The 72,089-nt window shown below is 41.9% G+C and overlaps 2 protein-coding genes across 3 annotated transcripts; both read left to right on the top strand.

Annotated features, from left to right (window-relative positions):
- The first annotated feature begins 11,537 nt into the window (after positions 1-11,537).
- Positions 11,538-18,742, top strand: LOC136710135 (E3 ubiquitin-protein ligase TRIM39-like). Its single transcript, XM_066685789.1, has 7 exons — positions 11,538-11,557; positions 11,701-12,156; positions 14,581-14,676; positions 14,763-14,993; positions 15,094-15,116; positions 15,202-15,320; positions 15,436-18,742. Exons 2-7 carry the CDS (start codon positions 11,755-11,757, stop codon positions 15,975-15,977), a joined length of 1,413 nt encoding a protein of 470 aa, XP_066541886.1. The 5' UTR covers positions 11,538-11,557; positions 11,701-11,754; the 3' UTR covers positions 15,978-18,742.
- Positions 18,743-21,328: 2,586 nt separating this feature from the next.
- LOC136710134 (recQ-like DNA helicase BLM) lies at positions 21,329-41,048 on the top strand. 2 transcript variants are annotated; one of them, XM_066685787.1, is made up of 22 exons: positions 21,329-21,757; positions 23,945-24,005; positions 24,096-24,687; positions 25,610-25,754; positions 26,985-27,085; positions 27,179-27,299; positions 27,760-28,460; positions 28,550-28,726; positions 29,037-29,155; positions 29,261-29,374; positions 29,664-29,762; positions 30,703-30,851; positions 30,940-31,046; positions 31,743-31,903; positions 33,447-33,642; positions 35,103-35,293; positions 35,459-35,603; positions 35,854-36,053; positions 37,705-37,900; positions 39,039-39,161; positions 40,253-40,454; positions 40,628-41,048. In XM_066685787.1, the coding sequence occupies exons 1-22, from the start codon at positions 21,660-21,662 to the stop codon at positions 40,836-40,838; spliced, it is 4,209 nt and encodes a 1,402-aa protein (XP_066541884.1). In that variant the 5' UTR covers positions 21,329-21,659; the 3' UTR covers positions 40,839-41,048. The 2 variants fall into 2 exon arrangements, with proteins under 2 accessions (XP_066541884.1, XP_066541883.1); XM_066685786.1 differs by having other exon boundaries at positions 23,945-24,687.
- Positions 41,049-72,089: the final 31,041 nt, after the last annotated feature.

Below are 72,089 nucleotides of genomic sequence, written 5' to 3'. Positions count from 1 at the left end.
CCTCCCTTATATGCTTCAATGCTTTTCTAACACTAGTCATATTATCAGAATTATCTGGAATCAAGGTATAACAGGCATCCCCTGTTAGATGCAAAGCCACACATAAACCCCCTTGCTTAGCTAAAATGTAATCCAGAGCCATGTCATGTTTTAACAATGTTAATCTGTGACTTTTTTGTGTATTTGACAAATACTGAAACACTCTTATTGTTTCATTAGCAAACCCTTGTAAATGGTACATAATATTATCTATATGATCTGCTAAAAATGTCACACCATACCATGGGAATAATCCTATACCCCATTTTTCTCCTATACTGATTCTCCAATGGTAGGCTTACAAACTATGAAACTGAGCCATTTCCCTTTTCTTTCTTCTCCCAGAATTACCTTCAGAATTCCCTTCATCAGTTGCTTCAACTTTTTGGAGAGTATAAACCTCATAAGGAAGCTTTAACATTGCCATATAACAACAGCCTGTCCACCCATATGGTAGAAATATGTATGCTTTATCTCCACAAACCCACCAAATAGCCTTAAAATTTCGTATCGTCACATTTACAGGCAAAATATCATACTGCACCATTAATGTTCTACTCTGTTTGCTATCTGGTGTATAAAAATTCACTTTAAACAAAGCATCCTTAGGTTTAGGCTTTTTAAAATTCATCATATAAAGAGCACAATCAGATATTCCCATAAACATCCCCTGTCCATTGTGAGTATCATTGGAACAAAAACAGTCTTTAGTCTCCACAGATTTTACGTCCATCGCATCAGGCCGTGCTGTCAGTATATTTTCATGCTGATCAAGGAAATTCACATATGGCAGCTTCATCAACCAAGTACAATTTAATCTAGGTCTAAACAAATGCACTGATAAAGCCATTATTCTATCTTCTTCAGAGTTTTGCTGATATAATAACCATGATAAAGCATAAGATTGACACATAGCATGCAGTGGTTCTGGTACTGTCTCTAAAATTGATGGCCATGTGCTTGGTGTTGGAACTTTCACCACACATGGACCAGTCAACATCATAACATAACTCATTCTTACGGAATGGGTTATTTGCTGAAACCATACATTTCTAGCTGCCCATGGGTCTGTGATTTGTAACACTGAAAAATCAAATCCATATGCTTTCCATTTTGCTTCTCTTTTCTGTAATGCATGGTAATGGTCAGTTATTTCTTCAGAGGTGCAGTCAAAATCAAAAACTCTCTCTGCCCTTCTAAAGTGATTTTCTGAGTGGTTACTAAACCATTTGAATCCATGTCTTCCATTGGGTTTCTAGCTTCAAAAGCCACTTGACTAATATTCACTTCATGCTCTGTATTTAACGCTGGACACTGTGCTATGTTTACTTTCTTCTGCAATGGACATTATATCTGGAGTTTGGGTTACTTTTACAACATTATGTGATCTTGTTATTTTTCCATTTTCAACAGTTGTGATAGATTCAGATGTGCCCAAAGCAGAAGTTATCATTGGCAGTGTAGTAATATTCATCTCCTTTAATGGCATATCTAAAGTAGTAATCTGATTTGTTACATTATTTCCTTTACTTATTTCTGGAGCTAAAGTAATTGGCTTAATTTGTTCTTTAGTAACCTTCAGAGTCATTGCTATAGTGGTTTGGTCCTGAACTCTTTTAGTAGTTGTAAAAACTTCAATAGGACTCGGGTCCTTTATTATCACTATCACTGTACGAGTTATGTACCCTTCTCTCCACACATTTTGAAATGGCACAAATTTAAGCTCTGACTCCAAATAAGTACAAGTGTATTCCCCTTGATTTTCCCATGTAACATTACGTAAAAGAATTGAACAATCATCTCTAACTTTGAACCACCTAAAAGCATTAAACAAAAGATACTTTCTCTGTTCACGAGGCAAATGATCAACTTCAGGTCCTGTTAACACCACTTCTTCACCACGACTATTTTTCCACTTAGGAGGACTATTACTCCCTGTATTAAATCTTCCACATTTACAGGGAAGATGAACTGTTTTACCTAATTTAACTTTAATCACAGTCTTCAAAGGGGATTGCACTGTTGAAATTATCAAAGGCACTAGTGTAGTTAGATGTGATCCATTTACCCCCTCACTAACTTTGGACACTGGAAAAGTAAAATTCTCTAAAGTTTCATCCTCTTTAGTTCTCATACCGTTTAGGTCTAACCTTTTTTCGAACTGGTCTTGGACTCTTTTCTTGATCCATATATATCCATCCAACATATTGCAGCATTTCCTCTTTCAAAGAATTTGAATCCATTTTCTCGTTGCAAAGTGATTCATGTGTCATCCTGACGACTTGTGGCTGTCCTTGTCCTTGAGCAGAAATCATAATCTTAATAAATTGCTGATCTTCACTCCAGATGGAAAGATTCTCTTTTAGCGTTTTAAAGACAACTTCTTCTGCTTCTGCCATCATTTCACCTATTTGTTTCTGCTCACAGTCTTCAGACACCAGCAAAGTCACGTGTGGTACACTTTTTCCCATATCAAACTCTTTATGCAAGTAATCATTTTTGTCTATCTTCATAGCAGCTCCTTGAGGTCCCAAAATTATGCAACATGAGCGTAATTCAACTTGCTTTGGTTGATGACTCAGCCATTGTTGTGCATCTGACTGTTCAGCATCCTTAAAGTATTTCAGTGTACAATGAAATGTATACTCTGGAGTCTTTACCTCAGGCATGTTTGCTACAATAAACTTCTCCCACATCTTGGCTGGTTCCAAGAATTCTTCGCTAAGACTTCCAATTCAAAATACTGAAGAAGCTTCAGTCTCTGTTTTCATCATCAATTGATCAATCATTTCACTCGGCACTTCCACCAGGCAGGTGTCTGGTGTGCATTTTATTGTACAGTTCAGTCTGCACAAAGCATCTCTTCCCAAAAGTGCAATAGGTGTATGTTCTGATACCAGTATGGGTATTGTAGTCTTCAGATGTTTATAGCAGAGCTCAATTGGTTCTGTGAGAAGAATCAGCTGTTTTACTCCCTCAAACCCGATTGTCCGAATCATCTGACCAGACCTGGGGAGGTGTATAGCATCTTCAGGCCGAATACAGGTAAAAGCAGCACCACTATCTGCCATCATTGTCAATGGTCGATTATTTATTTTCACCTCTATTGATGGATCTCTCTCCAGCTATTGCTACCAGCTGACACCTCCCACACGAGTACTCCGGGCATCCCTAGAATCCTGGTTCCGGGCCCCTATAAGGGTTCACAGGTCCCTTGATTGACCGTGGTTGTCCTCTGAATCCTCCTCTGAATCCTCCTCTAAAGTATTCCCTGAAGTTTCCTCCTGGCCTGTTGCACTCAAGAGCAAAATGACCAAACTGCCCACAATTGTAGCACACTTCAGGAGGCTGCTGAAAGTTCAGACTGAATCTTCCTGGTCTTCCTCTTCCTAGATTTCCTTGACCTCTTCCTCCCCATGTCTGCACCTGACCAAACACTGGCTGTGGCCAGGGAGTCACTGGAACATCTGATGTTGACTGGCTCACTTGAGGTTGAGTCTGATCCAGATGTGATCCTGGCTGATTAGGAGGCTGACTTTGTATGACTACAGCTTGCTTCTTTTCTTTTTTCTTGTTGTCCACCAGTTGTATTTGGTTCAGCTTTCTGAGGGTCTCTTCATCCTGTATTTTCTGATCATGTTCCTTATTTCTATATAGCTCCCCTTGATGGGCTATATGATCTGTATAGACACTCTTTGCCATGCTTCCGAGACCCACTACTTCTGCCAGTTTACTTCTTACTGGTAAGGGTAGTCCCTTCTGTAATTTGGCTCGCAAAATTGACTGCTCCATCTGATTTAAGTCTGGATCATTTCCTGTGACGTTTCTCCATACCTGATGGACTCTTGACACATAGGCTCTTGGGTTTTCTTCTTCTCCCAATGGCTCAATCAGGATATTGTCAGGATGCACATTGGTTGGAAATGTATCTTTCAATGCTCTCCACATTCGACCTCTGATTGCAGAAAACAGCTCTGGATCATTAACAGCAGTTCTTACATATCAATCTAGGCCCACTTTCTGTAGAATCTCTTCCATGGCTGGAACTCCCAGGAGATTTGCTAAAAGTCTCTTTATGTCACCTATTGCAGGCTGCATTCCCACCAGAAGCTCTTCCAATCTTGAAATCCAAGGATGTGCTCCCTCTTGCAAAGTAGGCAACTTTTCCATGATATGTGACATATCTGTATTTTGCCAAGGCTTGTATTCCAAATTCCGTCCACGGACTATCACTGGACACATCTTTTTTCAAGTGTTTTCCCTTTCCTTGGATGCAATGTGTATTGTCTTTCAGATTTTTAGTGTCTTCATTTTTCAGTTCCTCCTCATATGTCTGCAACTCTTTCAGTTGTGTCTCCAGTGTGCTAGAAGCATTATCTAAATTCAATAGACATTGGTCTATACTTTTTTCTACTTCTCTTAAAGCTCTCCATCTGTCTTCTTCTCCTTTTATGCTGGATGTTGCAGGAAAGAATCCTCTTCCAGAGAAAGATCCCTTACTCTTCCATTCATCATCACTTTCTTCATTTTCTGTTTCATCAGAACTTCCATCTCTTGAGTCCTCTTTCCTTCTACTCACATCTCCTATTTTTTCTGCTTTAGCCAGCATTCGTCTGATGGCTGGGTCGTATCCACCCATGGCCTCCTCCTGGTCACTCAGATCCTCATCTCCAATGGTCCTCCTTCTCATTCTCAGTTCACCTCTAGTCTGCAGACATCAAGTTTTCTTCTTGCTTTTGGAACTCGGATACAGTTTTATCGTTGTCTCTGCTTGTGCTGTTTCAGTGATGCATTCATCTTCAATGTGATAACTTCTGCCTTGACTGATTACTGGAAGCTGAGGGTAGACTTTCTCAGTTTTCACTTCCTTCTCATATGGTGGTGGTGTCTTAACTGAGTCCACATGTGAAAAAGACACATTAACTTCTGCCATTTGTTTTTCAATTGTCTTTGTACGCTGATTCATTGCTTCTGCGCCTTTCTCCCTCTTTTCCTTTGCCCCCTTTATCAGTTTCTGACTCTCTTGTTCAAATAACTGGAGAATGCCAAGCTCTATTTCTCTTTTTTCCTTTTGCTTTTCTCCTTGATGCCCTTTCTTCTGTCCTGCTTTGTATGTTGATACAAGTACCTCTATTGTTTTAATTACATCTGGGTTAAGTGTCCCCTCTACTGGCCATGGTTGGTCTATGTCAGGCCATCGCTTATAAAATTTTTCTGATATTCTTGCAATGCCTTTTATTAAAGGATTATTTTTCTTAACTATATCAACAGGAGTAACCCCTTTTGAAACATTAGTGCCCATTTTTGGATAATAATGACTAAATATGTTCCCAAATGACACTTATTAATTATTTCTCTCCCTTTTTCCTCTGTTTATAGGCCACTATATTACCACAATCAATAAAAATTAAACCCCAATTGAATTTGCCAACTTCAGAGAAATCAACCCTTAATATGCAATACAATTCACAACACTAAATCCCCTTTACTAAGTGATATAACTATTAAGTGCACCATAAACTTAGATTTATTAAACATTCAATAACTACCTTGTAATTAAAGAATATACAAAATATATAAGGCTCAACAAACACTTCTAAATAGGATTACCACTAAATTTTTGCAACCCCATTACACCTATAGCAAAGCTTAAATCAGAAACCCCTTTTCCAAATAATATTTTTTCTCCATAAACCTCGTTGTTAACTCTTAATGGAATTATAATCAAAGCATTATCTTAAAAAAATGAACAACCTGTTGCCAAGCCTTCTCTGATAAAGTCTATGTCATGTACTGTAGCACACATAATGGACTAGCAAATAGATAAACAAATCAATGAATTTCCAATTATTACTTTTTAATAATGAGACCTATTAATGATTAAATCTAAATGTATCAATGCAGGTGTTTGTAAAAGAAGTTTGTGGACAAAATGACTGGCCTTTGTGCAGTCTGCTCTGGGTAACTTCCACCCCCCTTTTTCCATCCAGCTCCTCGTCTCCTCATCTCACGCACCCCCACGGGATGAGAGAAACAGACTCACACACACACACACCCCATAGGATAAGAGAAACAGACAAATAGAAATTTAATACATTCGGCTTACTTTTTGGTAAATAAAAATTCAATATGATTATTTGTATTTTATTTACCAACATTTAGTTCATTCATAACATTTTTACCCTTCATTCCATATTGTTAACACCTCCAACAAATCTCTTCATTGGCTTAAAGCCTGAATGACCTTTTTCTCAACCCCCTTAGAAAGGGTCTAAAGTGATTGATGGCAAAACTAAGTCCATCCTCATTACAGCTTCTTTTAACATCTGCTTTTCCTTAACCAGTTTAACATAAACATGTGAAATACTTATGTCACATTTTATGACCACTTGATAGTAAATTTTCAACCCTGCATCTTGGTTCTTCAAACTTATATACTAAGATAAGATTAATGTACTATGTTGTAATTTTAACATATAAAACATTGCAGTGGTATGTTTAAACCCCAGAAAGCACCACTGTCAAACACTCAGAGTTTTCCAATATTCACACATTGGCAGTACTTTTTCATTTATCCATTGGCAGCTAATTTTTTTTTTATATATATAAAGTAACAGTACTTCACAGAGATCTAAACACCAGAGACTATAAGATTCAACCCCTTTTCTGAGCAACAATTGTTAATTCATTAAACCCATATGAGCATCATTAAAGCTCAACATCCAACTGAAACAACACCATTCCAACACACTTTATTAATTAAATCCAAATTTCATCTTTTGGCAGCTCTCTCCATATAAGGCCATCCCTCAGTTCTACTGGCCTAAAACAATTACCCCATACAATGTGTCTCAATTTCATCAAATTATTGCATTCAAAGAGAACACAAACAAATTACTGCTCCACCAATTCACTCTCACCCACTATGTTAGATTTATCCTCTATTTCCCTTTTATTTTAGATCACAAGCACAACACAAGCACCACACCCATAGAAAAATTCAGTTCAAACGCATCCATCCTCAGGAGCTCCAAACCCCTGCACAGCACTATACATATATATTTTTCATACATTTATATTTTTAATTTGCCCAAATAACTATTAGTTTTTATTTAAACCAAATCAGCGTGGCTTTTATCGGTACGTCACAAATCAAAGCCCTGCCATCTCTCTCTTTTTCAAGAGTAGAACAATCAAAGTGTAAGATCTCAAAGCTTCAGCGAAATTGATAGGAACTTAAACCCGTGATCTCTTTTTTTCTCCCAGTAAAAGCCACCATATGGAGATTTCAAATTTTCTCCTTTTCCCCAATAACAATTTTACCTTTAATTCCCATGATTAAACCTTACAGTTTCCCCAATGTACCCTATTAATTACCCAACTTTACCACCTCACTCTGCTTTTTCCTATTCTCAGCATCTAAAAACGTCTTTCTGGAGCTCATTGTCTATAGTTTTGTTAATGTATAGTCTCCAAGAAAGCTCATAAAAACGTCTTTCTGGAGCTCATTTTCTACTGTCTTCTTTAATTTACTGTCTCCCAGAAAGCTCATTTATTTTTACTTTTTATTTTTTAATTTAAAAACGTCTTTTCCGTTCAGGCTCATTGTCATAAATAAACAAACCCGTCATTTTATTGAGGTTCATAATCATTTAAATAACTGTCCTTGAACGAAGCTCATAATTTTTACCATTACAAATTTATTTTCCCTATTAATTTCTAAATCTCTCATTCTTCATCACATTTCCCCACTTTCTCTAAACACTCTTTCTCTCTAACACTCTCTGGGCAGAGGTGTCCTTTCCCCCCTTTCTCTAAACACACCCACAGACAATTTATGGCTCATTACAGCGCAAGGGAGAGACCAGTTCTCCCCACACACACTCATGAACGACCAAAGAAGGGAGGGGAGTTGATCATTCCCCCACTTTCTCCTAATACTCCCAAAAAATTCAGCTGGCACACACACACATACACAGCATCCAACATCCCCCAAACAGCGCTTACACACACCCATCACTTTCAACACAATTCTCATAGTCGACTCATTCACACATTAACAGCATGCTTTTTCATTGCCGCCCTTATTCCTTATTCCTTTTTCATTTCCTTATTTCCTTATTTTTAATTTATGCTACCTTATGACATGTAATAATTCAAAAAGAGGCAGCATCAATACAGTGTTTGTCAACAGTGTTTCGAGTGGACACCCCTAATTAAATCTCAGTATCACACCTCCAGTTTCTCATCAAACTGACCTAAAAAAATCACCTAGTGAATTTTTCAGGGTTTATGGCCGGGCTAATCCGGCCACAGCAGAGGGCTTATCCGAATCAGCGGCGTCCTCTTTTTATTTAACTCACTATTGTCTCTTTTCCTTTTTTTATTTACCCTCTTATATTATTTCTCTTATATTCCATTCCCTTATATTCCTTTTCCTTTTAACCTTAAATAAATTTTAACCAAATGCCACTGGGCAAAGGACTTCTCACTATTTCAATATAATCCAATTCCACAATAACTCAAAGCTTACGTTCACGCAATGACTGTGATTAATGTCTTACAGTTTTAAGCTAAAATAGGGCCCTGTTTACCCAAACGTGCATGTCATCATCAGCTCACCTCATCGTTACTAATTAAGCTATTCTACACTTATACTTCAACTTTTCCTTTCCTTTTCTTTTTCCATTACATCCGTTACTTTTTACTCTTTTCTTCATTATTCCCTTTTATTTTCTTCATTTCTCTTTTAGTAAAAAATTTAGAATGGAGAAACTTTATCCAACACCATCATCAACACAACACTGCATACACTAATGAGTCTATCTCGGTGCAACTCTTTCTGCATCAGACAGCCCAAACACCCAACCAGTGCTCAAATTTGTGAAAATCTCACCTTCTATTTGCCGGCTTTAAGCGGGAGTTCGAATGCAGGAGCCGTCTGAAGCAGGAAGGCCACAACTCAGCATCCCATCTTCGTCGCCATCTTTGTTGATAAACTTTGCTGTGTTGTGAAGACAGGTGATGGAAAAGAATCTCCGCAGACACGGTTAAAGGTGTAAATACATCTTTATTTACAGAAACTGTGTCTTACGGGTTCTTAAGGATCCCGTGAGAGGAGTGTTCAATTCAGCGCTCAAAATTCTCTCTCCCCCTCCTGGCTAGGACCCTGATCTATATGGTTCTTGCTCCTTTCCAAATATGGTGAACGTAGAGGCTGTGTCGTTGACCACCCACCGCAACACCAGCATTCATGCCTCTACGATCCGGAAGAATTTTACCTACATGTCAACGCTAAAAGGCTTCTCAAGAAACTCTATCGCCCGTGTCTTAAATTTCTCTTAGCGAGAGTATTGCATCTCTGTGGGTACATACATCTCCCATCTTTAGAAAAATTGTTGGGGTCGTTTGAATCGATTGTGTGTGATTTGCAAAACGAGATGAATATTACAGCTGCTCTGAAAGAGATCAAGGACAAAGCACCAACAGTTTACACTGAGCAAGTAACACCTCTGAAATTTTTAATTTTTATTTAATTTAATTTTTTAATTATACATTTATTTTATGTATGTATTTTTTATTTTATTTTATTTTTTATTATTATTATTTTTTTAAATGTAACCAAATGTTTGTGATTTTGAAAACTAAGTTTTTTTATTCATTTAAAAATATTTAACCAATTGTGGGTGATTTTTTGAAAACTAATAATAACATTATTTCGTGTATCTTAAACAATGTGTGATTTTTGAAAAGTAATAATATAAATTTAATTCATGTGTGTTTTGAAAATAAAACCTTTGACTCTGTGGTGTTTTGTTTAATTATTAAACTAAGTATATTATTTATCTAACACTTATTTTAGGTCACAAGGTTTCTGAATATAAATCAATAAAATATTGAGTTCACACATATTTGACTCATTATTACAAATATGACGAAGCAGTTAATGAGGCACATCTATTACACGCCCTCAGACCCAGGGTCTTAAGGAGGGGTTGAGAGTTTGCAAAGAGCTATTGTTGAGAAAATTGGTAAACGGGTAAACGATGGTGAAATTAAAACTTCATTAGCAGCACAGGATGCATACACTCTCCATAAACCTGTTTCTGTTTCTGAGTTTTTGTGAAAAACATGGATGAGCAATGATTTAGTGATATGATTAGTTTATCAGAGAATAATGAGAATATGAAATTTATGTTAACTTGTATAGATATTTTATCTAAATGTGCTTGGGTACGTGTATTACGGAACAAATCAGGAGCTGACGAAGGAAAATAATTTTTTAATAAAAACTTTCAAGAATTAATGAACCAAGGGCTTTCATCATCTCAACGCTACACCAACTACCTGTCAGCGCCCTCTCCTCACCCGTGTGTTTACAATTTTTAAAATTACGATTCATAAACAATTTAACATCCTGGTTTGATATTTTCATCTCATTCCAGGTATTCTCCCACATCACAGTTATGTTCAGTTTGAAAGTGTTTTGAAAAGTCTGAATTCTATTAATAGAATTTTGATAAACACCCCCAAAGGATTGTGAACTCTTACTTAGAGGATGTGGAAAAACATACAGCAATGGAATGTGTTTAATATAAAGCACCATGTAAGGTTGAAATTGAAATCTGATTAAGAAGCTACACTCATGTCTCATGTCTGCTCTCCCAGTCCGCCAGCTCACCACACAGTAGAGAGTGAAGCAGGGATTTACCTGAAGAGAAGAGAAAGAGAAGCACCAGTGAGAGCTGGTTTTCACAGTCCACCATCACACCACACACCAGCGGGGGAGAGGAGGCATTCAGCAGGAGAGCAGAGCTCATGAAGTTACACATGGAGCAGAAGAAAAAAGAGTTTAATGCTGGAGGTTTTCAGCAGCACTTAACCACATATGGAGCAGGAATAGAGCAACATCCTCATCTCTTTACATGATTTTCAACATGCAGAGTCTCTCCACTCTTCAAGTGCCTCCAGATGCCGCTTCTTGTGGCTCAGCCAGTGACCCACAGAGAAAAGCCTGACATACTTAGGACCAAGAGCCTTATTTTTTTTCCCACAATTCCAGAGCCAGGGCTGTCTCCAAACAAAAGGATGTGTTTTTTCTCTGTGGAGGACTATATGGACTTTGACATATATGGATTGTGTAATGGAATCAGCCATCACACAGATCTTTGTGGGTGGTCACTTTCTCTTGGGAAAAGGCAAAACAAACAAAGTGGGGGCCAACATTTTTACAGTGCAGTGAATGAAGGGGTGAGAACAGCACAACACAGCAGGAGTTTAGATTCTTTCCCTGCTCACCTTTACTCCGCTGTATATTTACATTAAAATTCCTTGTGTGCTGCTATAATAACAGGACACCTGTTAAAGCCCTGATGAAACTCCTGTGTTTCCTGTTGTGTGTGAGATGAATGTGATCAGTAGTCAGTGATGATCTTCCTTGTGTAAAGCTCCTCCTACTGAGGAAGTACTGAGTGTGAGGCGTCTCCCGTCCTGTACAGACAGACTACACTGTGCTGGGGTGAGTCTTGTTTTATAAAGAGCTTTATGGAGAATTCTGAGGCACATTTTCAGTTCTGAAACAAACTGGTGACTAACTGCAGCTGGAAAGACTCCTGTTTAACCTCAAACTCATCTGAACTCAGAGTGGGGTTATTTCCACAGAACTGAAAGTGAAAGAGTGAGAGTTCTGACTGGAAGGAACCACAGCTGAAGAAAATGGCTTCCAAACCTTTCTCAGAGGAGGATTTTTCGTGTCCTGTGTGCTATGATATCTTCAAGGATCCTGTTGTTCTGCTCTGTAGTCACAGTGTGTGTAAAGTCTGTCTGCAGAGGTTCTGGGAAACCAAAGGATCCAGAGAGTGTCCAGTTTGTAGAAGAAGATCTTCACTGGATAATCCTCCTCTAAACCTGGCTTTAAAGAACCTGTGTGAGAGTTATTTACAGGAGAGAAGTCAGAGAGCTGCAGCAGGGTCTGAAACACTCTGCAGTCTGCACAGTGAGAAGCTCAAACTCTTCTGTCTGGACGATCAGCAGCCGGTGTGTGTGGTGTGTGAGAAATCCAGAAAACACACCAATCACAAGCTCTGCCCCGTGGATGAAGCTGTTACAGACTGCAAGGTAAATACACTGTGTACATGAATGGATTTGAACATGAAAAGTCCGGTTATTGTTCATAAGAGTGTGTTATTAAACAACACATGAGAGGGAGTGCTATAATGTGAGATATTGAAGCTGGTGCACTGTGGTCATAGCCCTGAGGTGAATATCACTCATCAGAGCCAATGTCTCATGTTACAGCGCAAACCCCTAGTGTTCTACTGTGATTATTCCACACTTCTGAGGACAGATTATTATTACTTTCTGTTTACTATAAAGAGGTGGTGGTGGTGTGTGTGGGGGGGGGGGGACTGATCGCCCCTTTCCACAAACCTGTAACTCACTGGGTTCAAGTTCACACTCCTCATTTTAAGAGGTTCTGAGTATCACAATCAAAATGCACAGGTTTCAGAACCAGATTTATCTGTTCCCACCTGGTACCAAAGGATAGTAGCTACTTGAACACAAACCATGACAACATCCATCAACGTGTGGAGCTCAAGAAAGAGCACAGAGGAGAGTGAGTGTGTAGCTGTGCTGGGCGGTACACTGGTTCACACTGAAAACCGTTTTTATTTTTGTGATGATATGAATGTTTCATATAGAGGCCAAACCGCTTTAAAAAGCCTAACCATGTCCAGAACACAGCGCGGTGGTAAAATGTTTCACAGGGGACATTTTTCATTGCTGCACGACTAAACACCTATGGAACAGAGCGCTAGTGTTAGTGCAGTTGTTGATCGCGGTGAAAAGGACAGGGGAAGTTCTGAACCAGAAGTTGTACCAGACGTTGAAGCAGTAGATAATGACCCAGAAGAACTTTTACAGAAAAAAGGAGCCGTGTCTGTTGTCTGGAGATGCTCTGGGTTTAAAAGATCAGACGTGGACCAAACAAACACTTACTTACTGCTGTGGAGCTGAAGTATCAGTAGTGGTGTTAATCCTGGGAGTTGTACATTGTTGCTATTTATGATTATTGTTATTATTTATTTGTTTAAATATTGTTATTTAATGAAGATATTTGGGACTTCTTCAGTGCAATACAACCATTGACAAGCCCTGGCTACTTTATATCTAAATACCTCTTATTTGTTTAAAAATGTGGTAAATTAATGAAGGTAAAGTTTATAAAACAACAATAAACTGGTGAGAGGTTGATAACATTAACAGAGTGAAGCTGGTTACAGAAGTTGTGAACATTAGCCTATAGTTTTGAAGTAGTCTGAAAAATGTGTTCAATAAAAGGTTCTACATTTTCACTGTAACTCTCCTGCCACAGGATCCTTCACTAATTTAGTGCCACCCTCTGAAAACTGATGATGACTGTGGGGCCGTACAAACCTGTATTACATGTAAAACTAATGTGGAAATGTTTATTTTGTACAATGTACAATTCTCATGACGGTGGAGTAGGGTGCTCTTAACCACTCTACTGCAGAAATTCCTCTCACAATCAATGAGGTTAACACGTCATGAACAGGGGAAAACACGTCAAATACCGTGACACCGATATAATATTGAATCATACTGTGATATAGAGTTTTGATCATACGCCCAGCGCTAGTGTGCAGGGAACCTTTCTGATTTGGAAACGAGAAAATCACATAGAAATAAAAACAAGGAGTGGCTTTTTTATGTTTCCCCACTGCTCTCTTTCAAAAGCTGAGGAGGAACTCTTTTACTTTGCAGAATGTTGATTAAAAACTATTGTATTTTCCTTCATCTTAAACCTAACAGTAAACAGTGGCGCCAGTGACTGATCTTCAACACTCTGCCTGTGCTCTTGTGTCTACCACTCCCTCTTGTGTTTTATTGCTCACTTCTCTTTATTACTACACCATGAAGTTCATGAGTCCACCTGAAGATCTATTTCTGTGAGAGAGCTGTTATTACAGTGTAGTAGATATAACACAGTGGGGTACATTGTGCTGTTCAGATTATATTCAGATTATTTCCATTTGAAATATGAACCCAAAGCCTGAGGAGTTTAAACAGGAAGAGAGTAAGGGCACATTCTCCTTCACACACTGTAACCAACAAATACATCTTAGGAATGTTGTGCTTTAGCGGTTCTACCGCTCCAGTTCTGCAGAGACTATGAAGATGGAGTCAGGAGTTTTCTTTACAGTGACTTTCAGTAAATTTACAGCTACTAATATCACACCCTTTTCTGTGGATGATGGCCCTTGTTCTTAAAAGTGACCAGTGACTGAACACACTTTTAGAATCAGTGTAAATCAGTGTGGTCAGATATGAGCTCTTATTTACACAGCTCTGATCAATAAGGGCTGATCACTCTGATCAATGAGATTTGATCACATAATGTCTGTTTAAATCATCTGGAGATAAAATAACACACAGTGAACACTGTCTCACAGCGACTGATTCCTGTTGATGGAGAAATATTAACACAGTCTTTATCCAGTGTGTGTTGATGTGTTTCAGGAGGAACTCAGGTTTGCTCTGAAGCCCCTGCAGGAGAAACTGGATCTGTTTAAAGAGTGTAAACTGAACTGGGATCAGACTGCAGAACATATAAAGGTGAGAATCAAACACTACAGAGATTACGATGGTCAACATCATCACATCATCAATCCTCTCTCACTCCATCTCCTCCTTGACTCCAGACTCAGGCTCGGCTCACAGAGAGGCAGATTAAGGAGGAGTTTGAGGAGCTCCACCAGTTTCTCCGAGATGAAGAGGCAGCTAGGATCGCTGCACTGAGGGAGGAAGAGGAGCAGAATAGTCAGAGGATGAAGGAGAAGATCGAGAAGATCAGCAGAGAGATCTCATCCCTTTCAGACACGGTCAGAGCCGTAGAAGAGCAGATGAGCGCTGAGGACGTCTCCTTCTTACAGGTGAGGACACTTTAGTCAGGGTTTGCCCACAGACATTATTCTCTATTTCTTTCTGATTAAAATGACCACAGTGACCCACACTGGCCTCATTGTTTTACAGAAGTACAAGTCCACTCTGGAGAGGTGAGTGCTGTGTCTCCTGTCTCTCTCTTTTCTGTGGTTCTGAACTCAAAGCCACAGCAGCACTGACTCCTGAATGTTCTTCCAGAGCTCAGTGCACACTGCAGGATCCAGAGAGGCTTTCAGGAGCACTGCTCCATGTGAGCAACCACCTGAGCAACCTGAAGTTCACCGTCTGGGAGAAGATGCAGGAGATCATCAGCTTTAGTGAGTCTCACTGTGTGTGTGTGTGTGTGTTTAATAATATGTAAATACTGTGTGTGTGTGTGTGTTCAATTATATGTAAATACTGTGTATGTATGTGTGTGTGTGTTTTCTCCAGCTCCTGTGACTCTGGACCCCAACACTGCTCATCCTGCTCTCATTGTGTCTGATGATCTGACCAGTGTGAGATCCAGTGAGAAACAGCAGCTCCCTGATCTTCCAGAGAGATTTGATAAATATTGGTGTGTCCTGGGCTCTGAGGGGTTAAACTCAGGAACACGCTGCTGGGAGGTTGACGTTGGAAACAATAAGAAGTGGGATGTGGGAGTGATGACAGAGTCAGCTCAGAGGAAGGGCGAAATATACCTCAGGAGTGGACTGTGGTATGTGGGGTATTACTGTGGTGAATACAAAGCTCGGTCAACACCGCATAAACGCACCAACTTCTCAGTGTCACAAAAGGTCCAGAGGGTCAGAGTGAAGCTGGACTGGGACGGAGGAAAACTCTCATTCTCTGATCCTCTCACTAACACACACTTACACACTTTCACACACACATTCACTGAGACTCTTCTGCCGTTCTTTGGTGTTCACAGTAAAGAGTCTCTTCTGAAGGTGCTCCCAGTGCAGAGCTCTGTCAGACTGAATCAGTTCAGTTAGAGTCACTTCATTAAAGAAACACAGCAGCAGCTGAAATCAATGCTGTGACGAAGACTACGCCCCGAACACTGTGCAGTTTCTGTCTGAGCTTCTCAGTTACTTTGTTAAATAAAGAGAAATAAATCTGTGGAGTGTGTGATCAGTGAGTGTGGATTTCTTTTTACTCCATCCTTGGAGTTTCACTTGAAGTCGACGCACCAGAGACGACCCTGAGTCCTGCATTTTGTGGGTAAAAGCACACCTCGTCTTCTCAGCTTTATAACTCAGGAATGTCTGAACACATCGGTGTAATCCACACATCGTTAGAAACGGCAGATTCTACAGTTTCTAAAAACAGCACTGTCATCACCTCTGGGAGTAATCCAGTGTGAAACACACCTACAAATACCCTCTCCCTCTCCTGCAGAACTCCTTTTTATTCTCAAACACATCAATGGAGTTTATTCTCAGTCACAGGCCGCTCACACTCACACACTCTGTGTCTATGAAGACACGCTGTCGGAGCACGTGGAGAACCCTGGCATCTTCCTGTTGAAATAACCCTGGACCATGGAAAGGATTTCACAAACCCTCTCAGGGAGAAATAGACACAGGGCCCTGCTGCTGACATCCTTCACAATAAAGTGAGGACTGTGTAGAAGATGTTTAATGGGTAGGAACAACTGACCTGGGAACAGCTTAATAAAGCTACTGGGGGTCATTTTCTGAATTTCTGTCTGAACTTACACAGCCACATTTGAATGATTATTACTTTCTAACTGCTCTGAATCAATGAAGAAAGTTGGTGTTTTTTCTAAAAAAACACTTTAAAGTAGAAAAATATTTGGTTTTTGATCATAACAATGTTTCCATAAGCTTCCAATTTACTCCTCAACGCCAAAGACATTTAAAGGTAATTTTCTACACTTCATGTGACAGTAGAGACATCGTCTGGATCCAGTTTGTGGCTCAGATGTGGATTTCTAAATGTAAACCTTCACCAGAAAAGGCTTTGAGTTTTCCAGCTTTATTTATTTGATATTTATTCAGGTTTAAATATAGGATCACAGTGGGGTCTCAAAGTGTTCTTTTGGGAATTTCCCAGTGTTTTTTAGTTAAATAAACACTATGTTTTATGAATTACTACAAATACACATTGAATGGATTATGTTTGGGACGTGACGAGGCGTATTGGGTGATATTAGGTTCTGAAAAGCAATAATGGACTCACTAGGTGTGTAACTATTGGTCCTCTTTGTAAAATTGTGGAAATAAGTCCCCAAAGGGTTAAAAATGGTGTCAAACAGTGCTCCATTACTTTGAATAAGGCGCTAAATTAAAGCTTAGACTGCCTCTTGTGGCCGATGTAAGGTATCGCATGATTTATGTCATTTACTTTTGGTTGAGGCTCTGTCCAAATAAGATCCACATTTATAGGTTTATTTAATTACTGATAAATATTGTGAATTATATTTGACAGGAAGATTGTAGACAGACAATAAGGGCTTGTTAATTTCAGGAGAATCTCAGGAATTCAGTGATGCCTGGTTTATACAACCTCTATAACCACAGACATGTTTTAGTTCAAGTGAAAAATATTTATTTCAATTTAGAAATCAATGGTTATATTTCATCCAGTGAATAGAAATCTGAACACTTGACTGTTTAACCCTTCACCAATTCATAATCCTGAGACCTGGCCTTTCATTTACTGCATCATTTATTCTTTATATTATTTCTACAAATGAACAATGTCCATATTCTTTCATATTTCTTTCTTTTATTATTGAGCACATGGTGTTTTTGAGACAGATTCCTCATTAGTGTTAATTACACCACTCCAGTGGAGAGAGGACAGTCCCAGCTTTCATATGGTACCTTCATCTTGTATTAAATCTTATACAATATGAAAGTTATGAAGTGGTGAATGTGTAAATTACAGTCTGAAAGCGTCAGTGGTTTACTGGAGTGTAACAAGTCATTCCCACAGTAAACTGTGACTCAAGTGTCAGTTCACTACTGTATCTCAGTTTGTTCTGTAAATCAGCTACATTTACTCTGTAAACATCCAGACGCCTGGTTCCTATCACCTCCTCAGTAAAGTTTTCCTGCTGGATTTCTCTACACTGCACCATTCACACAGAACCCCTCTACATTACTGTTTACATCTTAACGACTGGAATAAGGTGAAAGTGTCAAATTACAGATGACCCCTTTAACAGTGAGGGTACAGTGGCACCCAGAAGAAGTGTGCACTAATGAGTTTGAGTTGTGTAAGTGTATGATTTGGGGCAGGACCACAGTGTGAATCAGTGAAGGCACCAATCAGAGCTTGTCATAAGGCCTTTGTGTTGTAGATTCTGAATATCTGCTTTAAATGCCTATAAAGGGTGTAGCATGGTATGATGAATGTGTGTTAATTTCTAAGAAGAAGTTTGACTTTTTGGGACTTAATTTGCTGAAAGGCCTCTTTTCACTATCAGTCACTCTTCTCATCACACCAGCCTAGATGGGAATTTGAGATAACACCCAGAGAAGAGTCGTAAAGCACACTCCAGGGCCCTTTATATGGCACAAGGTCTCCTCTATTGAATGCAAAGAGACTGTAACGCCCTCGTCTTGTCATGTCTGTTTTCTCTGCACATGGCTTTGTTTTGTTGTTGTTCCTGTCTCCGCCTTAGCCCCACCTTAGTCCTGCCTCTGTCTCATTATTGTCTTCAGGTGTTCCTCGTTTGCCTTCCTATATAGTCCCTTTGTTTCAGTGCTCCCTTGTCTGGTGTTGTGTGAGTAGATGTGTGTTACTCCTTTTTGTGTGTCTCACATGTCTACCCCAGTTCATGGCTGTCTCCTTTCTGTCTTTGGTTAATTCATAGTTTAGTCTTGTCTAGTTTCTGTGTATCTACCCGTGTTTATTTTGATTCTATCTATGTTTAATAAAACTTCCTTGCGTTTACGTCTGTCTCCTCGTCCTCCCTGCACTGCCGTGACAGAGACACACAGAGTCACCTAATATTCCACTTTCAGTAAATGTCCTCTCACACTTCTGTCAAAACTAAAGGAATCACACATTCCTTAATTTCTAAGTGTTCCTGGTGAAGAAGTTCCATATGTGTACGACTGTGTGAAATGAACTCCATTTAGACGATCAAAACAGGTGGAATTAATTTACATGTGTTTAAAATCACCTTTTTATTTGAACTTATGTAGGAACCAAGGTAGCCACATACTCTGTGTGTTATTTGGTTAAGAATTATGTAAAACATGTTTTTATCTGAATGATATTACTCTGTGTTAACATCTAATCTTTTATAATGTAAAAGTATGATTCAGAATTCTTGGATATTCATTCAACAGGAACCTTCCTTAAGTCCTTGTCTTGTCAAGTGTCATAAATTGGGTGCAGGAAACATCCAATCAGGAGCAAGAGATGCTCCAATCCTCAATCCCTGAGGACCAATCAGACAATCAAGGTGGGTTTCCTGAAATCTGGTTAAAAATCAGTGGTGTGAAAAAACTCACACAGAACAGGAAGAACAAAACAAGAAGAAAAGAACAAGAAGAAATGGAGAAGCAAGTTTTTTTCAGTCAGTTCAGTCAGTTAGACTCAGTTAGTGTTCAGGGAGAATTCTCAGTTAAGGGAGAGTCCTCAGTTCAGAGTTCAGCTCTTCATCTCTCTTCAGGCTTCTTCTGAAGCTTTCCAGACTCTCTTATGGCTCTCTCTTAAACAGTCATGGACTCAAGCAGGGTCCAGAGAGAGCAAACCCAGAGCAGGGAAAGAAAATGTAGAGAGAGAAGGAAAGAGGAGGGGTTGAATGAAGGAGGAGGGTGAATCTGCTTCCAGCCCGGAAGCTCAGCTAAGAGAGCCCAGAAACTCCATCCTGAAGTGTTATGTTTATTTCTAGTAGAAAAGCTATAGTTGAAGAAAGCTATAGTTTAAATCCAGAAAAGCTCAATGCCACGTCCAGAGCATGAAAGAGACCTCAGACCTCTGACCCTCAAAGTGGTGACAAGATCAGGATCAGTGACAAAGAAGAAGGCCACATGCTCCTTCAGAATGATCTTCTGAGCAAAGGCCCAGGAGAGACCTGCATTGACGTGTCTCTCACAAGGAGCAGATCAGTGACGATGGGGAGTCCCCACAGAGACCTTCACAACCCCATCAGCTCCAAGGGAGTGGTCTCAGTATCTAAGACCGTGTCTCTGGACAAATGGGGGAAGAGGAACTGCCGCTGCTGCAATGCACCAGAAAGCCCTACGGCGGAAAGCCCTGCGCGTCAGTGACACACTCCCAGCTATCTCCACTCCATCTCCAGGGATACGTAAGGTCACATGGTTTCATTTCTTTCATTGCTCAGGAGATTGGTGCTGAATGCATTGCTGGATAAACATAGCCTTTCTAGAGTTTAGGGTAATTATCATAGAGAAATTCCCTCATATATTAATCTCCCTGCTCCCTCATGTATCACTGTAATCCATTTCATTATATGAATGTTTAATCAATATTCATTATTTGATATTACAGTTAATAAACCAGTTGTGTGATAAAACCAGTCCTTGGTTATTTGTGTGTGCACTTTTCTTGTACTGAATTATTGCTTTTAGTTCAGATTCAATTCAGAGTCAAGAACCTACAGCGGGTCAATGAGCGTAATTCATTAATAATAATTAATTCTAGCTAATTCTGCTGTATAACACGTGAAGATGACCTACTTGTCCAAGCTAAAATTGTACAGGTAAAAACACTACATATTACTTAATGGCTCCCAACCATGGAGCTTAACAAAATGATTTAAATAATTCATTATTAATCAAATAATAATTAACTATCACTGACTCCGCAACGTGAAGCATAATTATTTTACTACGAGTGTTCACTCATAAGTGTGTACTGTGGTTTGGGAAGCGGCCACAGATAGCCGCTTTAATGCACTAATCAGAGCAAGCCATAGGGTCATAGGGCTGTAAATCCTGGTGTGTAAGTGTATAGTGTGTAAGTGTGCGAATTGTAACGTGTCCACAATGTGAGAGAACATCAGTGTGGAAATGACGCTAGGGAAGTGTGCACTGACGTGTGTAGTGTTGGATACATTGGATTGGGACGCGGCCATAGTGTGGGCAGTAACGGGTATAACTGCTCCGAGTGGAGAAGAAGTGTGCACTAACAAGTGAGTGTCAGGAAGGGATCAATCATTTTGAATTGCAACGCGTCCACAACGAGACCGCAAAGGCTTTAGCGCGTTCTCGTACGTTCACTGACAACAGAAGTGTGCATTTACAAGTGTAGAGTGTGTAAGACCTGATTTGGAACGCGCCCACGGTGACGCGGTAAATGAACCAATCAGAGGCGAGTAGAGAATCCGCGGTAAATACGGACTTTAGCTTTAGCAGCAGCTACAGTCTGTTGTTATTAAAAGGGTTTTTGTCGTTGTTATCATTTTAAACTCGGGGTTTTTATCTTATTCGCGGAGGTGTCTGTCCATGGAGCCCGGGTCGCTCCGGTGTGGGTCTGTAGATATGGTTCATGAGCTTTAAATGAAGGGTTTTATCTGTTAAGAGCGATAAAGAGACACAGTCTGAGTGCGGCTGTGGACTAACGTTAGTCCGAATTCAGACCGGATTCTGCTCCGGTTTAATCCCGGAGCGTTACCGTGGTGAATAAACCGAGCTGTTTGTTCCGTTGTAGCTGTGTTTACCGGGTTTACGATGCGGACTCTTCCACAGAATAATTTAAAAGAGCAGCTGGAGCGGCGCAGTAAAGTCACCGCTCACAACAAGCTCAGCCTCCACAGAGTTCAGCCCGGGTAAGACTGACACACACAGAGTGCTGCTTTCACACTGTCATACACATCTCCTGTGGCTCTGCATACTTCATTACCCCCTCTCCCCCTGTTCCTCAGCGCTCAGGACCCCCACAGAGCAGGTGTGATGTGGTGGTGGATCATTCTCAGCTGCAGTGACACTGACGTGGTGGTGGTGTGTTAGTGTCACCACAGACATTTTTTGAGGTCGATATTGTCCCAGAAATAACTGCGATAAATGATATTATTGTGATTTTAGGACGGTTTTATTCCACTGATGTAATGATAATAGAGTCATAACTCAGTTACTCTCCTTTAAAGAGCAATGACCCTTTAACAATAACTTAAGAATATTCAGACATTCATTATAATATAATCAATTATATATATATTAATTAGTATTAAATAAATCCACATCACGGCTCCAGAGCAGAGAACAGAAGAGAACAGAGTGAGCTGTGTGTTTCTCTCAGGGAAAGGTGAGTCAGGTTTATTCATAGAGCACTTTTCACACACAACGACAATTCAGTGTTTCACAAACAGGACAGAGACATTAAAGCAGTAGAAGAATTAAAAACCTTAAAAATGGAGTCAAATATTTAACAGCAATTAAAATAGGAATTTAAAACAAAACAAAACATTGTGTAAAAAACCATAATTAAATAAAAATAAAGGTAAAGACAGAGTAAAATATATAGAGAAATAAAACAGATACTTTAATAAAATTAAAAACATCGTCATTTAGAAAATCAAAGAAAAATTAGAGATACTTCGGGAGGAAAATCTCAAATTTCAAAAATGTCCGGAAACACGTGGACGAGCCTCAGTCCAGCAGTGACACTGAGGGGTTAAAAACTCCAGCAGCACTGCTGTGTCTGATCCACTCTACACCAGCACAACACACACTAACACACCACCACCACGTCAGTGTCACTGCAGCGCTGAGAATGATCCACCACCACATCACACCTGCTCTGTGGGGGTCCTGAGCGCTGAAGAACAGGGGGAGAGAGGGGTAATGAAGTATGCAGAGCCACAGGTGGACTACAGAGTGTAAGTGTAGAACTACAGAGTGGACAGTGAGGGGACAGTGGAGCTGAGAGAGGGGACAGTGAGGGGACAGTGGAGCTGAGAGAGGGGACAGTGAGAGGACAGTGGAGCTGAGAGAGGGGACAGTGAGAGGACAGTGGAGCTGAGAGAGGGGACAGTGAGAGGACAGTGGAGCTGAGAGAGGGGACAGTGGAGCTGAGAGAGGGGACAGTGGAGCTGAGAGAGGGGACAGTGAGAGGACAGTGGAGCTGAGAGAGGGGACAGTGAGAGGACAGTGGAGCTGAGAGAGGGGAGAGTGAGGGGACAGTGGAGCTGAGAGAGTGGACAGTGAGGGGACAGTGGAGCTGAGAGAGTGGACAGTGGAGCTGAGAGAGGGGACAGTGAGGGGACAGTGGAGCTGAGAGAGTGGACAGTGGAGCTGAGAGAGGGGACAGTGAGGGGACAGTGGAGCTGAGAGAGGGGACAGTGAGAGGACAGTGGAGCTGAGAGAGGGGACAGTGAGAGGACAGTGGAGCTGAGAGAGGGGACAGTGAGAGGACAGTGGAGCTGAGAGAGGGGACAGTGAGAGGACAGTGGAGCTGAGAGAGGGGACAGTGGAGCTGAGAGAGGGGACAGTGAGGGGACAGTGGAGCTGAGAGAGGGGACAGTGAGAGGACAGTGGAGCTGAGAGAGGGGACAGTGAGAGGACAGTGGAGCTGAGAGAGGGGACAGTGAGAGGACATTGGAGCTGAGAGAGGGGAGAGTGAGGGGACAGTGGAGCTGAGAGAGTGGACAGTGAGGGGATAGTGAGAGGACAGTGGAGCTGAGAGAGGGGACAGTGGGGCTGAGAGAGGGGACAGTGGACAGTGAGGGGACAGTGGAGCTGAGAGAGGGGACAGTGAGGGGACAGTGGAGCTGAGAGAGGGGACAGTGAGGGGACAGTGGAGCTGAGAGAGGGGACAGTGAGGGGACAGTGGAGCTGAGAGAGGGGACAGTGAGGAGACAGTGGAGCTGAGAGAGGGGACAGTGAGGAGACAGTGGAGCTGAGAGAGGGGACAGTGAGGAGACAGTGGAGCTGAGAGAGGGGACAATGAGGGGACAGTGGAGCTGAGAGAGAGGACAGTGGACAGTGAGTGTCTGAATCTCCCTCTCCTCTTTCAGTGTGTTCTGTTTCAGAAAGAAGGCGGCGGTGGGCGCAGACGGAGCAGACGCTCCCCAAAAGGTAACTGCTGCACGTGTGTTTGTGAACCGGAGTGTGAATGTTCCTCACAGCTCTGAAGTAACGAAACCTCCTCTGACATTTCCAAACAAGCCTGAGAGAGCGCCCCCAAAGTTCAGCTTCTGCACTGCACCCAGCAAAACCAAGACGCAGACCATCAACCCCCTCGCCAACCCTTTTGCAGTGAGCAGACCCGCCCCGGTCCAGTCAGTCCTCACGGCTCCGGCCAAACTAGACCCCGCCCCCTCGCACCCTGACGGAGACAAACCTGGGGACGGCTCCTTCAGCGTCCCTGTGGACGACTGGGATGATTTTGATGACTTTGAAGCCCCAGTAAAGGTACGGACACCGTCACAGAGCCCCCAGATTCCCCCCGGACCGGACAAGGACCGGTCACCTGAAGCTGCCGGGGCGAAGAGGGCGGTCGCAGTGGAGGATGGGAGTCTGTCTACAGGACCGTGCTTTGGTGCTGCAGGAGATGAGGAGTTTACAGCGGTTGCTGATCAACAGGACGTCCTCTCTGGATCTAAAAGTCCGGAGCCAGACGATTCACCGGTCAAACCCACCAAGCGCCGGTTCCCAGGGGTCCAGCACAAACAGCTCCTCAGTGACAGCGAGGACGAGAGCATCACTGACCTCACCGAGATTCAGGACCCACCCGAGGAGAGTTTGAAGTGTTCAGCAGGTCAGCATCGCTCTCTTCATTCATACATTTTGTTTTCTGATTGATCTGATTTTCATTGTAATTATATTCTATTTATATTTATTAAAGAGCCACTCTACCTTCCCAAGGACACTGTACAAATCTGACAGCTGTAAACAGTGATAGGAACAGCGCTATGTGCAAATTAAAAACAATTAGACAAATGTAATTGCACTTTTCCACTGATTGGTACCTACTCGCCTCGCCTCGGCTCTACTCTCTGATTGGTCCCTGGTTGGTTTTCCACTCCCACAGCTCCCCCCTGAAATGTATCGGGTGTCGTCTCTAACCCCGTCTCTAAGGGGAACAGTGGGCTGTGGAAACCACAACAACGGCGGCGGTAACGTTAAGCGGTGTTTACTCATGGTGTATTGGCGTGTTGTTGTTGTTTGGGACTGAACACAGCTCCGTCATCAGTTCAGACAGATCAGTAGAGTTTGTTCCTTCCTTGTTGCAGCGTCCAGCTCTCGCTGGATTCTTTCGTCGGCCACCGATCCAAGGAGCGTTTGAACCTCTTCAAAAGACCACGGCGTAATTTTACGAGCTGCCGTCGTGAGTCGGATAAAAACAAACGTGATCTCTGCTGCAGCTGGAGATTTTACAGATGGAGAGTTGGTGCTGGTCGTCTGCGTCGCGTGGCGTAGAGTGACGACTCTCTCTGGACAATCAGCGCTCTGCAAGGTTTACACGCCACGGTTTAGTCCCTACTCGACTCGCTCTGAACCACGAGAGAACAGCCACTAAACAAGAACCCGCTTCCAGAACCAGGACCTGATTCACCTGGTGGAGGAGGAGAACAGACGAGTAGAGTCCAGTGGAGTAGGGACCATGCAGTGGAAAAGCACCATTAGAATGGGTTCATATTTGTGATTTAATTTTAAAACAATCCTGTTTTGTTCTTCAGGAACCGAACAGAAATGCGCTGATCCAGAAATTATAGACGTAGACGACAGCCAGACTCAGGATGTGCCGGAGGAGGACGTGGACTGTGTTCCACCGTCACCTGTCCCTGAAGACAGGAGCCCACCTGTTTCAACTCTGGAGAAAAGGTAACTACAGCTTTGAGCCTGATGTTCGAAGGGCTCCCATCAGGTGAAGTACTCAGGCTTGTGGTAGATGAGGTGTAATGCTTCTTCGTGGGTTAGAACAAGCCCTTTCTCTTTCTGTGAGAGGTGGGGGATTCTGTTTCATGGTTAACATCATTAAAATACAAGTAAAGGCTTATTTTAGGGGGTTTTCACACATGAAAATCTGGACTAAGATTCATGTCTCAAAGATCAGATCCATTTCTACTGTTTACTCCTGCTACTTATTTGTGGCTCAGATCGAGATCAACTTTCTGAAAGACACAAACACATACAGTGCTTACTTACGTGGGTCTTATCCTACTTCTTTACCAGCTTCTTATTCACATTTCCCATTCCTCCTTAACTTATTGCACTAGCTGATTACTGCTGTGTCCCAAATCACACCCGTCTGCACTTTACCTTCTACACTACTGAGTGCTCTTCTGATAATGATGCAGTGTGTTTATACCCTGTGTAGGGAGCTAGTGTGTGGTTTGGGATAAAGACGTAGTAACGCAGTGGGAATCACGGCTGTTTAAATTTGAGAGTTTATTTTTACTGCAGTAACACGATATAAACCCAGGACAGTGTCTGTGTGAGACTGGAGAGAGGGTTATATTTTATTGTCCCTCATGTGAACATCTCTGAACGTTAAAATACACAGAACCACTGAGGGATATTTTGTATCGTACGATGTTCACTATTCACTGATGATGCAGTTTTCACTGAAGGAGCGCAGTGTGATTCCGGTAATGAATTTACTGTTAAATTAAAATTTAATTGAAGGTTTTTACATGTTTTCTTTTTTTTTTTTGGAGTGAAGGCACTGAGTAAATCTCCTGATCACGTCCGTCTCTTAACAGTGTCTCCACGTCCTGTAATTGGTTCTAAATCTATGATCTAATCTCGTACAATAAAGTGTTTTCACACTGCACACAAACCGGATCATGCTTCAGTTGGATGTGGACTGACACCCCCTCTTTGGGTCGGACCAAATGTATGTGCTTTGGTCCGGACTGTGGTCTGAGGCCCCTTTCACAGCTGTTGTTTTGGTTCGGACCAAACTGAAAAGTCTGAAGATCCGGACCAAACAAGGCATGTGTGAAATCCCTCTTAAACACATGATTTAAATATGAATAATGAATTATAATCTGAGGATCCCCTCCTCTCCTGCGCAGTCACATCCTGACGAACATTGGTCTCTCCCCTCAGAAAACCTGAGCTGCTCAGACGTTCTGAAGGAAGTGCTGCTTCACCCCGAGGCTCTGAGGCAGGTCTTCCAGGACGGGACGCTCCTGATAAAGATCTGAGAGGTATGATCTTCTGATTCAGTTCCTTGTTTAACCCTTTTAGTGTGTGTTTACACCTTTCTGCTTGAATCTGAATCCAGTTGTTGATCTGTTTAGGGCTCGATGGCGCCCTCTTCAGTGTCATGGAGTCTATCTGTGGTCTGGTGGATGCTGTCCCTGAGCATGAGCTCATAACGCTGACCTGTGGCACAGAGCTGCTGCTGCAGAGAGCGCTCAGGTAAATAAAGGACACAGATGTTGATTAAACTCAGTTACTTTATTTATAAATCAATAGATCTTTAAATCCAGGCTGTAGTCACACTATATTTTGAAGAAGACATGTTCCGTCTTAAACGGTGACTCAGTTAGGTCCGTGAGACTGCAGAATTTAAGGTGGAGCGGGCAATTTGAATAAAAACTCAGCAGGTCTTCCCATATTCTTTGGACCTCTAAATATCTGTCTACGTTCCTTAACATTACGAAACTGCTCAGCTCCTTATTCCTGTGTTCCCATTCCACCTTAAATAGCCCACTGTTCCTGTTAGAGACGGGGGTTTGAGACGACACCAGATACATTTCAAGGGGGAAATGTTGTAGTGGAAAATGAAGCAGGTCCAATCAGAGAGTAAAGTAGTGTAGATACCAGTCAGTGGGAAATCACCATTAGTGTAGCAGCTGTATTTCCTGGTTCTCTGCAGGAAAAGGATTCTTGCGGATTTGGCCTCATCAGGAAAGTCCCCGTCCGACAGAGGAGCCACCCCTGAGCCCCGAGTGCTGCACAGAACAAGTTTTGGGTTCACAACCCCTTTAACCTCAGGCAAAGGAGAGCGTACGGCTAAAGGCTTCCAGTTCCGACAGTCTCTGGTCTCTAACCTGTCTGTGGACTACAACAGCAGTGTCTTTGAAGACTCAGACTGCATCATCAATGGGGTGGAGACACCGGGCGGCTCCTGGAACCCCAGCTCTTCCCTCAAACCTGCCGTGAACGGAGAGCGAGGGAAGAGGTCGAGCCTGAACCTCAGTGAAGGCAAGTCGGGAGGGAATTTCTCAAGGCTGTCCTCCAATGCTCAGACTCTGGATCTGGAGCAGACAGAGCTATTCTTCTCTCCCAAGAAACCAGTGGAGAGCGCAGGAAACAGATCTGCGGTGTCTAAAAGTGTCGAATCCCAAATGCACACAGAGCCAGACGACTTTTACATTGATGACTTTGATATTGACGACTTCAACGAGAGCGATATCCCGGATTACTACGAGGAGCCTGTGGAGTCTTCGGCTTCGAAGAGGAGTTCCAGTGCCTTCCCTCAGCCGGTTCGTGAAGGAGGGCCTTCAAAATCCTGCGAGAACAAGAGCGTCTCCACCCCCACTGCTGTCGTAAGACCCACTAAGCCAGCGTCCCCTGGTCAGTGGCTCTGAGACGTAGTCATTTCTAGCTCCTTTTTGTGATGAGTGTTTGTAAACAGACAGAATCTTACGTACTTGTCTCTGCAGAGGTTACATACAGGAACCCAGCGCATGACCGCTTCAGGGGCTTCAGCTTCCCTTACTCTGCGGAGATGATGAAGATCTTCCACAAGAAGTTTGGTCTTCATCAGTTCCGTTTCAATCAGCTGGAGGCCATCAATGCCACGCTGCTGGGGGAGGACACCTTCGTCCTCATGCCTACAGGTAACTCTCTGTACCTCTCCTACTTCTAGATCGTGGAGAAGGTTGTGGTCAGAACTATTTTGTACAAAGGATACAGTGACATTATAGACACAGATTCAAATACCCTCCTTGTTTCTACCCTCACTGCCCACTTTATCAGCTCCACTGACTGTACAGGAGTTGTGTTGTGCTGGTGCGAGTGGATCAGACACAGCAGTGCTGCTGGAGTTTTTAAAACCTTTGTCCACTCTCTGTCCACTCCTACTATGTTGATCTCCTACTATGTTGAGTGAAGAATATAACTAAAAATCAATGTGACCCTCTTTTCCAGGAGGAGGTAAGAGCCTCTGCTACCAGCTTCCTGCCTGTGTGTCTGCTGGGGTCACGGTGGTGATCTCTCCACTGCGCTCCCTTATTGTGGACCAGGTCCAGAAGCTCACCACGTTCGATGTGAGGGTTTCCCCTGTCCTCAGCGTCTCCAGACTGATCTAACTGTGTAATACCGGGAAGAACGTGATGACTTTGTGTCTGAAGTTGTTTGTTCTCCATTTTCAGATCCCTGCCACTAGCTTATCTGGGGATAAAAGTGACAGTGAAGCTGGGCGGATCTATATGCAGCTCTCTAAGAAGGATCCTATCATCAAACTGCTGTACGCCACTCCTGAAAAGGTACGCTCTTCAGTTTAAGGGCAGAGAGATACTCGCTGATTGGCCGTGTGTTTGTGTAGAAAACCCTCTTCACCGTGAATATAAATGTTCACACACTCGCCTGTGACTAACGCTTGTAACTGCAAGCTTCCACTAGAGGGCAGACCAGAGAAAGACGTGGGGAATCGCAGTCTTGGCTCTGACACTACCTTCTTCAAAACCTTCGTCCATTGTGATACAGTTTTCGCCTGCACTGCCTCCTACTGTTTACACATGTACTGAATTAACTCCTGGTGTTGTCTGCTCATAGATCTCTGCCAGTGGGAGGATGATCAGTGCTCTGCAGAACCTGTACAAGAGAGGCCTGCTCGCCCGCTTTGTCATTGATGAAGCCCACTGTGTCAGCCAGGTACTTGTGTTTACTGCATTTAGCAGTAGATGTTTTTCAGGAGTGTTTTGTCGTTTAGTTCAGAGAACACATCCTCTCCAGTAGAAGTAGGATCTGAGTCTGAACACTGATGAACTGAGACACCAGGGGATAGAGAAATCAACCTGAACCCTAAAGAGAAATACACAATAAACAGAGGTGATGGTCATTTAAACACTGCACAATAAATGAGTCTTCAGCCTGCGTTTGAGGGAAATGTGGGGCACTGCTCTTCGGACACTGAGGGACTCTGCAGATCAAACAGTGGGAGACAGAGAGGCAGCAGGAGACAGAGAGGGGCAGACTGGACGGTGAGGGAGAGTGAGGGAGCATGCTGTTTGGATTGTAAAGGCCAGAGGAGGTTCATCTATGCGTCTGAGTCTGAGGCAGAGAAGAGTCTCGATGCTTGTCTCCCATGTGTCCCATAGTTAGGGCTGGACGATAATTTAATTTCAATAGATATCACCAAATAAAATGTTTCAATATTGATATGATTTTTGAACACATTTTCAATATTTCAATGTCCATTATTTACAGCATCAACCAAAATTAAAAAATATATTGTGATATAGATTTCGACCATAGAGTCCAGCCCTAGCCCTAACCACAGTCAAGGACTCAAAGGACTGTGGTTCAAGCCGAGCTGTCCTCGACGCATGGATCATGGCGGGAACAAGACGTGATGCTGTCGCTCTCTAACTACAGCGTCTCAATAATCTGCCTCATGAGGACAGACAGAACGCTACCGTCTTAGAGTCAGTGCCTACTTAGGGAGCTCAGTAGGATCTAAGACAGCCCTTAAATCTCTGATAGAGAGTCCTCTGCCAGCTCGGATGGTCAGTGTAGCTGACGGTTTAACGCTGTTACAATGAAACGAAGGGTTAAATAACTCTTTGTATGATTTAATTCCCGTTTACTGTAGTGGGGACACGACTTCAGACCAGACTACAAACGGCTGCATGAACTGAGGCAGAAGTTCCCCAATGTTCCCGTCATGGCGCTCACAGCCACCGCCACGCCTCGAGTCCAGAAGGACATCCTGAATCAGCTGGCCATGACCCGGCCTCAGGTGTAAGTGTCCGTGCCGCGGCAGAGCTCGGTACCAACAGCCGGATGAGGCCGGTGTCCAAAACCGTCCCTGTGTTTGTGTTTTTCACAGATTCACCATGAGCTTCAACAGACACAACCTCAAATACTCGGTGCTGCCTAAGAAACCCAAGAAGGTGGATGAGGACTGCATTAACTGGATCAAGAAGCATTATCCAAGTGAGTGATTACACCCCCTCGGGTGTTTGAAAAGGAGGAGGCTGTGGGGTGGTGGTGTATTTTGCTGTTGTTGCGTTAGACCGGGCGGGTGTATAACATACAGCAGGATGGCTCTAAAACGCCATTAAATCCAGTGGCCCCTTTTTGTTTTTACTGTTATTTGTTTACACTGAGGCTAACATTAGCACCGTTAGTTCAAAGATGTGCAGCGGCCAGACACCACACTGCTGCTGTAGCTAAAGGACCACTGTGTTACACTCTACGACTCGTTAAAGACTCAACACACCACACACAACTGACAGTTACTCAGCATTTAACACAAGCCCTGGGCTGCTCAAACATCACAGGTCTCTGTCTGTGAGGGACAAGTTTTTGTGGAAACCTGAAAACCCAGCCTCACACTGATCTGTGGACAGAAAAGGCCACTGTGTCTTCAGGGTCCTGTCCTCATTGTGATCCAGAAAGATGTGACGCAGGAGACTGAGATATTAATAATAATCACAGTAAATGAGTGTTTAGCTCCAGTGATGAAGTCTTATGAATGATACAGTATTAAAAGTAATAACGGTAGTGTTTTTATAAACTGGAGATCAGTGTTTCTGCTGCTCCTGCTCCCTGCGGTAGTTGTCAGATATTGTGGTGCTGTGGTTGGGAATCTCCACATGAACGTGTTTGGATTTCTGTTTTTCCAAACAGGAGACTCTGGGATCGTGTACTGCTTGTCGAGAAACGACTGTGACTCCCTGGCAGATAGTCTTCAGAGAGCTGGCATCGCAGCCCTGGCTTACCACGCAGGCCTCAACGACAGAGACCGAGAGTACGTCCAGAACAAGTGGATCAACCAGGACGGATGCAGAGTGAGAGGATTTCTTCGTGTGATTAAGGGTGCGGTCACTGGGCCAGGTTAAATCATTCTGTGCCGGAGTACGGTCGTCCACTCTCCCGCTCCCCCGCTGACCTGCACTCACTGCATTTAGTGTTCAGGACCAGAGCACGCTTCTGTCATCAGTGAGGCTTTTCATTGTGAAGAAATGTGGAGTCAGGATTGTACTTTGTGTCTGAGGTGTAGTCTGTGTGTGGGCAGTGACCCTCAGCCTCTCTCATGACTTTTAGATGAATCCATTATATAGAGCAGGGATATTCACTGAACACTAACTGCACGTCTAAGAGAATGTTTATGGAGCCAAATAAAAAGCAGTAGACCCTGTATATGTGTCTATTGGGATTGACTCCACGACCCGCTTTTAGCTGGTTGCTTTTCCACGAGCACAGCTCCCCCACGAAATGCAGCCGGTGCCGTCGCCAAACTCCGTTTCTAACGGGAACCATATGCTTTAAAAATCACAACAAAGCGGCGTTGAAGTCAGGCGCTGTTTACTCGTTGTGTGGCGTGTTGTTGTTGTTGCTGGTGTTTGGACTGAACACCTGTTTGGCTCCGCCCCCTGTTCTCACAGAGCAGTTTTCCTTGTCACACGTTCAGCTTCTGAACCTCTTCAAAAACCCCTCGGGGGAATGTTACGAGCTGCTGCTGAGAGTCGGATAAAAACTAATGTGAAAGCTGCTGTAACTTCAGAGATTTTACAAGCGGCGAGTTTGTGCTGGAGCTCTGCGTTTCGTGCTGATTGACAGGTCTCTCCGGCCAATCAGAGAGCTCAGTTGGAACCATAAGCAAGCAGAGACTGAAAAAGGGACCAGATTTGGCCGTGGAAAAGCAGAAGAGCAGAGTCGAGTCGTGTAGGTTCCACGCCGTGGAAAGGCACAATTCGGGTCGAGCAGAGGGACCCCTTCAGCACTGTGTGTGTTTACAGTGAGTATCGGAGCACTGACTTCACGTTCTGTACCCAGACATGATCAGTGCTCACACTGTACAGTGCACGAGTCTCGCTGAATCCAGGCCACCTCTTCAAGCCCTTAACCCTTTTAAACCAATATTTGACTGTTAGGAATCGGCAGTGTGTCCAGGGGAAACAGGGTCAGTGAGGTGGGTAGTAGGTCAGTAACAGGCTACAGCTTTCCCTCGTAAACCTTTGCTGCTGTTAATTTTAGAAATGCTCTTCATCGTCATTGTACAGTAGCACAGAGAAATATGACCTCGGCATATAACACTCAGTGGCAATGAACACACACACACTGGGAGTGGCAAGCAGCCACCTAAAGGCTCAGTTCTAGTTGCGCTTCAGTGTGTCACGCAGGACTCTGCTGATGGCGCACGAACCTGAGCAAGCGGTGTGGGCGTTTATACTTGATGCTAACTTTGGTGCAGTTTTCTCTGAAAGGACAGGTGGCAGTACACTTCATAACCAGTGGAAATGGATGGTGCACTTGGGAGCGCGTCGCATGCAGTGCGTAAAATGATTTAGCCTTGACTCGTATTTTGTTGCCGTGTCTGATCTTTCTCAGGTCATATGTGCCACGATTGCGTTTGGCATGGGCATCGACAAACCTGACGTGCGCTACGTGATCCACGCCAGTGTGCCCAAGTCAGTGGAGGGCTACTACCAGGAGTCTGGGAGAGCTGGCCGCGACGGGGAGGTCTCCCACTGCGTCCTCTTCTACACTTACCACGACGTCATCCGCATCAAAAGACTCATCGCCAGTATGTGTCCTTCACTTTGACCTGTTCATTTAGTCATTTTTACTGTGATGTAGATTTTAAATGGTTTATTGTCAGTATCTGAACGTCTGTGCTGTGCTTTGAGCTCTGGGAGCTCAGTCTGTTATCCACTGTTACACTGATGTATTATTGTCTCGTTTTAAATAATTAAATTCAAAACAGAAAGCGGATGCGTTTTACAGCTTTAACACGACGTGATCCAAAGGAATGATGTGTGTGGGGCATGATTTACCCTTTTGAGATTCGACCGGACGATGAGAATCTGTCTTTTCAGTGTTTGACTTTTATGAACTGTTTGATTAAAGATGCTTTATCCAACATTTTACACATTCAAATAGCAGCAAACAACTAATTTCCTTGTAAAGATCTACTGGAGTAAAGGCACTGAGCAGAGTTTTGCTTTGTCTCTCCCCAACAGACAGTGGTGTATTTTCAAGTGAAAAAGGCCGTCCAAGTATTCCTCCATCAAAACAAAACACATTCTTTAGCTAGAACCTCGCCATTGCTCCATTGCACTCCTCTGTTAGCGGCTGCACCGGACGTGAGAGGAGGCGTGGCTGAAGGGAAGGACGTGGTGAATACGAAGCATTTGTTTTGGTTTAAGGTACCAGTGCTCTAGTGCGAAATCTCATGGCAGAATGTCAGATATTTCACTTTAAAACGAATCTGAGTCTGATTCAGTTTAATTTCTCTTTTAACTACTGAGTCCTGAGTTTCAGCCTCATTCCACACTGCCCTGCAGAAGAGGGTCCAGCCGTGTGCACCGAGGGGCAGCTGTATCAGAAAGATACAGGGTCATGGTCAATCAGCCGTGGCATGAAAACCCCAAACAGAACCGTGTGTTGTCTGTTAACCCACTTTCTTCAGAGTGTAGGAGTCAGTGCGTGGTTATTGGTTACTGTGGTGTTTTAGGGAAAGGGGGCGTGGTTATTGGTTACTGTGGTGTTTTAGGGAAAGGGGGCGTGGTTATTGGTTACTGTGGTTTTTTAGGGAAAGGGGGCGTGGTTATTGGTTGCCGAGGTGTTGTAGGGAAAAGGGGTGTGGTTATTGGTAGCTGCGGTGTTTTAGGGAAAGGGGGCGTGGTTATTGGTAGCTGTGGTGTTTAGGGAAAGGGGGTGTGGTTATTGGTTGCCGAGTTGTTTTAGGGAAAGGGGGTGTGGTTATTGGTTGCCGAGTTGTTTTAGGGAAAGGGGGTGTGGTTATTGGGAGACATCCAAACTCACATCTGCCCATGTTGCTGACCGAGTGATGAGACGGCTCATTATCATTTAAAGGAACAGGCGCTGAAAGCAGGCGTTCTGAACAGGACCGTTTGAAAAGGGGGTGGGGTTGGATCCTTGTGGGGTTTTGACCAAAGCAGGTCACAGATGTTTCATTAAAAACCAGAACTGTGTTCCACTGTGGGGAAGGAGTGTACTATGTCCTCTTTAATGTCGTTGCAGTGGACAAGGACGGCAACAAACAATCCAAAGCCACCCACATTAACAACCTGCACAGCATGGTGCACTTCTGTGAGAATGTGATGGAGTGTAGAAGGATCCAGCTGCTCGCGTACTTCGGTGAGCACAGGTTCAACGCTGACTTCTGTAAGCAGCATCCTGAGGTCATCTGTGACAACTGTGCCAGACCCCACGTAAGAACCCTGTTCAGTCCAAATCTGGCTCATTTCTGTTCAGTCTGCAGCACTGTGTTCACTCTTCTGTTTCACTCTCGGAGAAGAACTGATTCTGCTGAGAGGTCTCCTCAGGACATGGAGTGTGTAGATTAATTAACCGTTGTCTAAACGATGTTTTTACAGAAATACAAAACCAGAAATGTGACGGAGGACGTGAAGAAGATTGTGCGGTTTGTCCAGGAGAACTGCGAGAAAGTGGGCAGCAGATACGGCAGAACGTCACAGCAGAACCGGCTCACTCTGAACATGCTGGTGGACATCTTCATAGGTACGAGAGTCTCCATCAGTGACGGAGGGACACAGGTAGGGTTCAGATGTGCTTGAGGGAGTGTGTACAGTGTAGTGTTCCTGCCAGAGCTGGGAATCAACACAGTCCACCAGATGAAAGACTTCAGACCATTTTGTATGAAGACAGATGTTCTCTTTGTCTTTGACCACAGCACTAATGACGTATCGAGTTGTATCCATGTAATTTCTGAGGACAGTGACAGTAGACATTAACTGAGATCTCTCCACAGGCTCTAAAAGTGCGCGGGTCCAGTCGGGAATGTACGGATGCGGAGCGGCTTACTCCAGACACAACGCGGACAGGCTGTTTAAGAAGCTTGTGCTTGACAACGTGCTGATGGAGGATTTGTACATAACCAACAACGGTCAGGCCGTGGCCTACGTCTCCGCTGGCCCTAAAGCCATGAATGTGCTGAACGGCAGCTTGCAGGTTTGGGCTCGTCATTTTCATATCACTGCCCCACAGCAACATGTGATCACAGTGTCACAGTGAGCTTTTCACTGTGTGTTTAAGGCATGTTTCTTCTGTAAATTAGCTTTGAGGAACACGCACAGCGGCAAAACCAGGTTGCACGCTTTAAGATGTTGTTAGACGGACTTCAGCTTCATTTTGAGACGTTCGTAGTGGTTTCCCCAGCATCACACAACATCGCAACCTTTATTTCCCTCCGAACTGTGTTGGTTTTCGTCAGGGATCGTGTACCGACGGCAGGAGAGTGAGACCACGGTGTGAAATCTCAAACATTTACAGTTATGGTCAGGACTCTGCAGCGGCCAGTTCATGAGTGAGAATGGTTTCTCAAGATCCCAGAGCCACACTCATGATCTCATCCCACCACTGTCTGTACCATCAGAGAAGAGCAAATCCACCTGGTCATTCAGTCCATTCAGGTCCTCAGTTGGCCACATAACTCTGAGCTGAGACCTGACCAACTGAAGCCTCCCCAGATCATGACACTGCCTCCAGAGGCTTGTACAGGGGGCGCTACCCATGATTCCCTTCTTACCCTGACTTCCCCTTCGCTCTGGAATAGGGTCTGTCTGGAAATGTCAGACCACACGCCCTTTCTCATCGCTCCAGAGTCCAGTCGTTATATTCACTAGCAAATTGACACCTGTTTTCAAACACTTGGTAATTATCTGACCTCTTTTCATTCATGAGGCTGAGGGGTAACTACTGTCCTTACAAGCTTTAATAATGTACTGGAGAGTTTTAACCCACTTCCAGTCATTTCCTGTGCTGCATTCACTGTCGGTAAATCTCTGTAGTGGAGCCCCCAAGGGAATATATTCAGTCCCTTAGGAACAGAACCGCCCCTTTAATTAGGAACAGAACCGCCCCTTTAATTAGGAACAGAACCGCACCTTTAATTAGGAACAGAACCGTCCCTTTAATTAGGAACAGAACTGCACCTTTAATTGGGAACAGAACCGTCCCTTTAATTGGGAACAGAACCGCACCTTTAATTAGGAACAGAACTGTACCTTACTCTATATTAACTGTGGATGTTAAAGTTGTGTTGATGTCATTCGCTCCGTTTCATCTCCAGGACTTTTATTGTGTTCTTTTATTCTCCACAGTTGTATAATGAAAGATTACAGAGATCCCCCTCTCCTTCTGGAGAAGAGAATGTAATGAACCTTTAGGGAACACAACTGGACTCTAACACCACTGCTGCACCTTTAAAGATACACTCCACTGTTTGTAGCTTTAATGACAGTAATGTATCTGTACTGTACCTTTATTCTGGGAGTCTACATGACACTGAGTGTTTCTGACCCTTCTGAAACACACTGATATTTTCCCAACACAAACACAGCTGATTTATTGATGAGAATGTCCTCACTGCAGAAGTCAGTTAAATCTTTGCTGAAGCTGAACCATATTCAACACTGCAGTTATCCCCCAGTCACAGGCTGTGAAGGATGTTCATATTTAAATCAGAAAGCGGAGGTCTATTTTGTCAGGCGGTGCAATTCATCACAGTAATGTTAATGTGCCGTGGACACATTTTCACACACACTGAAGTGTTTCTGTGGTTTGTAGTTGTTTGGGAGTTGATGTTTTACACCTGTTCCAGGTGCAGTTCCACGAGACGGAGAGCGCCTCCAGCATCAGGAAACACAAAGCCTCAGTGACCAAGAATGTTTCCAAGAGAGAGGAGATGGTGGAGAAGTGTCTGGAAGAGCTCACTGAGCTGTGCAAGAAGCTCGGCAAAGTGTTTGGGCTCCACTACTACAACATCTTCTCCACGAGCGCTCTGAAAAAGATCGCCGGTACTGAACCACGCACAACACTGACCCCTCATCATCACTGGGGTTTTACTGCGACAATAGAGTCATAATAATCACAGAGTTCCTGAGTTACTTTCATTTAATTCTCTCTGAACTTCTTTTCCCAAACTAAAGGTAGGAGATTTGATATTCATTATGTGTTTAGATTTTACAATAACATTTTAATGCCCCTTGATACTGTAAAAACGTTCAAATATTTTTCAGAGTTAGTCCCTGTAAACCATAACTGTCTGAAGCCCAGTGTCTTCCAGAGACCTTTTTAAACCATAAGAAATGTGTGAGGACATTCATCGCAACATCACCAACACACAGCACTGTGTAAACGTCTGTAATAATCTGTAATCTCTGATTCAGACATTTTATCCTCTTTGTAAACAGTTAAAATCAGTGAAAATAATGTTGGGCAACTTTTCTCAGACATTAGCTCATCATAGAAGACTAGACTAACTGGAAGCTAGCAGCATCCAAACAGCACTGGGTTTTTGTGGAGGATTAAAGGTCTGATCCTTCTGCACAGACCTTAATGCAGAAAGGAACAATAGCGAGAACAGAGCATCTCTAAATGTGTCTGTAGTGTAACTGTATGTAGGAGTAAATGGCTGTAGCTCGTACACCTAATGCACATTCATCTCTTTTATTACATTCATATGTAGTACAGTAATAAAACAAATACAGATCTGTTCAGCAGAAGGAATTGTCTTAACTCTGTGCAACTTTATGGAACAAGACTTTATTTCCAATCATTTTCAACTGTCTGTGTTCTGTTCTTTGATTCTGGACTTTGTTCGTTCGTCATGACTCTGACACAGTGAAGAGCAGATATTTTAAATGACCTAATAACATAAGCTCAAACTCCTCCCCTCAGCTCTGTGTACACCCTGCAAACTCATGTCATTTCCGTGTCGGACAAACTCCCACCTCCACCCCGTCTCCACTTTTTCTCTTGTGTTCATCCGGCTTTACACACATTCCAAAGCTGCACTAAAAACCTGCCCAATAGGTTCCCTCCCCGTTTCATCCTTCACAGGCGTGGTCTGTACTAGCAGAGTTCAGATGATGACAGATTTGGCCCGTGTTCTCACTGGTGCACTGATCTCAGTGTTGATTTATTTCTCTGCAGAGACTCTGTCTGCTGACCCTGAGGTGCTGCTGCAGATCGACGGCGTGACTGAGGACAAGTTGGATAAATACGGAGCGGAGCTCATTGAACTGCTGCAGAAATACTCTGAATGGCAGCTGCCAGGTGAGTGTCTGAGCGACGGTGAAATGGCCTGCGTTCGTTTCAGTTTGGGATCATTATGACCTTCGTATTTAACAGAATAAGCCCTATTCGGACGGGATTAGTTTTACGTGGGGAGCCGGGGTGATGTCATTTTTCCACAAGACGTCAGAACTGTTTAAGGTGGATTCGCACTAGATGAGAAATCTCTGTGAAAAGAACAGAGCTGGGAGCAGCTACTCAATTCACACACTGCCGTTACACAGTGTGGATCAGACACAGCAGAGCTACTGTAATGTTTAGACTGTCACCACTGTTCTGAGATCAGCCCTCCTCCTGTGGTAATGACACGTTTGGAGGCTACTAGTGCGGACGACACACATCTACAGGTGGTTTTGTGGATTTGAGTGCGGCGCGTCGTTCAGCCGCTGAGCTTTTACTGAGACCGTATCTTTCACTAAACGCCTCCTTCGTCTCCGCCTCCGCTCTCGAGGAAACCCAGGATATGATGTGATATTCCCCCACATTTAAATTCAGACGGGATTAATAACCTGGGCTCGTTTTTACTGCTCATTTTACAGTCGGTAAAAGGCTCAGGAATCTTTCCTGAAATGGGAGCGCACACTCAGAGAAAATGACTGAAACGGTCTGTTTGGATGGGATTAAAACTACTGAGACACTCAGGTAATAATCACTTTACCCCCATGACCCACAGGTAAAACTCATCCCGTCCAAATAGGGCTTCAGTGTGATTTAAGGCGGGTGAATTGTTCTTGAGCCTCTTTATGAAGAGCTAAGAGTGAGTAGAATGGCCCTCCCTCTTCCCTCTTCTATCTGTTAGCTGGAGTAACAGATCTGGAGATTTAGTCTTCTCCTCTGAGCGTGTTGAGCTGTCCTCCTCCAGAGGAAACCTGTGAAAAACTCCATGAAGTATTCACCCACGTCAGTTCACACAGGGTTAATGTAAAACTAATCCCCTCCGTATAGAGCTGAGGTGATCAGGTGAAACTGGTGCTGAACAGTAAGGTTTCCCCAGAGATCTGTAGTGTGTGTACACTATGTATATTTCTGTACATTATTGTTTACTCAGGCTTCTCTTTTCTTTCCCGTTGAAGCGGAGGAGCAGGGCGAGAGCTCAGAGTGGATCGACGTGACTCGTGGCCGGCCTGACGACGACGACGTTTACGATAACGAAGGCGAATCTTCGTCAGAGTACTTCAGGAGCGGCACGGGCCGAGGAGAGAAGAGAAAGAAAGCTCCCTTCTCTAGGAAACCCAAAAGGAGGAGAGCGTACAACAACCAAAGCTCTTCCAAAAGGTCAGTGTGTGTCTCAGAGCCCATCAGGCAGTGCATTTCTTCCAGGTTCAGCTCCTCTCCCACACTGCGTTACTGCTGTCAGAGCACACACTCAGCACACAATCAGGTGTGTGTGAGTATGTGTGTGTGTGGGTGTGGGACAGACTTTAATGTTCTCTCGTCTCTCTGTGCAGTGGGGGCAGCGGGGGCTGGTCTTCGTCTAGAGGAGGATATAGAGGAGGGTATAAAGGAGCGGGTCGAGGAGCAGTTCGAGGAGCGGGTCGAGGAGCCTCCAGGCCGACTCCCCCAGCTCCAGCAGAGAGGAGACCAGGCTTCTTGGCTCTGCCCAAACCCCAGAGCGCTGCACGACCGTTCCTCAAACCTGCTTTCTCTCACCTGGGCTGATCCTCTAGCCTTGTCTCGTTCTCAGTGTGTTTTCTTGTTTTGTAAAATCTGTGTATAGTGAGTGTTAGCATATTTTTAAATGTTAGATGTATATTCTCTCTGTGTACAGCTCACTTTTGGATTCTCAGTGTCACTGTGTACAGTTTAGCTTGGTGTTTTCTTCCTTATTTCTGTCTCATGTTGCTCTTGAACGTTGTAAGTTATTAAACTGATTCGTATAAATTCTGAGTGGAGATAAACTTTATATTTCGGGTGGAAAGGAGTTTGAGGCGATCCTCAGTAAAAAATACACCAATCAGCCACGAGATTAAACCACAAATCATTGTTGATCTGGTCACAGTGCCCCCTGTTGAGGGGGTGTGGTGTAGACCCCACGTCTTGGTCGTCCTACGGCGGTGGACGAGGAGAAACCGCGGACCTGCCCCGTCTCCGGCTGCAGCGGTGATTTCTGTTGAAAAACTTTAGCACCAAAGCACACTGTCATCCCTGAGTCTTAGTTTGTGTTTAAAGGAACACTAGGTAATATTTTTACCTTAAAATCACAGCCTCAGTCACTGTGATGCTCCACTGAGCTGTAACAAGGAGAATAGAGACTCTGCCCTTTACAATCAGGGCTCAGCACTGCAGAAACTGCACTATGTAACTTGGATGTGGGTGGAATCCACGCTCTCTCCCTCCCCATTGATTTGAGCACAGTGCTATAAAAATGACTTACACTAGGGGGAGCCCCAGGAGCAAAAATAAAAACTCAAAACTTACCTAGTGTTCCTTTAACACAAATAATACACTTCAGAGCTATTTCCTCTTTACTCTCCGTCTCTGAGTGATCTGTTTTACCGTCTGTGAAAAACACAAAGTAAACAGTGATGTAGAGCTCAGTGGATTTTTATTTACCTTTTAAAGTGAGCTCTGGCCCAAAGAAGGTGACCACATTCCTAGAGCTTTTTTATTTCTGGGTTCTTTTTTGGGTTTAACCTGTGGGAGTGTGTTCACAGACCGTGGTTTTGAGAAGTGTTCCTGAGCCAGTGCAGTGCTGTCTGAGGGTTTGAAGGTCACAGATGTTCAGTATAGGTTTAGGACCCTGTGCCACACACACACCTCCAGTTTCCTTTAATCAGTTGATGATGTGCTGTAGATAATGGTCAGCCGTGGCTCTGAGGTTAGAGAAGCCCCTGGGCGCCGAGGTGGTCACAGCCCCCTGCCCCTGGTGTGTGCTCACTGCCACAGACGGGTGAAATGCAGAGAAGCAGTTTCCCCAAAGGATCAATAAATGTGTTGTTCTTCTTTTTGATGAAATCCACAAATTTCATAAGTTCTTTGTTGTTTTACTTTGAAGAAAATTACACCATTTGCTCTTTCACAGAGTAGTGCTCCCCTCTCCATCTTCAGTCCTGAAAGACTTCACTGTGTGTGTGTGTGTGTGTGTGTGTGTGTGTGTGTGTGTAAATCTCATGATAGATTTAAATAAGCTATTGATCCCAGAGGGAAATTTGTGTCCAGTAGCTGTTCCACATAAAAGAGTAAAATATAAAATAATGAAAACAAAACTAGAAAAATAAAGTGAATGTAGAAAATAAAATCACAAGTAGAAATATAAAAGATAAAATATGAAAACTGAAGTAGAATAATGTGAGTGTGATGGAGCAGTCAAATGTAGAGAGGGGTCTGTACAGTCGTCCAAAGTGTATCAGAGTCACAGGATTGTTATTTGTGCTGATAGTAAACAGTCTAATGGTCTGAGGAACAAAACACGTCCTGAATCTGTCTGTGGAGCAGGACTGGGACAGCAGTCTGCCGCTGAATGAGCTGATGATCATTAACATCTTTTTACATCTCCATTGACTTCCACTGAACTTTAAGAAGTTCTCCTGTAAAGTTACTATTTTGGGAGATACATGTTTTTAAACTGGACAGTGACCATATGAAGTGTCTTTGTGCTATTTATAAATACACTACACCGCTTTATTTAGTGCAGTTATCTCTTATTTGTGAGCGAAACACGACCAAAGTGGCCCTCACACAGCCACAGGAGCGAGAAACTGTTTATCTGTCCTTAATTATAAATGTATAAATTATAAATAATTAACAACAGCGGAATTATTTCTCCGGCGGCTGTCTGAGGGACAGTTTGCTCGTGTTTTGGTTGTGGACAGTGTATTGAGTTGGACTGACCTCTTGTGGTCAAAGCTGGAACAGCATGCTAATTTTAGCACCGATATTTCCTCTCGTTTCTCTGAATCCCTGAGGAGTTACTGAAAATAAATATCTGCCTCCATCTGCTGGTCACAACTGGTATTACACGCTAAGGTTTAACCTCAGACTCACCTCACTGTAGGAAAACAAACTTGACGAAGGAAAAAGAAAGAAATATATGCTTTCGATGGTCAGAATTGTACAAGTGATCATTGTACGAGCTAAAAATAAATAAATAAATAAATAAAAACAAATAAATAAATAAATAATATGGAACTTTTATATGTATACATTTTTTTCTCCAATTCATAGCTTTAATATTCATGAGATATAAACAGGACCTGTGCTTTTGCAATGGAGCAGTAAAGTTTTTGGTATAAAATGCAGAACTCTGAAGAGGGCGGTATATATTTATATTTTTATAACAATATATTTCAGTAAATAGGCATAAATCAGTGCTGATACCAATACAAGTGTCCCACCACCATGTTTCTGTCTCTTTCAGCCTTAATTGATTCTGGATTTGAAGTTAACTTCATTTTGAGGAGAATACTCCAGAGACAAGCCCTGACTAGATGCTGTGTGTTGCACTTACTATGTTTAGTTCTTTCTAGGTATCAGCACTGGCCCTTTTTATGGCAGTGCTCAAGCTCAAAATGGATTGGACAAGAACCTATTTGTACTAGCTAGGATAAACATTCAGTTTGAACACTAAGAACATTTCTGGATAAGAGCGTCTGCTAAATGCTGTAAATCTAAGTTCCTCATTACCTCTCCCAGTGGATGTTTCAGCTCTAGATGGTGGAAAGAGAGATTAATCACACAATAACAACCCATTCAAGTGGAGGCCAGCTTTCTGCACAATGAACTCAATTCTTATTTTAGACTCCTCTGAATTTGATGTAATTTTGGGATTATCTATAGTTGAAATCTCATGTACCTATTATATATTGTTCCAAAAAAGTATTAGTTTCTTGGTCTCTTCATTTCATTCAACAATGTCTTAAGCCACTTAAACTCATGTTTATATTATAAGTCCTATAAACTCAATGTCTGTTGACGGCACTGAAAGCAATATTGCTGTTAAAGTACCTGAGGAATACAAACAATTTATTGAGATTGTTAATAAGACAAATGCAAATCAAGTTACCCTCACACAGAACACATGATTGTACCATTGATGTGATTAAGGGTGCTAATCTACCCAAGGCAAGGGCATATCCATTAACACAGGCATAAGAAAATATATTGTAGGAGTACATTCAGGAGGCTTTACAACAGGGTATTATTTGGCCTTAGACATCTCCTGTGGCCTTAGGTTTTTTATGTTTAAAATGGAAATATGAGGGACTTAGGCCCTGTATAGATTAGCTAGGTCTTAATGTGATTAAGAAAACATATCCTTATCTATTGCCCCTTATCCCCACAGCCATAGAGTAATTAAAAGGAGCCACAGTCTTCACTAAATTAGACCAAAGTCCCTACAGCTTGGTTAGAAATAAAAAGAGAAATGAATGGAAGACTATAAGTTTAGAGTGATGCCCTTTGGCCTCACTAACTCCCTCTGTATTCCAAGCATTAATAAATAACATGCTCAGGGATTTTACAGGACATTTTATCATTGATAATATAAAATATATCTTGATTTACTCACCTGATATTGAGACACTGGTTAACTGTCAGAGTTGTTTTTAACACATTTGCTAATTTTCTACCTCTAATCTGGCAATGTATCTCAAGAGCCATGAACACTGTTAGACCATTTTTGTCTTCATGAGAATATTAAGACAATAGTCTTATTTTTATAGAACTATGTCATTTTTCTTACTAAAAATAAAATTGTTAATATTTATATAGTTAATACTAGGTGAATAAACCACATGCCACTGGTGCTGATGATGAGCAAGTTTACAAACCTGTGATAGGTGAAGTGAACCAAAAGTTTGGTAGATGGTACAGTGAAGCTGTAAATGACACAGAGCAAGTTGTGGACTAAAGGCTGAACTTCTGAAGGCTATTAATAGCATTTATAGATCACATTTGACAGGGAAGTCTAAGCTGTAGAGAGGATGTGAAGGGTTATGAACAAGGCTATAACAAAGTGACTAGTGGTGCAGTGGTCTTTAAGTAGTGTGGCATGGTGTGGGAGAGGGGTTCTGGAGCTACAACTCACAAGGTTAAGTTTAATACAATTTATGTCATTTAAGTATACCTACTTTTAACATCAAAGCATGCCTGCGTATTGACTTTTTAATAGCATACGCAAATTATCTTTTATGTTTTTTTAATTGACTATTTAGCACTGGTCCCCTATGGCTCATATTGATTTAGCTGTGGGAGGAACTAAGGCCTATTTCAGTGTGATCCAAGTGTAAATGTGAAAAGGAAAAGAACAGAAGTGAAAAGAAACCTGGTGATAAAGGGAGAGAGAATTCTTCACACCAAGTTTTATCTGGAAGCTCATTGGCTTTTTGTGAAGCAGAGTGCATAGTGGGAGTGATTGATCACTCACTGTGCCACCAGGCCCTGTAAACTAGTTTAAATATTATTATGTGTAGTTTTTGTTTATTTGTTGTCATTTATTTGTAAATATGTTTGTAGTAAATAAAATCTCACTGTGGAATCACACCACTATTGTCCTGCCTACTACTTTATACCACCAAATCCAATAAGATAACTCCCTACCACTTGAGAAACCCTACCACATGCTGTAAAGTCATCTTGGAGAGAGCTGGGTCTTAACTACTCAGATTTTCTAAGGTGTTGTGGGATTAATCCAGTGAAACACCAGGTACCTACCTGATGACATCTGTGAAGACCTGGCGATGCAGTGGTTCTGTTGGGTACATATGGGCTGGGCCCAGTGAGGTGTTAGTCGTAGCTGGTTGCTGATCGGATCATAAATGGCCACAGCAAACCTATTGGTTAGGAGTAAGATTTAAATGTTGAACAGGACAATTGATGATAACAGGAATGTTGTGGTTGCAGGTAGGAAGAGAGTGGGGTGGGTCCTATGTGAAGCTCTAATGAATTTGCATCTCATATTTTACATCTGTGTATATTTACAGTTGATAAATGATAGAATATTTGGTTAAAAACATTCACTCATGCCTCCTACAGGGTTAAAGGATTAAAGGTGTTATCTCCTGGTGCACGCTGCCTGTTTTAGGGTTACAGTTAGTAGACATTAATATTTATAGGGGGATGGGCATCTTGCCCCCAACCACGTCGCTGATAGCCCACAGTAGTGACGTTAGTACCAGCCCCAGTCTCTGTCTGTTTACACCTCCCACTTTTGGAGAACCAGGTCAAAACAGCTGCACAGGCCCAGAGTGACAGACAAATAGACAGAACCCAGATTTCATCCAGCTCACACTTTACACCACACACACACGACTTTTAACTGTTTTTATACTTTCTTTTATACTTTAAGTTATTTTATTTTTCTTGTCTTTTGCTGTACAGTTTTAGCCAAAAATTTTTATAATCAATATTTTAAAGGGTGTCCCAAAATTCATATAAAAAGTAATTCTGAAAAAAAACAACACGTTTTTAATAAAAATGTTATTAATTCATAAAGTATACAGTATAGGGTTATGTATGGAATAGTATGCCGAGTAAATGGCCTTCATGACTTTGCTGGCACATATGCACTCTTCTGTCAAAATTTTGATGTAACCATTGATGTAATTTGGGATGAGATAGGCTGAAAATAATCAAACCCCTGTGTAAGTCAGGACCTCCTTAATCAACAACGTGAGTTTAGAGGAAATCTGAGTCAGGCAAAAATTTTGTCTAAAAAAACACAAAGGGGTACCCCTTAGTATTTTTTTGGGTGAAAAATGTGACCTCTTCAGATCTTTTTCAAACCCACACAGTGTGTCAGGGAGGTCCTGGTGAAGACAGTGGTGTGGTTATTTTCGCTCTGCCACATCCCAAAGCTGAGATATGGGGACCTCTTCTAGTCCATAAAATGTATAACTGCATATGTCAATATGGGATTCCTATTTCCAGTGAAGGTAGGTAAACACACAAGTAAAGGGGTGCGATCAGAAAAGCCTGCTCAGTCCAATATGTCTTACATTGAATTTGTATTTGGCCAGGGGGTCTCACTTCTAATAAATTAAAGAAGATATAAAATATGAGATTTAGGGATGTCAGAAAAAGCCACACCATTGCATTATATTCAACACCAATAAACCTATTGAGCGAAAATCCCAGTTACATCAGTTCTCATACCTCAGCTTTGGGATGAGATAGGCTGAAAATAATCACACCCCTGTGTAAGTCAGGACCTCCTTAATCAACAATGTGAGTTTAGAGGAAATCTGAGTCGGGCAAAAATTTAGTCTAAAAAAACACAAAGGGGTACCCCTTAGTATTTTTTTGGGTGAAAAAGGTGACCTCTTCAGATCTTTTTCAAACCCACACAGTGTGTCAGGGAGGTCTTGGTGAAGACAGTGGTGTGGTTATTTCCGCTCTACAACAATCCAAAGCTGAGATATGGGGACCTCTTCTAGTCCGTAAAAGGTATAACTGCATATATCAATATGGGATTCCTATTTCCAGTGAAGGTAGGTAAGCACATGAGTAGAGGGGTGCGATCAGAGAAGCCTGCTCAGTCCAATATATCCTACATTGAATTTGGATTTGGCCAGGGGGTCTCACTTCTAATAAATTAAAGAAGATATAAAAAGTGAGACTTAGGGATGTCAGAAAAAGCCTAACCATTGCATTATATTCAACACCAATAAACCTATTGAGAGAAAATCCCAGTTACGTCAGTTCTCATACTTCAGCATTGGGATGAGATAGGCTGAAAATAATCACACCCCTGTGTAAGTCAGGACCTCCTTAATCAACAACGTGAGTTTAGAGGAAATCTGAGTCGGGCAAAAATTTAGTTTAAAAAAACACAAAGGGGTACCCCTTAGTATTTTTTTGGGTGAAAAAGGTGACCTCTTCAGATCTTTTTCAAACCCTCACAGTGTGTCAGGGAGGTCCTGGTGAAGACAGTGGTTTGGTTATTTTCGCTCTGCCACATCCCAAAGCTGAGATATGGGGACCTCTTCTAGTCCATAAAATGTATAACTGCATATGTCAATATGGGATTCCTATTTCCAGTGAAGGTAGGTAAACACACGAGTAAAGGGGTGCGATCAGAAAAGCCTGCTCAGTCCAATATATCCTACATTGAATTTGGATTTGGCCAGGGGGTCTCACTTCTAATAAATTAAAGAAGATATAAAAAGTGAGATTTAGGGATGTCAGAAAAAGCATCACCATTGCGATATATTCAACACCAATAAACCTATTGAGAGAAAATCCCAGTTACGCCAGTTCTCATACCTCAGCTTTGGGATGAGATAGGCTGAAAATAATCACACCCCTGTGTTAGTCAGGACCTCCTTAACCAACAATGTGAGTTTAGAGGAAATCTGAGTCGGGCAAAAATTTTGTCTAAAAAAACACAAAGGGGTACCCCTTAGTATTTTTTTGGGTGAAAAAGGTGACCTCTTCAGATCTTTTTCAAACCCACACAGTGTGTCAGGGAGGTCCTGGTGAAGACAGTGGTGTGGTTATTTCCGCTCTACCACATCCCAAAACTGAGATATGGGGACCTCTTCTAGTCCGTAAAATGTATAACTGCATATATCAATATGGGATTCCTATTTCCAGTGAAGGTAGGTAAACACACGAGTAAAGGGGTGCGATCAGAAAAGCCTGCTCAGTCCAATATATCCTACATTGAATTTGGATTTGGCCAGGGGGTCTCACTTCTAATAAATTAAAGAAGATATAAAAAGTGAGATTTAGGGATGTCAGAAAAAGCATCACCATTGCAATATATTCAACACCAATAAACCTATTGAGAGAAAATCCCAGTTACGCCAGTTCTCATACCTCAGCTTTGGGATGAGATAGGCTGAAAATAATCACACCCCTGTGTTAGTCAGGACCTCCTTAATCAACAATGTGAGTTTAGAGGAAATCTGAGTCGGGCAAAAATTTAGTCTAAAAAAACACAAAGGGGTACCACTTAGTATTTTTTTGGGTGAAAAAGGTGACCTCTTCAGATCTTTTTCAAACCCACACAGTGTGTCAGGGAGGTCCTGGTGAAGACAGTGGTGTGGTTATTTCTGCTCTACAACAATCCAAAGCTGAGATATGGGGACCTCTTCTAGTCCGTAAAAGGTATAACTGCATAGATCAATATGGGATTCCTATTTCCAGTGAAGGTAGGAAAGCACATGAGTAGAGAGGTGCGATCAGAGAAGCCTGCTCAGTCCAATATATCCTACATTGAATTTGGATTTGGCCAGGGTGTCTCACTTCTAATAAATTAAAGAAGATATAAAAAGTGAGATTTAGGGATGTCAGAAAAAGCATCACCATTGCAATATATTCAACACCAATAAACCTATTGAGAGAAAATCCCAGTTACGCCAGTTCTCATACCTCAGCTTTGGGATGAGATAGGCTGAAAATAATCACACCCCTTTGTTAGTCAGGACCTCCTTAATCAACAATGTGAGTTTAGAGGAAATCTGAGTCGGGCAAAAATTTAGTCTAAAAAAACACAAAGGGGTACCACTTAGTATTTTTTTGGGTGAAAAAGGTGACCTCTTCAGATCTTTTTCAAACCCACACAGTGTGTCAGGGAGGTCCTGGTGAAGACAGTGGTGTGGTTATTTCCGCTCTACAACAATCCAAAGCTGAGATATGGGGACCTCTTCTAGTCCGTAAAAGGTATAACTGCATAGATCAATATGGGATTCCTATTTCCAGTGAAGGTAGGAAAGCACATGAGTAGAGAGGTGCGATCAGAGAAGCCTGCTCAGTCCAATATATCCTACATTGAATTTGGATTTGGCCAGGGGGTCTCACTTCTAATAAATTAAAGAAGATATAAAAAGTGAGATTTAGGGATGTCAGAAAAAGCATCACCATTGCAATATATTCAACACCAATAAACCTATTGAGAGAAAATCCCAGTTACGCCAGTTCTCATACCTCAGCTTTGGGATGAGATAGGCTGAAAATAATCACACCCCTGTGTTAGTCAGGACCTCCTTAATCAACAATGTGAGTTTAGAGGAAATCTGAGTCGGGCAAAAATTTAGTCTAAAAAAACACAAAGGGGTACCCCTTAGTATTTTTTTGGGTGAAAAAGGTGACCTCTTCAGATCTTTTTCAAACCCACACAGTGTGTCAGGGAGGTCCTGGTGAAGACAGTGGTGTGGTTATTTCCGCTCTACAACAATCCAAAGCTGAGATATGGGGACCTCTTCTAGTCCGTAAAAGGTATAACTGCATATATCAATATGGGATTCCTATTTCCAGTGAAGGTAGGTAAGCACATGAGTAGAGGGGTGCGATCAGAGAAGCCTGCTCAGTCCAATATATCCTACATTGAATTTGGATTTGGCCAGGGGGTCTCACTTCTAATAAATTAAAGAAGATATAAAAAGTGAGACTTAGGGATGTCAGAAAAAGCCTAACCTTTGCATTATATTCAACACCAATAAACCTATTGAGAGAAAATCCCAGTTACGTCAGTTCTCATACTTCAGCATTGGGATGAGATAGGCTGAAAATAATCACACCCCTGTGTAAGTCAGGACCTCCTTAATCAACAACGTGAGTTTAGAGGAAATCTGAGTTGGGCAAAAATTTAGTCTAAAAAAACACAAAGGGGTACCCCTTAGTATTTTTTTGGGTGAAAGAGGTGACCTCTTCAGATCTTTTTCAAACCCTCACAGTGTGTCAGGGAGGTCCTGGTGAAGACAGTGGTTTGGTTATTTTCGCTCTGCCACATCCCAAAGCTGAGATATGGGGACCTCTTCTAGTCCATAAAATGTATAACTGCATATGTCAATATGGGATTCCTATTTCCAGTGAAGGTAGGTAAACACACGAGTAAAGGGGTGCGATCAGAAAAGCCTGCTCAGTCCAATATATCCCACATTGAATTTGGATTTGGCCAGGGGGTCTCACTTCTAATAAATTAAAGAAGATATAAAAAGTGAGATTTAGGGATGTCAGAAAAAGCATCACCATTGCGATATATTCAACACCAATAAACCTATTGAGAGAAAATCCCAGTTACGCCAGTTCTCATACCTCAGCTTTGGGATGAGATAGGCTGAAAATAATCACACCCCTGTGTTAGTCAGGACCTCCTTAACCAACAATGTGAGTTTAGAGGAAATCTGAGTCGGGCAAAAATTTAGTCTAAAAAAACACAAAGGGGTACCCCTTAGTATTTTTTTGGGTGAAAAAGGTGACCTCTTCAGATCTTTTTCAAACCCACACAGTGTGTCAGGGAGGTCCTGGTGAAGACAGTGGTGTGGTTATTTCCGCTCTACCACATCCCAAAACTGAGATATGGGGACCTCTTCTAGTCCGTAAAATGTATAACTGCATATATCAATATGGGATTCCTATTTCCAGTGAAGGTAGGTAAACACACGAGTAAAGGGGTGCGATCAGAAAAGCCTGCTCAGTCCAATATATCCTACATTGAATTTGGATTTGGCCAGGGGGTCTCACTTCTAATAAATTAAAGAAGATATAAAAAGTGAGATTTAGGGATGTCAGAAAAAGCATCACCATTGCAATATATTCAACACCAATAAACCTATTGAGAGAAAATCCCAGTTACGCCAGTTCTCATACCTCAGCTTTGGGATGAGATAGGCTGAAAATAATCACACCCCTGTGTTAGTCAGGACCTCCTTAATCAACAATGTGAGTTTAGAGGAAATCTGAGTCGGGCAAAAATTTAGTCTAAAAAAACACAAAGGGGTACCCCTTAGTATTTTTTTGGGTGAAAAAGGTGACCTCTTCAGATCTTTTTCAAACCCACACAGTGTGTCAGGGAGGTCCTGGTGAAGACAGTGGTGTGGTTATTTCCGCTCTACAACAATCCAAAGCTGAGATATGGGGACCTCTTCTAGTCCGTAAAAGGTATAACTGCATAGATCAATATGGGATTCCTATTTCCAGTGAAGGTAGGAAAGCACATGAGTAGAGAGGTGCGATCAGAGAAGCCTGCTCAGTCCAATATATCCTACATTGAATTTGGATTTGGCCAGGGGGTCTCACTTCTAATAAATTAAAGAAGATATAAAAAGTGAGACTTAGGGATGTCAGAAAAAGCCTAACCATTGCATTATATTCAACACCAATAAACCTATTGAGAGAAAATCCCAGTTACGTCAGTTCTCATACTTCAGCATTGGGATGAGATAGGCTGAAAATAATCACACCCCTGTGTAAGTCAGGACCTCCTTAATCAACAACGTGAGTTTAGAGGAAATCTGAGTCGGGCAAAAATTTAGTCTAAAAAAACACAAAGGGGTACCCCTTAGTATTTTTTTGGGTGAAAAAGGTGACCTCTTCAGATCTTTTTCAAACCCTCACAGTGTGTCAGAGAGGTCCTGGTGAAGACAGTGGTGTGGTTATTTTCGCTCTGCCACATCCCAAAGCTGAGATATGGGGACCTCTTCTAGTCCATAAAATGTATAACTGCATATGTCAATATGGGATTCCTATTTCCAGTGAATGTAGGTAAACACACGAGTAAAGGGGTGCGATCAGAAAAGCCTGCTCAGTCCAATATATCCTACATTGAATTTGGATTTGGCCAGGGGGTCTCACTTCTAATAAATTAAAGAAGATATAAAAAGTGAGATTTAGGGATGTCAGAAAAAGCATCACCATTGCGATATATTCAACACCAATAAACCTATTGAGAGAAAATCCCAGTTACGCCAGTTCTCATACCTCAGCTTTGGGATGAGATAGGCTGAAAATAATCACACCCCTGTGTTAGTCAGGACCTCCTTAACCAACAATGTGAGTTTAGAGGAAATCTGAGTCGGGCAAAAATTTAGTCTAAAAAAACACAAAGGGGTACCCCTTAGTATTTTTTTGGGTGAAAAAGGTGACCTCTTCAGATCTTTTTCAAACCCACACAGTGTGTCAGGGAGGTCCTGGTGAAGACAGTGGTGTGGTTATTTCCGCTCTACCACATCCCAAAACTGAGATATGGGGACCTCTTCTAGTCTGTAAAATGTATAACTGCATATATCAATATGGGATTCCTATTTCCAGTGAAGGTAGGTAAACACACGAGTAAAGGGGTGCGATCAGAAAAGCCTGCTCAGTCCAATATATCCTACATTGAATTTGGATTTGGCCAGGGGGTCTCACTTCTAATAAATTAAAGAAGATATAAAAAGTGAGATTTAGGGATGTCAGAAAAAGCATCACCATTGCAATATATTCAACACCAATAAACCTATTGAGAGAAAATCCCAGTTACGCCAGTTCTCATACCTCAGCTTTGGGATGAGATAGGCTGAAAATAATCACACCCCTGTGTTAGTCAGGACCTCCTTAATCAACAATGTGAGTTTAGAGGAAATCTGAGTCGGGCAAAAATTTAGTCTAAAAAAACACAAAGGGGTACCCCTTAGTATTTTTTTGGGTGAAAAAGGTGACCTCTTCAGATCTTTTTCAAACCCACACAGTGTGTCAGGGAGGTCCTGGTGAAGACAGTGGTGTGGTTATTTCCGCTCTACAACAATCCAAAGCTGAGATATGGGGACCTCTTCTAGTCCGTAAAAGGTATAACTGCATATATCAATATGGGATTCCTATTTCCAGTGAAGGTAGGTAAGCACATGAGTAGAGGGGTGCGATCAGAGAAGCCTGCTCAGTCCAATATATCCTACATTGAATTTGGATTTGGCCAGGGGGTCTCACTTCTAATAAATTAAAGAAGATATAAAAAGTGAGATTTAGGGATGTCAGAAAAAGCATCACCATTGCAATATATTCAACACCAATAAACCTATTGAGAGAAAATCCCAGTTACGCCAGTTCTCATACCTCAGCTTTGGGATGAGATAGGCTGAAAATAATCACACCCCTGTGTTAGTCAGGACCTCCTTAATCAACAATGTGAGTTTAGAGGAAATCTGAGTCGGGCAAAAATTTAGTCTAAAAAAACACAAAGGGGTACCCCTTAGTATTTTTTTGGGTGAAAAAGGTGACCTCTTCAGATCTTTTTCAAACCCACACAGTGTGTCAGGGAGGTCCTGGTGAAGACAGTGGTGTGGTTATTTCCGCTCTACAACAATCCAAAGCTGAGATATGGGGACCTCTTCTAGTCCGTAAAAGGTATAACTGCATAGATCAATATGGGATTCCTATTTCCAGTGAAGGTAGGAAAGCACATGAGTAGAGAGGTGCGATCAGAGAAGCCTGCTCAGTCCAATATATCCTACATTGAATTTGGATTTGGCCAGGGTGTCTCACTTCTAATAAATTAAAGAAGATATAAAAAGTGAGATTTAGGGATGTCAGAAAAAGCATCAGCATTGCAATATATTCAACACCAATAAACCTATTGAGAGAAAATCCCAGTTACGCCAGTTCTCATACCTCAGCTTTGGGATGAGATAGGCTGAAAATAATCACACCCCTGTGTTAGTCAGGACCTCCTTAATCAACAATGTGAGTTTAGAGGAAATCTGAGTCGGGCAAAAATTTAGTCTAAAAAAACACAAAGGGGTACCCCTTAGTATTTTTTTGGGTGAAAAAGGTGACCTCTTCAGATCTTTTTCAAACCCTCACAGTGTGTCAGGGAGGTCCTGGTGAAGACAGTGGTTTGGTTATTTTCGCTCTGCCACATCCCAAAGCTGAGATATGGGGACCTCTTCTAGTCCATAAAATGTATAACTGCATATGTCAATATGGGATTCCTATTTCCAGTGAAGGTAGGTAAACACACGAGTAAAGGGGTGCGATCAGAAAAGCCTGCTCAGTCCAATATATCCTACATTGAATTTGGATTTGGCCAGGGGGTCTCACTTCTAATAAATTAAAGAAGATATAAAAAGTGAGATTTAGGGATGTCAGAAAAAGCATCACCATTGCGATATATTCAACACCAATAAACCTATTGAGAGAAAATCCCAGTTACGCCAGTTCTCATACCTCAGCTTTGGGATGAGATAGGCTGAAAATAATCACACCCCTGTGTTAGTCAGGACCTCCTTAACCAACAATGTGAGTTTAGAGGAAATCTGAGTCGGGCAAAAATTTAGTCTAAAAAAACACAAAGGGGTACCCCTTAGTATTTTTTTGGGTGAAAAAGGTGACCTCTTCAGATCTTTTTCAAACCCACACAGTGTGTCAGGGAGGTCCTGGTGAAGACAGTGGTGTGGTTATTTCCGCTCTACCACATCCCAAAACTGAGATATGGGGACCTCTTCTAGTCCGTAAAATGTATAACTGCATATATCAATATGGGATTCCTATTTCCAGTGAAGGTAGGTAAACACACGAGTAAAGGGGTGCGATCAGAAAAGCCTGCTCAGTCCAATATATCCTACATTGAATTTGGATTTGGCCAGGGGGTCTCACTTCTAATAAATTAAAGAAGATATAAAAAGTGAGATTTAGGGATGTCAGAAAAAGCATCACCATTGCAATATATTCAACACCAATAAACCTATTGAGAGAAAATCCCAGTTACGCCAGTTCTCATACCTCAGCTTTGGGATGAGATAGGCTGAAAATAATCACACCCCTGTGTTAGTCAGGACCTCCTTAATCAACAATGTGAGTTTAGAGGAAATCTGAGTCGGGCAAAAATTTAGTCTAAAAAAACACAAAGGGGTACCCCTTAGTATTTTTTTGGGTGAAAAAGGTGACCTCTTCAGATCTTTTTCAAACCCACACAGTGTGTCAGGGAGGTCCTGGTGAAGACAGTGGTGTGGTTATTTCCGCTCTACCACATCCCAAAACTGAGATATGGGGACCTCTTCTAGTCCGTAAAAAGTATAACTGCATATATCAATATGGGATTCCTATTTCCAGTGAAGGTAGGTAAGCACATGAGTAGAGGGGTGCGATCAGAGAAGCCTGCTCAGTCCAATATATCCTACATTGAATTTGGATTTGGCCAGGGGGTCTCACTTCTAATAAATTAAAGAAGATATAAAAAGTGAGACTTAGGGATGTCAGAAAAAGCCTAACCATTGCATTATATTCAACACCAATAAACCTATTGAGAGAAAATCCCAGTTACGTCAGTTCTCATACTTCAGCATTGGGATGAGATAGGCTGAAAATAATCACACCCCTGTGTAAGTCAGGACCTCCTTAATCAACAACGTGAGTTTAGAGGAAATCTGAGTTGGGCAAAAATTTAGTCTAAAAAAACACAAAGGGGTACCCCTTAGTATTTTTTTGGGTGAAAAAGGTGACCTCTTCAGATCTTTTTCAAACCCTCACAGTGTGTCAGGGAGGTCCTGGTGAAGACAGTGGTTTGGTTATTTTCGCTCTGCCACATCCCAAAGCTGAGATATGGGGACCTCTTCTAGTCCATAAAATGTATAACTGCATATGTCAATATGGGATTCCTATTTCCAGTGAAGGTAGGTAAGCACATGAGTAGAGGGGTGCGATCAGAGAAGCCTGCTCAGTCCAATATATCCTACATTGAATTTGGATTTGGCCAGGGGGTCTCACTTCTAATAAATTAAAGAAGATATAAAAAGTGAGATTTAGGGATGTCAGAAAAAGCATCACCATTGCAATATATTCAACACCAATAAACCTATTGAGAGAAAATCCCAGTTACGCCAGTTCTCATACCTCAGCTTTGGGATGAGATAGGCTGAAAATAATCACACCCCTGTGTTAGTCAGGACCTCCTTAATCAACAATGTGAGTTTAGAGGAAATCTGAGTCGGGCAAAAATTTAGTCTAAAAAAACACAAAGGGGTACCCCTTAGTATTTTTTTGGGTGAAAAATGTGACCTCTTCAGATCTTTTTCAAACCCACACAGTGTGTCAGGGAGGTCCTGGTGAAGACAGTGGTGTGGTTATTTTCGCTCTGCCACATCCCAAAGCTGAGATATGGGGACCTCTTCTAGTCCATAAAATGTATAACTGCATATGTCAATATGGGATTCCTATTTCCAGTGAAGGTAGGTAAACACACGAGTAAAGGGGTGCGATCAGAAAAGCCTGCTCAGTCCAATATGTCTTACATTGAATTTGTATTTGGCCAGGGGGTCTCACTTCTAATAAATTAAAGAAGATATAAAATATGAGAATTAGGGATGTCAGAAAAAGCCACACCATTGCATTATATTCAACACCAATAAACCTATTGAGCGAAAATCCCAGTTACATCAGTTCTCATACCTCAGCTTTGGGATGAGATAGGCTGAAAATAATCACACCCCTGTGTAAGTCAGGACCTCCTTAATCAACAATGTGAGTTTAGAGGAAATCTGAGTCGGGCAAAAATTTAGTCTAAAAAAACACAAAGGGGTACCCCTTAGTATTTTTTTGGGTGAAAAAGGTGACCTCTTCAGATCTTTTTCAAACCCACACAGTGTGTCAGGGAGGTCCTGGTGAAGACAGTGGTGTGGTTATTTCCGCTCTACAACAATCCAAAGCTGAGATATGGGGACCTCTTCTAGTCCGTAAAAGGTATAACTGCATATATCAATATGGGATTCCTATTTCCAGTGAAGGTAGGTAAGCACATGAGTAGAGGGGTGCGATCAGAGAAGCCTGCTCAGTCCAATATATCCTACATTGAATTTGGATTTGGCCAGGGGGTCTCACTTCTAATAAATTAAAGAAGATATAAAAAGTGAGATTTAGGGATGTCAGAAAAAGCATCACCATTGCAATATATTCAACACCAATAAACCTATTGAGAGAAAATCCCAGTTACGCCAGTTCTCATACCTCAGCTTTGGGATGAGATAGGCTGAAAATAATCACACCCCTGTGTTAGTCAGGACCTCCTTAATCAACAATGTGAGTTTAGAGGAAATCTGAGTCGGGCAAAAATTTAGTCTAAAAAAACACAAAGGGGTACCCCTTAGTATTTTTTTGGGTGAAAAATGTGACCTCTTCAGATCTTTTTCAAACCCACACAGTGTGTCAGGGAGGTCCTGGTGAAGACAGTGGTGTGGTTATTTTCGCTCTGCCACATCCCAAAGCTGAGATATGGGGACCTCTTCTAGTCCATAAAATGTATAACTGCATATGTTAATATGGGATTCCTATTTCCAGTGAAGGTAGGTAAACACACGAGTAAAGGGGTGCGATCAGAAAAGCCTGCTCAGTCCAATATGTCTTACATTGAATTTGTATTTGGCCAGGGGGTCTCACTTCTAATAAATTAAAGAAGATATAAAATATGAGAATTAGGGATGTCAGAAAAAGCCACACCATTGCATTATATTCAACACCAATAAACCTATTGAGCGAAAATCCCAGTTACATCAGTTCTCATACCTCAGCTTTGGGATGAGATAGGTTGAAAATAATCACACCCCTGTGTAAGTCAGGACCTCCTTAATCAACAATGTGAGTTTAGAGGAAATCTGAGTCGGGCAAAAATTTAGTCTAAAAAAACACAAAGGGGTACCCCTTAGTATTTTTTTGGGTGAAAAAGGTGACCTCTTCAGATCTTTTTCAAACCCACACAGTGTGTCAGGGAGGTCCTGGTGAAGACAGTGGTGTGGTTATTTCCGCTCTACCACATCCCAAAACTGAGATATGGGGACCTCTTCTAGTCCGTAAAATGTATAACTGCATATATCAATATGGGATTCCTATTTCCAGTGAAGGTAGGTAAACACACGAGTAAAGGGGTGCGATCAGAAAAGCCTGCTCAGTCCAATATATCCTACATTGAATTTGGATTTGGCCAGGGGGTCTCACTTCTAATAAATTAAAGAAGATATAAAAAGTGAGATTTAGGGATGTCAGAAAAAGCATCACCATTGCAATATATTCAACACCAATAAACCTATTGAGAGAAAATCCCAGTTACGCCAGTTCTCATACCTCAGCTTTGGGATGAGATAGGCTGAAAATAATCACACCCCTGTGTTAGTCAGGACCTCCTTAATCAACAATGTGAGTTTAGAGGAAATCTGAGTCGGGCAAAAATTTAGTCTAAAAAAACACAAAGGGGTACCCCTTAGTATTTTTTTGGGTGAAAAAGGTGACCTCTTCAGATCTTTTTCAAACCCACACAGTGTGTCAGGGAGGTCCTGGTGAAGACAGTGGTGTGGTTATTTCCGCTCTACCACATCCCAAAACTGAGATATGGGGACCTCTTCTAGTCCGTAAAAAGTATAACTGCATATATCAATATGGGATTCCTATTTCCAGTGAAGGTAGGTAAGCACATGAGTAGAGGGGTGCGATCAGAGAAGCCTGCTCAGTCCAATATATCCTACATTGAATTTGGATTTGGCCAGGGGGTCTCACTTCTAATAAATTAAAGAAGATATAAAAAGTGAGACTTAGGGATGTCAGAAAAAGCCTAACCATTGCATTATATTCAACACCAATAAACCTATTGAGAGAAAATCCCAGTTACGTCAGTTCTCATACTTCAGCATTGGGATGAGATAGGCTGAAAATAATCACACCCCTGTGTAAGTCAGGACCTCCTTAATCAACAACGTGAGTTTAGAGGAAATCTGAGTTGGGCAAAAATTTAGTCTAAAAAAACACAAAGGGGTACCCCTTAGTATTTTTTTGGGTGAAAAAGGTGACCTCTTCAGATCTTTTTCAAACCCTCACAGTGTGTCAGGGAGGTCCTGGTGAAGACAGTGGTTTGGTTATTTTCGCTCTGCCACATCCCAAAGCTGAGATATGGGGACCTCTTCTAGTCCATAAAATGTATAACTGCATATGTCAATATGGGATTCCTATTTCCAGTGAAGGTAGGTAAGCACATGAGTAGAGGGGTGCGATCAGAGAAGCCTGCTCAGTCCAATATATCCTACATTGAATTTGGATTTGGCCAGGGGGTCTCACTTCTAATAAATTAAAGAAGATATAAAAAGTGAGATTTAGGGATGTCAGAAAAAGCATCACCATTGCAATATATTCAACACCAATAAACCTATTGAGAGAAAATCCCAGTTACGCCAGTTCTCATACCTCAGCTTTGGGATGAGATAGGCTGAAAATAATCACACCCCTGTGTTAGTCAGGACCTCCTTAATCAACAATGTGAGTTTAGAGGAAATCTGAGTCGGGCAAAAATTTAGTCTAAAAAAACACAAAGGGGTACCCCTTAGTATTTTTTTGGGTGAAAAAGGTGACCTCTTCAGATCTTTTTCAAACCCACACAGTGTGTCAGGGAGGTCCTGGTGAAGACAGTGGTGTGGTTATTTCCGCTCTACAACAATCCAAAGCTGAGATATGGGGACCTCTTCTAGTCCGTAAAAGGTATAACTGCATATATCAATATGGGATTCCTATTTCCAGTGAAGGTAGGTAAGCACATGAGTAGAGGGGTGCGATCAGAGAAGCCTGCTCAGTCCAATATATCCTACATTGAATTTGGATTTGGCCAGGGGGTCTCACTTCTAATAAATTAAAGAAGATATAAAAAGTGAGATTTAGGGATGTCAGAAAAAGCATCACCATTGCAATATATTCAACACCAATAAACATATTGAGAGAAAATCCCAGTTACGCCAGTTCTCATACCTCAGCTTTGGGATGAGATAGGCTGAAAATAATCACACCCCTGTGTTAGTCAGGACCTCCTTAATCAACAATGTGAGTTTAGAGGAAATCTGAGTCGGGCAAAAATTTAGTCTAAAAAAACACAAAGGGGTACCCCTTAGTATTTTTTTGGGTGAAAAATGTGACCTCTTCAGATCTTTTTCAAACCCACACAGTGTGTCAGGGAGGTCCTGGTGAAGACAGTGGTGTGGTTATTTTCGCTCTGCCACATCCCAAAGCTGAGATATGGGGACCTCTTCTAGTCCATAAAATGTATAACTGCATATGTTAATATGGGATTCCTATTTCCAGTGAAGGTAGGTAAACACACGAGTAAAGGGGTGCGATCAGAAAAGCCTGCTCAGTCCAATATGTCTTACATTGAATTTGTATTTGGCCAGGGGGTCTCACTTCTAATAAATTAAAGAAGATATAAAATATGAGAATTAGGGATGTCAGAAAAAGCCACACCATTGCATTATATTCAACACCAATAAACCTATTGAGCGAAAATCCCAGTTACATCAGTTCTCATACCTCAGCTTTGGGATGAGATAGGTTGAAAATAATCACACCCCTGTGTAAGTCAGGACCTCCTTAATCAACAATGTGAGTTTAGAGGAAATCTGAGTCGGGCAAAAATTTAGTCTAAAAAAACACAAAGGGGTACCCCTTAGTATTTTTTTGGGTGAAAAAGGTGACCTCTTCAGATCTTTTTCAAACCCACACAGTGTGTCAGGGAGGTCCTGGTGAAGACAGTGGTGTGGTTATTTCCGCTCTACAACAATCCAAAGCTGAGATATGGGGACCTCTTCTAGTCCGTAAAAGGTATAACTGCATATATCAATATGGGATTCCTATTTCCAGTGAAGGTAGGTAAGCACATGAGTAGAGGGGTGCGATCAGAGAAGCCTGCTCAGTCCAATTTATCCTACATTGAATTTGGATTTGGCCAGGGGGTCTCACTTCTAATAAATTAAAGAAGATATAAAAAGTGAGACTTAGGGATGTCAGAAAAAGCCTAACCATTGCATTATATTCAATACCAATAAACCTATTGAGAGAAAATCCCAGTTACGTCAGTTCTCATACTTCAGCATTGGGATGAGATAGGCTGAAAATAATCACACCCCTGTGTAAGTCAGGAGCTCCTTAATCAACAACGTGAGTTTAGAGGAAATCTGAGTTGGGCAAAAATTTAGTCTAAAAAAACACAAAGGGGTACCCCTTAGTATTTTTTTGGGTGAAAAAGGTGACCTCTTCAGATCTTTTTCAAACCCTCACAGTGTGTCAGGGAGGTCCTGGTGAAGACAGTGGTGTAGTTATTTCCACTCTACAACAATCCAAAGCTGAGATATGGGGACCTCTTCTAGTCCGTAAAATGTATAACTGCATATATCAATATGGGATTCCTATTTCCAGTGAAGGTAGGTAAACACACGAGTAAAGGGGTGCGATCAGAAAAGCCTGCTCAGTCCAATATATCCTACATTGAATTTGGATTTGGCCAGGGGGTCTCACTTCTAATAAATTAAAGAAGATATAAAAAGTGAGATTTAGGGATGTCAGAAAAAGCATCACCATTGCAATATATTCAACACCAATAAACCTATTGAGAGAAAATCCCAGTTACGTCAGTTCTCATACCTCAGCATTGGGATGAGATAGGCTGAAAATACTCACACCTCTGTGTAAGTCAGGACCTCCTTAATCAACAACGTGAGTTTAGAGGAAATCTGAGTCGGGCAAAAATTTAGTCTAAAAAAACACAAAGGGGTACCCCTTAGTATTTTTTTGGGTGAAAAAGGTGACCTCTTCAGATCTTTTTCAAACCCACACAGTGTGTCAGGGAGGTCCTGGTGAAGACAGTGGTGTGGTTATTTTCGCTCTGCCACATCCCAAAGCTGAGATATGGGGACCTCTTCTAGTCCGTAAAAGGTATAACTGCATATATCAATATGGGATTCCTATTTCCAGTGAAGGTAGGTAAGCACATGAGTAGAGGGGTGCGATCAGAGAAGCCTGCTCAGTCCAATATATCCTACATTGAATTTGGATTTGGCCAGGGGGTCTCACTTCTAATAAATTAAAGAAGATATAAAAAGTGAGACTTAGGGATGTCAGAAAAAGCCTAACCATTGCATTATATTCAACACCAATAAACCTATTGAGAGAAAATCCCAGTTACGTCAGTTCTCATACTTCAGCATTGGGATGAGATAGGCTGAAAATAATCACACCCCTGTGTAAGTCAGGACCTCCTTAATCAACAACGTGAGTTTAGAGGAAATCTGAGTTGGGCAAAAATTTAGTCTAAAAAAACACAAAGGGGTACCCCTTAGTATTTTTTTGGGTGAAAAAGGTGACCTCTTCAGATCTTTTTCAAACCCTCACAGTGTGTCAGGGAGGTCCTGGTGAAGACAGTGGTTTGGTTATTTTCGCTCTGCCACATCCCAAAGCTGAGATATGGGGACCTCTTCTAGTCCATAAAATGTATAACTGCATATGTCAATATGGGATTCCTATTTCCAGTGAAGGTAGGTAAGCACATGAGTAGAGGGGTGCGATCAGAGAAGCCTGCTCAGTCCAATATATCCTACATTGAATTTGGATTTGGCCAGGGGGTCTCACTTCTAATAAATTAAAGAAGATATAAAAAGTGAGATTTAGGGATGTCAGAAAAAGCATCACCATTGCAATATATTCAACACCAATAAACCTATTGAGAGAAAATCCCAGTTACGCCAGTTCTCATACCTCAGCTTTGGGATGAGATAGGCTGAAAATAATCACACCCCTGTGTTAGTCAGGACCTCCTTAATCAACAATGTGAGTTTAGAGGAAATCTGTGTCGGGCAAAAATTTAGTCTAAAAAAACACAAAGGGGTACCACTTAGTATTTTTTTGGGTGAAAAATGTGACCTCTTCAGATCTTTTTCAAACCCACACAGTGTGTCAGGGAGGTCCTGGTGAAGACAGTGGTGTGGTTATTTCTGCTCTACAACAATCCAAAGCTGAGATATGGGGACCTCTTCTAGTCCGTAAAAGGTATAACTGCATAGATCAATATGGGATTCCTATTTCCAGTGAAGGTAGGAAAGCACATGAGTAGAGAGGTGCGATCAGAGAAGCCTGCTCAGTCCAATATATCCTACATTGAATTTGGATCTGGCCAGGGTGTCTCACTTCTAATAAATTAAAGAAGATATAAAAAGTGAGATTTAGGGAAGTCAGAAAAAGCATCACCATTGCAATATATTCAACACCAATAAACCTATTGAGAGAAAATCCCAGTTACGCCAGTTCTCATACCTCAGCTTTGGGATGAGATAGGCTGAAAATAATCACACCCCTGTGTTAGTCAGGACCTCCTTAATCAACAATGTGAGTTTAGAGGAAATCTGAGTCGGGCAAAAATTTAGTCTAAAAAAACACAAAGGGGTACCCCTTAGTATTTTTTTGGGTGAAAAATGTGACCTCTTCAGATCTTTTTCAAACCCACACAGTGTGTCAGGGAGGTCCTGGTGAAGACAGTGGTGTGGTTATTTTCGCTCTGCCACATCCCAAAGCTGAGATATGGGGACCTCTTCTAGTCCATAAAATGTATAACTGCATATGTTAATATGGGATTCCTATTTCCAGTGAAGGTAGGTAAACACACGAGTAAAGGGGTGCGATCAGAAAAGCCTGCTCAGTCCAATATGTCTTACATTGAATTTGTATTTGGCCAGGGGGTCTCACTTCTAATAAATTAAAGAAGATATAAAATATGAGAATTAGGGATGTCAGAAAAAGCCACACCATTGCATTATATTCAACACCAATAAACCTATTGAGCGAAAATCCCAGTTACATCAGTTCTCATACCTCAGCTTTGGGATGAGATAGGTTGAAAATAATCACACCCCTGTGTAAGTCAGGACCTCCTTAATCAACAATGTGAGTTTAGAGGAAATCTGAGTCGGGCAAAAATTTAGTCTAAAAAAACACAAAGGGGTACCCCTTAGTATTTTTTTGGGTGAAAAAGGTGACCTCTTCAGATCTTTTTCAAACCCACACAGTGTGTCAGGGAGGTCCTGGTGAAGACAGTGGTGTGGTTATTTCCGCTCTACAACAATCCAAAGCTGAGATATGGGGACCTCTTCTAGTCCGTAAAAGGTATAACTGCATATATCAATATGGGATTCCTATTTCCAGTGAAGGTAGGTAAGCACATGAGTAGAGGGGTGCGATCAGAGAAGCCTGCTCAGTCCAATTTATCCTACATTGAATTTGGATTTGGCCAGGGGGTCTCACTTCTAATAAATTAAAGAAGATATAAAAAGTGAGACTTAGGGATGTCAGAAAAAGCCTAACCATTGCATTATATTCAATACCAATAAACCTATTGAGAGAAAATCCCAGTTACGTCAGTTCTCATACTTCAGCATTGGGATGAGATAGGCTGAAAATAATCACACCCCTGTGTAAGTCAGGAGCTCCTTAATCAACAACGTGAGTTTAGAGGAAATCTGAGTTGGGCAAAAATTTAGTCTAAAAAAACACAAAGGGGTACCCCTTAGTATTTTTTTGGGTGAAAAAGGTGACCTCTTCAGATCTTTTTCAAACCCTCACAGTGTGTCAGGGAGGTCCTGGTGAAGACAGTGGTGTAGTTATTTCCACTCTACAACAATCCAAAGCTGAGATATGGGGACCTCTTCTAGTCCGTAAAATGTATAACTGCATATATCAATATGGGATTCCTATTTCCAGTGAAGGTAGGTAAACACACGAGTAAAGGGGTGCGATCAGAAAAGCCTGCTCAGTCCAATATATCCTACATTGAATTTGGATTTGGCCAGGGGGTCTCACTTCTAATAAATTAAAGAAGATATAAAAAGTGAGATTTAGGGATGTCAGAAAAAGCATCACCATTGCAATATATTCAACACCAATAAACCTATTGAGAGAAAATCCCAGTTACGCCAGTTCTCATACCTCAGCTTTGGGATGAGATAGGCTGAAAATAATCACACCCCTGTGTTAGTCAGGACCTCCTTAATCAACAATGTGAGTTTAGAGGAAATCTGAGTCGGGCAAACATTTAGTCTAAAAAAACACAAAGGGGTACCCCTTAGTATTTTTTTGGGTGAAAAAGGTGACCTCTTCAGATCTTTTTCAAACCCACACAGTGTGTCAGGGAGGTCCTGGTGAAGACAGTGGTGTGGTTATTTCCGCTCTACAACAATCCAAAGCTGAGATATGGGGACCTCTTCTAGTCCGTAAAAGGTATAACTGCATATATCAATATGGGATTCCTATTTCCAGTGAAGGTAGGTAAGCACATGAGTAGAGGGGTGCGATCAGAGAAGCCTGCTCAGTCCAATATATCCTACATTGAATTTGGATTTGGCCAGGGGGTCTCACTTCTAATAAATTAAAGAAGATATAAAAAGTGAGATTTAGGGATGTCAGAAAAAGCATCACCATTGCAATATATTCAACACCAATAAACCTATTGAGAGAAAATCCCAGTTACGCCAGTTCTCATACCTCAGCTTTGGGATGAGATAGGCTGAAAATAATCACACCCCTGTGTTAGTCAGGACCTCCTTAATCAACAATGTGAGTTTAGAGGAAATCTGAGTCGGGCAAAAATTTAGTCTAAAAAAACACAAAGGGGTACCCCTTAGTATTTTTTTGGGTGAAAAAGGTGACCTCTTCAGATCTTTTTCAAACCCACACAGTGTGTCAGGGAGGTCCTGGTGAAGACAGTGGTGTGGTTATTTCCGCTCTACAACAATCCAAAGCTGAGATATGGGGACCTCTTCTAGTCCGTAAAAGGTATAACTGCATAGATCAATATGGGATTCCTATTTCCAGTGAAGGTAGGAAAGCACATGAGTAGAGAGGTGCGATCAGAGAAGCCTGCTCAGTCCAATATATCCTACATTGAATTTGGATTTGGCCAGGGTGTCTCACTTCTAATAAATTAAAGAAGATATAAAAAGTGAGATTTAGGGATGTCAGAAAAAGCATCACCATTGCAATATATTCAACACCAATAAACCTATTGAGCGAAAATCCCAGTTACATCAGTTCTCATACCTCAGCTTTGGGATGAGATAGGTTGAAAATAATCACACCCCTGTGTAAGTCAGGACCTCCTTAATCAACAATGTGAGTTTAGAGGAAATCTGAGTCGGGCAAAAATTTAGTCTAAAAAAACACAAAGGGGTACCCCTTAGTATTTTTTTGGGTGAAAAAGGTGACCTCTTCAGATCTTTTTCAAACCCACACAGTGTGTCAGGGAGGTCCTGGTGAAGACAGTGGTGTGGTTATTTCCGCTCTACAACAATCCAAAGCTGAGATATGGGGACCTCTTCTAGTCCGTAAAAGGTATAACTGCATATATCAATATGGGATTCCTATTTCCAGTGAAGGTAGGTAAGCACATGAGTAGAGGGGTGCGATCAGAGAAGCCTGCTCAGTCCAATTTATCCTACATTGAATTTGGATTTGGCCAGGGGGTCTCACTTCTAATAAATTAAAGAAGATATAAAAAGTGAGATTTAGGGATGTCAGAAAAAGCATCACCATTGCAATATATTCAACACCAATAAACCTATTGAGAGAAAATCCCAGTTACGCCAGTTCTCATACCTCAGCTTTGGGATGAGATAGGCTGAAAATAATCACACCCCTGTGTTAGTCAGGACCTCCTTAATCAACAATGTGAGTTTAGAGGAAATCTGAGTCGGGCAAAAATTTAGTCTAAAAAAACACAAAGGGGTACCCCTTAGTATTTTTTTGGGTGAAAAAGGTGACCTCTTCAGATCTTTTTCAAACCCACACAGTGTGTCAGGGAGGTCCTGGTGAAGACAGTGGTGTGGTTATTTCCGCTCTACAACAATCCAAAGCTGAGATATGGGGACCTCTTCTAGTCCGTAAAAGGTATAACTGCATATATCAATATGGGATTCCTATTTCCAGTGAAGGTAGGTAAGCACATGAGTAGAGGGGTGCGATCAGAGAAGCCTGCTCAGTCCAATTTATCCTACATTGAATTTGGATTTGGCCAGGGGGTCTCACTTCTAATAAATTAAAGAAGATATAAAAAGTGAGACTTAGGGATGTCAGAAAAAGCCTAACCATTGCATTATATTCAATACCAATAAACCTATTGAGAGAAAATCCCAGTTACGTCAGTTCTCATACTTCAGCATTGGGATGAGATAGGCTGAAAATAATCACACCCCTGTGTAAGTCAGGAGCTCCTTAATCAACAACGTGAGTTTAGAGGAAATCTGAGTTGGGCAAAAATTTAGTCTAAAAAAACACAAAGGGGTACCCCTTAGTATTTTTTTGGGTGAAAAAGGTGACCTCTTCAGATCTTTTTCAAACCCTCACAGTGTGTCAGGGAGGTCCTGGTGAAGACAGTGGTGTAGTTATTTCCACTCTACAACAATCCAAAGCTGAGATATGGGGACCTCTTCTAGTCCGTAAAATGTATAACTGCATATATCAATATGGGATTCCTATTTCCAGTGAAGGTAGGTAAACACACGAGTAAAGGGGTGCGATCAGAAAAGCCTGCTCAGTCCAATATATCCTACATTGAATTTGGATTTGGCCAGGGGGTCTCACTTCTAATAAATTAAAGAAGATATAAAAAGTGAGATTTAGGGATGTCAGAAAAAGCATCACCATTGCAATATATTCAACACCAATAAACCTATTGAGAGAAAATCCCAGTTACGCCAGTTCTCATACCTCAGCTTTGGGATGAGATAGGCTGAAAATAATCACACCCCTGTGTTAGTCAGGACCTCCTTAATCAACAATGTGAGTTTAGAGGAAATCTGAGTCGGGCAAACATTTAGTCTAAAAAAACACAAAGGGGTACCCCTTAGTATTTTTTTGGGTGAAAAAGGTGACCTCTTCAGATCTTTTTCAAACCCACACAGTGTGTCAGGGAGGTCCTGGTGAAGACAGTGGTGTGGTTATTTCCGCTCTACAACAATCCAAAGCTGAGATATGGGGACCTCTTCTAGTCCGTAAAAGGTATAACTGCATATATCAATATGGGATTCCTATTTCCAGTGAAGGTAGGTAAGCACATGAGTAGAGGGGTGCGATCAGAGAAGCCTGCTCAGTCCAATATATCCTACATTGAATTTGGATTTGGCCAGGGGGTCTCACTTCTAATAAATTAAAGAAGATATAAAAAGTGAGACTTAGGGATGTCAGAAAAAGCCTAACCATTGCATTATATTCAACACCAATAAACCTATTGAGAGAAAATCCCAGTTACGTCAGTTCTCATACTTCAGCATTGGGATGAGATAGGCTGAAAATAATCACACCCCTGTGTAAGTCAGGACCTCCTTAATCAACAACGTGAGTTTAGAGGAAATCTGAGTTGGGCAAAAATTTAGTCTAAAAAAACACAAAGGGGTACCCCTTAGTATTTTTTTGGGTGAAAAAGGTGACCTCTTCAGATCTTTTTCAAACCCTCACAGTGTGTCAGGGAGGTCCTGGTGAAGACAGTGGTTTGGTTATTTTCGCTCTGCCACATCCCAAAGCTGAGATATGGGGACCTCTTCTAGTCCATAAAATGTATAACTGCATATGTCAATATGGGATTCCTATTTCCAGTGAAGGTAGGTAAGCACATGAGTAGAGGGGTGCGATCAGAGAAGCCTGCTCAGTCCAATATATCCTACATTGAATTTGGATTTGGCCAGGGGGTCTCACTTCTAATAAATTAAAGAAGATATAAAAAGTGAGATTTAGGGATGTCAGAAAAAGCATCACCATTGCAATATATTCAACACCAATAAACCTATTGAGAGAAAATCCCAGTTACGCCAGTTCTCATACCTCAGCTTTGGGATGAGATAGGCTGAAAATAATCACACCCCTGTGTTAGTCAGGACCTCCTTAATCAACAATGTGAGTTTAGAGGAAATCTGAGTCGGGCAAAAATTTAGTCTAAAAAAACACAAAGGGGTACCCCTTAGTATTTTTTTGGGTGAAAAAGGTGACCTCTTCAGATCTTTTTCAAACCCACACAGTGTGTCAGGGAGGTCCTGGTGAAGACAGTGGTGTGGTTATTTCCGCTCTACAACAATCCAAAGCTGAGATATGGGGACCTCTTCTAGTCCGTAAAAGGTATAACTGCATATATCAATATGGGATTCCTATTTCCAGTGAAGGTAGGTAAGCACATGAGTAGAGGGGTGCGATCAGAGAAGCCTGCTCAGTCCAATATATCCTACATTGAATTTGGATTTGGCCAGGGGGTCTCACTTCTAATAAATTAAAGAAGATATAAAAAGTGAGATTTAGGGATGTCAGAAAAAGCATCACCATTGCAATATATTCAACACCAATAAACCTATTGAGAGAAAATCCCAGTTACGCCAGTTCTCATACCTCAGCTTTGGGATGAGATAGGCTGAAAATAATCACACCCCTGTGTTAGTCAGGACCTCCTTAATCAACAATGTGAGTTTAGAGGAAATCTGAGTCGGGCAAAAATTTAGTCTAAAAAAACACAAAGGGGTACCCCTTAGTATTTTTTTGGGTGAAAAATGTGACCTCTTCAGATCTTTTTCAAACCCACACAGTGTGTCAGGGAGGTCCTGGTGAAGACAGTGGTGTGGTTATTTTCGCTCTGCCACATCCCAAAGCTGAGATATGGGGACCTCTTCTAGTCCATAAAATGTATAACTGCATATGTTAATATGGGATTCCTATTTCCAGTGAAGGTAGGTAAACACACGAGTAAAGGGGTGCGATCAGAAAAGCCTGCTCAGTCCAATATGTCTTACATTGAATTTGTATTTGGCCAGGGGGTCTCACTTCTAATAAATTAAAGAAGATATAAAATATGAGAATTAGGGATGTCAGAAAAAGCCACACCATTGCATTATATTCAACACCAATAAACCTATTGAGCGAAAATCCCAGTTACATCAGTTCTCATACCTCAGCTTTGGGATGAGATAGGTTGAAAATAATCACACCCCTGTGTAAGTCAGGACCTCCTTAATCAACAATGTGAGTTTAGAGGAAATCTGAGTCGGGCAAAAATTTAGTCTAAAAAAACACAAAGGGGTACCCCTTAGTATTTTTTTGGGTGAAAAAGGTGACCTCTTCAGATCTTTTTCAAACCCACACAGTGTGTCAGGGAGGTCCTGGTGAAGACAGTGGTGTGGTTATTTCCGCTCTACAACAATCCAAAGCTGAGATATGGGGACCTCTTCTAGTCCGTAAAAGGTATAACTGCATATATCAATATGGGATTCCTATTTCCAGTGAAGGTAGGTAAGCACATGAGTAGAGGGGTGCGATCAGAGAAGCCTGCTCAGTCCAATTTATCCTACATTGAATTTGGATTTGGCCAGGGGGTCTCACTTCTAATAAATTAAAGAAGATATAAAAAGTGAGACTTAGGGATGTCAGAAAAAGCCTAACCATTGCATTATATTCAATACCAATAAACCTATTGAGAGAAAATCCCAGTTACGTCAGTTCTCATACTTCAGCATTGGGATGAGATAGGCTGAAAATAATCACACCCCTGTGTAAGTCAGGAGCTCCTTAATCAACAACGTGAGTTTAGAGGAAATCTGAGTTGGGCAAAAATTTAGTCTAAAAAAACACAAAGGGGTACCCCTTAGTATTTTTTTGGGTGAAAAAGGTGACCTCTTCAGATCTTTTTCAAACCCTCACAGTGTGTCAGGGAGGTCCTGGTGAAGACAGTGGTGTAGTTATTTCCACTCTACAACAATCCAAAGCTGAGATATGGGGACCTCTTCTAGTCCGTAAAATGTATAACTGCATATATCAATATGGGATTCCTATTTCCAGTGAAGGTAGGTAAACACACGAGTAAAGGGGTGCGATCAGAAAAGCCTGCTCAGTCCAATATATCCTACATTGAATTTGGATTTGGCCAGGGGGTCTCACTTCTAATAAATTAAAGAAGATATAAAAAGTGAGATTTAGGGATGTCAGAAAAAGCATCACCATTGCAATATATTCAACACCAATAAACCTATTGAGAGAAAATCCCAGTTACGTCAGTTCTCATACCTCAGCATTGGGATGAGATAGGCTGAAAATAATCACACCTCTGTGTAAGTCAGGACCTCCTTAATCAACAACGTGAGTTTAGAGGAAATCTGAGTCGGGCAAAAATTTAGTCTAAAAAAACACAAAGGGGTACCCCTTAGTATTTTTTTGGGTGAAAAAGGTGACCTCTTCAGATCTTTTTCAAACCCACACAGTGTGTCAGGGAGGTCCTGGTGAAGACAGTGGTGTGGTTATTTTCGCTCTGCCACATCCCAAAGCTGAGATATGGGGACCTCTTCTAGTCCGTAAAAGGTATAACTGCATATATCAATATGGGATTCCTATTTCCAGTGAAGGTAGGTAAGCACATGAGTAGAGGGGTGCGATCAGAGAAGCCTGCTCAGTCCAATATATCCTACA

Source organism: Hoplias malabaricus, chromosome 11 (genome assembly GCF_029633855.1).
Source record: "Hoplias malabaricus isolate fHopMal1 chromosome 11, fHopMal1.hap1, whole genome shotgun sequence".
Taxonomy (NCBI): Eukaryota; Metazoa; Chordata; class Actinopteri; order Characiformes; family Erythrinidae; genus Hoplias; species Hoplias malabaricus.
Note: the sequence above shows the minus strand (reverse complement) of the source record. Positions and strands in the feature narration are given on the sequence as shown.

Bases quoted from the DNA above. Each gene is read 5' to 3' on its own strand.
- LOC136710135 (XM_066685789.1), top strand. From the start codon at position 11,755: ATGGCTTCCAAACCTTTCTCAGAGGAGGATTTTTCGTGTCCTGTGTGC. The intron at 15,117-15,201 runs GTGAGTGCTGTG...ATGTTCTTCCAG, and splicing joins TACAAGTCCACTCTGGAGAG to AGCTCAGTGCACACTGCAGG. The intron at 15,321-15,435 runs GTGAGTCTCACT...TGTTTTCTCCAG, and splicing joins GCAGGAGATCATCAGCTTTA to CTCCTGTGACTCTGGACCCC.
- LOC136710134 (XM_066685786.1), top strand. From the start codon at position 21,660: ATGCGGACTCTTCCACAGAATAATTTAAAAGAGCAGCTGGAGCGGCGC. The intron at 29,763-30,702 runs GTACTTGTGTTT...CGTTTACTGTAG, and splicing joins AAGCCCACTGTGTCAGCCAG to TGGGGACACGACTTCAGACC. The intron at 31,047-31,742 runs GTGAGTGATTAC...TTTTCCAAACAG, and splicing joins GATCAAGAAGCATTATCCAA to GAGACTCTGGGATCGTGTAC.